Source organism: Eutrema salsugineum, unplaced genomic scaffold (assembly GCF_000478725.1).
Source record: "Eutrema salsugineum unplaced genomic scaffold, Eutsalg1_0 scaffold_6, whole genome shotgun sequence".
NCBI lineage: Eukaryota > Viridiplantae > Streptophyta > Magnoliopsida > Brassicales > Brassicaceae > Eutrema > Eutrema salsugineum.
Window position 1 is genome coordinate 13,130,879 of NW_006256547.1, and position 71,413 is coordinate 13,202,291.

The window sequence follows — 71,413 nt, forward strand, 5'->3', positions numbered from 1 at the left end:
CCAAATGAAGATCTCGTGAAGAACACGTCAAGAACATACATGAACCCTATTCTTTGATCCATCTTCACGTGTGTGTTCTTGAGCCGTCTTGTTCTTGATTCTGGGGTTGTGACAAGGAACCTCGCCATGGAGTGTCGCGGGGCTTGGTAGTCAAGGGGTTTGGGAGAACAGAGTCCGGCATGCACGCCGAGGTCATTACACCGAGGTGCATGTTCAACACTTAGTCATTTATAGCTTCATTTCTTACGTGTGCATGCCTTGATCTCAACGTGCCTAGGCGTCAGGACGGGGTCTAGTCCGAAATTCTCCCAAGGTATGAGCCTTGACTTGAGCAATGTCGAGGTGATGATGTCGAGGCCTGAGAAAATACTTAGCGCGTATCGCGACTCATTTAGGCTCGTGTCGACCATCTCGCCTTCCGGAAGCAGTAACTTTCAGCACACGACTCCAATTGCTTTGAGACCGGTTCCATAGTCGAGATAACTCGATAAGCTCGAACTTTGATGAAGAAACTGTCGGAGCTTGGGAAGTGGAAGGCTTCCTGGATTTCACATCTTTGCACCGCATTGGAATCACCGGAAAATAAGCTTTTAGACCAATGTGAACTCCGGAGACTTTATCTTTCAAACCACTGTTCCGAATAGAGCGATCCCAACTGTTCTGAGAAGGTCTTTCACAGATCTCAAACTTTAATGAAGACTGGGCAGGCTAGTTCGGACCGGAAAGGCTCCATCCTTCATGATCTTTGAAGTCCGCTGTTCGGTTCTCGAGTACGTGCAGCACTGGTGCATCTTCCGGAAGCCGTATCTATCTCCTCACTGGTCCGAATTGGATGATTCCAACTGTTCGGAGATTTTTGCTTGGTCATCTCCCACTTTGATGAAGACCCCGACAACTGATTCGGACTGGAAGGTTCCCCGGATTGTTGATCTTTGAAACGCGCGGGCAAGGACAGGTTTTAGCCGAGAAAAGCTTCCCGCGGTAAGGAAAATGACCGAGGGCTATGTACCGCGGTAAGCTTTTTAGCCGAAAAATTCCTCTCGCCTCGGCTAAAAACTTAACCCGAGGTAATTTGCACCCGATACTCGACCTTGGCCGATTTTGGTCGATCGGTAAGGGTTTTGGCCGATAATGAGCGTTCGGTAAGCTTTTTGACCGCGGTTTCTGTTCAGCCGGTACGAGTTTTGGCCGAGAAATTCCTCTAAGCGGTTTTCACCATTTTTGACCCTTTTCTTCACCGTTTTCTTTTCTGCTCCTCTTCTTAAGCTCCAAATGGCTTCCAAAGCACCTGATAAAGACTTCAAAACATGCAAAACTCTTTAGGACCTAATGCAAGCCCTAAATCCTATATTGATGCCTAAAGACTCAATTTACATGGGAAAACACATGATGAGGACTCTAAAATGCAATCTAAATGATGTAAAATATAGACATATCACTTTTACAGGTGTTTTTACTCCATTTTCAAAGGTTTTCAAAGGATTTCTATGTTTCCGGATTTTAAAAGACTTTTCAGGTAATTTGGGATAAAGAGGCACAAGATGGAACAAAAAGACTCTTTTGGATAAATGCAGACCGTCAGAACTCTCATGGAGAGACGAAGACCTTCTCACCGTTTGATCACCCTCAAAATTGGACAACTTATAGAAGAATCAACCAGCTTTCAAATGCACTTGGTTTGGAGACATTCCAACAGTTGGATCTCAAGATATTCCATTAGCCCCGGAGCCACTCGAAGTCAGTCAGCAACTCACGCGACCGCGGCCAACAAGCTATTTGCCGCGGTCAGAAGCTTCCCGACCACGGCCAACAAGCCAATTGCCGCGGTCACAACACTCCTGACCGCGGCATTCAATCTCCAAGTTAAAGCCCACTTATCTGAAGCCCAAAGTCATTCTTAGCCTCAATTCCGGAACCCTAGAGACCATGGAGTATTGGAGACTATAAATACATGTCATTTAGGTCGTTTTTACACACCACCCTTCATACTTTACAAAAACCCTTTTTCCTTTAGCTGTTTTTATGAGATTTTTGTAGAAGATTGTTCAAGTCCGAGTTCTTCAATAGAGAAGCTTTCTTTATCTCTTTTCTTTACTGTTTTTCATTACTTTTATTAAAACCAATGATGATGTTGAACTCAGCCATGTCTGAGTAGATCCCGAGTTGGGCTTAGGGTTCCCGAAAGGGGCTCTCATAATCGATTAAGACATCTAGGTTTATAGATCTGGGATTTCAACCTGTTCTCTGTTTATTCTTGTTCTTATTGCATGTATGCTTGATTGATCACCTAGTATCTGATCTAGATAGTTAGTGTTGCGAAAGTTTTCATTAAGTATCAGCCCTAGAATGAAGCAGGCGATTTTTCCGTAGGAGTGGAAACCTACCTGCGGCGAGATCGTGAGTATTGACGAGTCTTGTGCAGCTCTTGCGTTCTCTCCCTTCCAGGGCCAGAGTGGAAACCTACTGGTCAGGGTTGCGAGAAACAGTTGGTTATGATCACGACAGTGACGTAGTCATACCGCCGTACTCTAGCTCTAGAACCCATATATCGTTATCTGTCAATCCCAATCTATTTACTTTAGTGTTAAAACTGATTATGATCCCTTAGAGTTCCCAAAAGCTCAGCGTTTTTAGCCATAGTTTACAATTCTATTGACTTTTACTTGTTTTCTTAGACCTGCATTTCAATTTCCTTAGTTCATTATTTACTTGTTTTATTTACCTTTCATGCGATATTTTACTTGCCTTATTTGTCTTTCATTCGATATTTGCTTATTCTAATTGCATTTCATTTGATTTTCTTACCTGCTTTTTAGGATAGATTTATTTGCTTTCTTTTGTTTTAGTTTAATTCGCAAGAAAAACAACCAACCTTTAAAACCAATTTAGTCTAGACATAAAGTTAAAAAACCGTAGAAGAATACTAGGCACACAAATCTCTGTGGATTCGATCCCTAAATACTGCAACTGATCAGCTGTGCACTTGCGGCTTTCGTTTGTTTTGTTAAGGGTAAAACTTGTTCCCTCACGCAGTTGACACGACCATCAAGGACTAGAGCGAAGATTAGTCTAGCTGATAATTCCAATGCAACACCTAAAGGAATAGCCCACAACATTCCTCTGAGAATAGGAGATTGCATTGTGCCTGTCAACTTCTACATTTACAGCGGTCGCGTGAGCCTTGACCGCGGCCAATGGTCGTTCACATGACACCCAACCCTAAACCACCCACTTCACCTCATTCCACCTCACCAAGACCCATTCCACCTCATTCATCACTTCCTACCATCTTCCATCACCACTTATCACCTTTCCAAACCTTTCCGAATGGATCCGGTCCATCTCCATCAGCATCCCAGATCCAGGTAAGTTCTCTTTGGCTTACCAAATTCGGTTATCTATGCATTTTTCTCATCCAGTCTATACTTGTTTCACACTGAGGACAGTGTGATTTAAGTCTGGGGGTGGATTGCATCCCTTTCTAACAACTTTTCTTTCACGAGTCTTGCATTATCTACTATTTTTGCATTTTCCTTAAAGTTTTTAAAAAACGGTTTTCAAAACAAAATACATTTAAAAGGGAATGGTGAACATGAATCAATGATAGTTGACTATGTGCTTTTAGAATGTTCCTAATGACATGCTCATTCATGATTTAGGACTAGACTAGGCGGTAGCTAAGCACATTTGAAACGTAATACCCAGAGGAATTTGAATGATTTTGATTTAGACGAAGGAATACACTAGCTCTGTTTTATTTGGACTTAACATGGACTTAACTCTCTCACTAAAGCATTATACCAGGGAAACAAATCATACATTCATGACTCCTTTACCCTTTTACCACTCTCTGTTGATCCTGAATGACTAGTTCATCTTTAGCTAGTTCCCCACCTTAACCAAACCTCTTTCGAACAACATGCACTCTTGTTTCCTATTGTCTTATATGCAGATATGTGCAAAAACGTCGGAGAGAAAGAGGAACGACGTAGTTTTCAGTCACGAAGACGAAGAACTGTGATTTTGCCGGAAAATTTACTGGAAGGTTTCAACAAAGGAGAAAACTCAGTTTACCTCAGAAAAATCGCCAAACAAAGGAGGAATGAGTATGCAATTTTTCTGATTCCCGGAAAAGATCTAAGTTTGGGAAAATAGATGTTCACAACAAAGGAGAAATGAGTATGCAACAACATTGCACAAGAAGAATTGACTGAAAACTGCGGTCATCAACAGGTCCTTATCTCTCTCGCGGTTTTGCATAATATCTTTCATCCTCCAGATTCATCAGGTAACCCGAAACACTTTAACTCCACCACTTAAACAGCCGTTAAATGCCAAACGGCGCCTACCCTGGACTTAATGAATGTAGAGAGCTACTTGACTGAAATCTCATTACAGGAGCACACACCCGTCTAGGAGTGCTAAGAAATGTATTTATAAGTCCTAAAGTCTTTCAGGTCTCATTTAGGGCTTCTCTGAAGAGGAATGGCGAAGTGGGCTTTGATGTTGGGCCATGTGGCTCGTCATTAGGTCCAACGGGGGTGAATGTCTTTCAGGACATGTAAAATTCCACTTTCCCGCGGGTGAGAGTCGTCTGGGGCCGGTGAATTTGTGAACTTGTTCCCCATGTATCTTTTGATTTTACCGTTGGATCTTCTTGATGTAAAGTTCTATGGAAATATGGTTGTCTCCTCTTGATTGTCTCCAAATTTGAGCTGAACTTCTGACGGTCTGAATCTTAGCTGAAAAAGTGGATTTCTTCCATTTTGCCATCATTTCCCTTAAGTTTTCTAAAAAGAGCCTTAAAACTACAAATACATAGAAATCATAATAAAAGTTCCTAAAACTGATTAAAATCTTTGAAAAAGCATTTGAAATCAATGGTGAAAATGGATACAAATACGGTGTTATCAACTCCCCCAGACTTAGACTTTGTATGTCCTCAAACAAATCAAAATCCAATCTGGAAAAATATCAATCAACAGAAATGAGAGGGAAGTCAAAAATATCAGTAAACATTCTTCTAGACCTTAATTATGGACAATGCAATAATTAGATGAAGTCTAGAAAATTCTCACCAAAATACAAACATAACTAATCCGTAAATCCGTCATGCGAAAATCCACACACTTAGAAATTCCAGTCAACTAGCTCTTAACATTCATTAAAGGTTTCAGTGATTCTCATCAAAAGGATATTAAACAAGGCACTCAAGGTTAGGTATCAAAAAGGCTTTTAGTGGTAAGGCTTGATGTGTTTAGAATTACCTTTTTCTGGAGAGACAGAACATTATGCAAAACAGCAAGAGAGGATGGAACTGTCAATGCCCCCACAGTTTTCTGTCACATTCTCCTTGCTTCAAGATTTCTGATCTCCTTCTTCAGGTTCTCCTTATAACTCCCCCAGACTTGGATTTTTCTCCAGGTAGTGAATCCATAACTCCTTAAGTGAATACCTATTGCCTTGGCTCAAATGATTTCGGTTTCTAAGACTCTTTAAGATCTTAGTTTTCTTTCCTTTCTTTCTTTTTCTCTTTTTTCGTTTTTTAGATGCGTACTAAGACCTTACTATGATAAGAAAAACAAAACCTTAATAGAAAAAGAAAGCTAAACAAAAACAAATAAGTACATAAATGGATTGCCTCCCATCAAGCGCTTTGGTTTATTGTCGTTAGCTAGACTTTGCAAAGAAGAAGAACTAGTTCAAATAAGATCTTGTCCTAAGACAAGTCCTTTTTGAAGTCCTCCTGTTCTGTCTTGCAGGTTCTTCATCACTCCAGAGTTCTTCTGGTTCAAATGCCTGGGCTTTATGATTTCCTCCTCTTCTCTTTAGTGGTGTAGCTTCATAGAAGATGTCGTTGTCAGTATTTGCAATGTCTTGGACCAACTCGCACACCCAAGTCGCACATAAAGCTTGGTATTCTGCAGTTGTGCGACATGGGCTGCTGTCCTTCCTATCTCGCACACCCAAGTCGCACATAAAGCTTCTTAAAAATTCTGGCCTTCTTTGTTGCTGCTAAATGGCCTTAGAAGACACCAACCCGCACACCCATGTAGGTGTGATTTGCGAACAGGTGTGCTACTTGGATAAGGGGAGAACTGACTAGCACACCCATGTAGGTGTGATTTGCGAACATGTGTGCTAGATGGAACCTCACCTTGTCCAACTCGCACACCCAAGTAGCACACCAGGCGGCTCACCAGTTTTCATTCCTTAAGTCCTTCCTCAGCTTATTCTCAGACTCCTTTTCACTTTGTCATTGGACCACAACATCCCTAAGTTACCTTAGACCTGAAAACACTTCACAAAACCCATCAAAATATCCTAAAACATGAAAAAGAAGAGAAAAAAATTAAAAAGAGTTATGTACAAGGATAAGCTTGGGGTGTCTCCCAAGAGCACTTTGTTTTGAGTCACTAAGTTTGACTTTTCATACTCTTTTCTTAGTGAGTGAGAGGAGGAGCTTTGATGCTCCTTGTCTTATCTATGAATTCAAGCATTAGGTCCCTGTTCATCAGCTCTTGAACACCAGATGACCCTTTGTCTATGAGCTCTTGTGTGAGGATTGCCATGACTTTAGCAAATGGTTTTGATCTTCCATTGTTTTTAACTTTGTATTCCACAGCTCCACCATCAAACTTCCATGGAGTGAGAGTTAAGACTTGAGAAGAGGACCCAAGAGTGGATGATTTGGTGCTTGTTGGGTTCTTGTCTTGAGACCCTGAACCATTGCTTTTGTTGCTGCTGACCTCCTTCTCACTTGGTGTAGGAGAAAAAGATTCCAAGCAAGCTTCATCATCACTAAAGAAATCTCCTTCAAACTCAAGATCAGGTCTTACTAAGGATTTTTTCTTCTTCTCAACAGATGCAAGGGGTTGAGCTTCTTCTATAGTTCCAATACTCCCCACATACTTCATCTCATAGTGTTTCAACTCATCAGAATCATCAGATATAACCCCACAAAATCCAGCAAGAAGACGTTTAAGGGGATAAGATACTTCATCATCTACCTTAGCAAGCACCACTCTTTGAGTATCAAAGTCCATCCTTGCTCCTGTGGTGTTCAGAAATTGAGTTCCAAGCAGAAGAGGTAGCTCTTTGGTCTTTTTCATCTTCATGACTACAAAATCAGTTGGAACTGTGCATTCACCAATCTTTAATGGGTAGTCTTCAAGGATTCCATATGGCTTCTTTGAGGATGAATCTCCAAAGGTAATTGACATGGGGTGATACTTAAGACTCTTGATCCCTTGTCTCTCCACCATGTCTAAAGACATTACACTGATGCTTGATCCAGAATCACATAAAGCATTGTCCACTTTCAAACTTCCAAGAGAGCACGAGATGGAGAACTTTCCCGGATTACCTAGCTTGGGAATTGATTTGGGTTTCACCCTTGTTGAACCAGTGCTAGAGACTCCATCAGATGTCCTTCCTTGAACCATTCTCTGATCCTTTCTTTCAGTAATCTCAGAAGCTGCCTCCCCACCTTCTTTCTCAATGTCCTCATTGAGATCACAGAACAGGAAGTCAAACTCCTCTATGATGGTGTCCTCATCATCTTGTGTCAGGCACTTTGCACTTGAGACATTGCCATGGAGAAGATCCTCAATTTCTTGGACAGCAGCATGATTATCAGCATTTGAGAGGATTACATTGCACTATTCTGTTTGATGTGCAACTGATGTCCCTGGTAAAGATCTTTGAGCTTGAGAACTGCAGTGGCCCTTGTTGTTCTCTAGAGTCTTGACTTTGGAAGCCAAGGTTGAAAGTTGAGTTAGAAGATCAGAATAAGTGCAATCCACCTTGTTGTTAATCTCTGCCATTTTCTTGTTGAAGTCCATGGCACCATTTGCTTGACCTTGTGGGATTTGCTGGAGCAGGTTATGTACTTCCTGATCCTTATTCCCTGTGTTCTGTTGGAGGTTTTGCTGTTGGGGAGGGACAAAACCTTGTTGGTTATTGATGTGAGAGTGAAATTTCTGGGTGGGGTTATTCTTGTAGTAGGTACAGCCTTTTTGGTAACCTTGTTGTCCACCTACAAAGTTTACCTCAGCTGTGATGTCTTCCCCTTGAAATGTCTCTTGAAACACATGATTCACATCTTTAACCAAGTTGACTGACTTATGACAAGCTAGGAGAAGTTTATCTAGCTTCTCATTGAGAGACCAGATGTCTTTCCTTGTCCTTTCCACTTCAGCCCTCACAGCACCTCTTGAACTCCTGTCAAAGTCTGATCCATAAAGCTCATCACTCTGAGCTACATTCTCCACAAGGGTCATGGCATCATTGACTTCCTTGGTCATGAAATTACCATTTGAAACTGTGTCCAAGAGGATTCTGACCTTTGGTAAAGCACCTCAGTAGAAGGTACTTAGCAGCTGAGCATCTGAGAATCCATGGTGAGGGCATTGCATGGTATACCCTCTAAATCTTTCCCAAGCCTCACAAAAGGATTCATGGTTCTTCTGAATGAAACTTGAGATTTCATTTCTTAACCTTGCTGTTCTTGATGAAGAGAAGAACTTGGTTAGAAATGCTCTTTTGCATTGCTCCCATGTTGTGACTGATCCTTGAGGTAGAGACTTTTCCCACTGATGAGCTTTGTCTCCTAGAGAAAAAGGGAATAGCCTCAACTTGAAACTGTCCTCACTCACTCCATTCATCTTAGTTAGATCACAGACTCTATCAAAGTTGTCAATGTGGTATAATGGGTCTTCTACTACCCAGCCATGGAACCTGTTTGATTGCACCATGTTGATCAAGCCAGACTTGATCTCAAAATTGTTTTCAGGTGTTGGAGCTTGAATCCCATGTCTTTGACCCTGAGCATTGGCTTCATCAACAGCTCCCACAACTGTTCTTGGACGTGGTGGTGGAGCCTCTTGCTGAGCCTGGTGGTTTCCAATACCACCTTGAGCCTGTTGCTCTTGATCCATACCCAACCTCTCAATGTGCACAGCTCTTTCTCTTTGTCTTCTAGCTTGACTTCTGGTGTTCATACACCTGAAAACAAAGACATCACTTGAAAGGTAATCAGTAAAATAAAAGAAAATGACTTGATCTCAAGAAGATCCAAAGTCCTAATGCTAGAATGAATCTCCAATTGGCAACGGCGCCAAATTGATAGTAAGAATATTTCAATCTTTGATCAATTCCTCAACTACTCATGTCCTTGTAGCACTTGAGGTATCAATCCAAATGGAGAGATTCTAGACACTAGAACTATGAGGAGCTATCTTAATTCAAGTCTAATAAGCAGATGAGTTGGTAACAAGGTGATCTAAAAACATAAAGCAAACAAGAACAAGCAGTAATTAAGAATTAAACAAGCAAGAGAAACTAAACAAACACTCAAATTCAAATAAAGAGAAAGCTAAATCTCTAGATGTGATCATTGATCAGGGTGCTTGAAATGTGAATTCATGATGCTAAGCAAACAATGCAACACTTGCAATTCTTTAGTCTAGACTTCCAAATCAAATTAATTCATTCTCATGACAAAAATCCCTTTGTTAATTACCAATTCAAGACTAATTCCCATTAGATGAATAAACAATCAACAAGCATAAGGTCCAAGTCTAAAATGACCAGACAGCCTCTTTGTGCATCAAAATAAGAGCTAAGAAAGACTGAATCTTATACAGAAAGATAAAGCAAGCATCACATGATCTCAAATTCCAATTAACTTAGAACTCTAATCTAGATTAATCCTCTCATGAAGGCACTAACCTCTACACTAATCCATTTTCAAACCAAATCATCATTTGTGAAATATGAATCAATGAGCATTCAGAAACAGTTCTAATGTGTCATTCATGCATTTAACAATCATTCCCATGATGAAAAAGGCATAAACCCTTAAGTTAGCTCATTCAGGCATTTCATCAAACACCTTGTGGGTGGAGAAATGCCTAAGTTCTAGATCAAGCTTATAATGAGAGATCTAGCATTAGGATCCGCTAACTAAGGAAAGGAGAAGAGAATCTAAGCTTAAACAATCATTAATCTACATCTAAGCACCCTAATCTACACACCTAGAAACTTAAAGAAGACTACTCACTAATCATGATGAACACACCATTTCCTCTGCAAGAGGTGATGTTAATCATGATTAGAAGCAAAGATAAGAAGATGAGATGATAAGAAACAGACTTAGATTGATTAAATCCTTGAAATATCTCTTAACAAACTCGTTTTTTTACAAAAGGGGAAAGAGAAACAAGAGAAAACAAAGCTTAAGTCTTGGAAAAAACCCTAAAAAGCATATATAGTGTCTCTTGTGGACCGGGTCAGCCCAGGACAAACTCAAGTGTGCGACATGGTCAGGTGCTTCCCAAGTCGCAGGCCCAAGTCGCACAGCTATAGAAACAGCCTTGTGCACCTTAAATCCTTCAGCCCCAGCCGCATGCCTATCTAGGTGTAAACTGCGAGTGTTTGTGCTGTTCAGGCTTTCTTCTCTTCAACTCCCACAATCAAGACGCATTCTGGATATAATATGTGTGCGAGTTGGTCCTCCATTAGTCCTAATTCGCAGGCCCAAGTCGGTGTAAATTGCGAACACATGTGCTACATGGTTCCACTTCATGTCCAACTCGCAGGCCTATCTCGCACAGCATTGTGGACTTAGTCTAATTTGATTCTGGAAGTCTCTACCTTGCTCAGAGTCTCCTTACACTCATCTCTAAAGTCGCAACTTGTTTCCAGAGCATGAACATTCATGGGTGCGAGTTAATCAAGTCGCAGTACCGTATCGCACAACCTAAGCCTTCTCGGACCACTTCGCATTCAGGGGAGAATAGCTTCCAGGATATGGATCCAAATGGCATGATTATAACTGCATTGAAAATAGCACTCAAATATCAAGAACTTTGGTGAAGAAACCTTCAGAGCTTGGGAAGCGGAAGGTTCCTTGGGCTGCTCATCTTTGCGGCGCATTGAAACGATCAAAAGAGAGCTCTTGGACCAGTGTTCACTCCGGAGACGTTATCTTTCAGTACATAGCATAAAACTGGATTATCTCAGATGTTATGGAAAGACCAGTCGAAGAAATTGAATCTTGATGAAGACCCCGGCAACTGAATCAGATTGGAAGGGCATCGTCCCACACTATCATTGTGACTCATCGAATCGGTCTTGAAACTGTAGCGAGACAGGTGCGTCTTCCGGTAAGCTTAACTCTCATCTCATGACTCTAAATTCAATGATTCGACCTGTTCTAGGACCGTGACTCAATCATATCCAACTTTGTTAAAGGGGTTTGGGTTCAGCTGACGTCGGCAAGGGATCCGTTCCACCGGTTCTTTGATGCGCGTTGCTTTGGTTCTTTATCTGCTCCGAGACATGTACTGCGTCTTATCGCCATAACATTCAGTTCAAAACTCCAAATACGACGATCTAAAGTGTTCTGGAAACTAGACTCGACGATCTTGATTCCTTATGAAGACTAAGGAGGCTGAATCCTGGTGAAATTCCTCCTTCTCAGGTGATCAAGTTGAGTAATTGTCGGCTCCATAACACTTGTCCGAGTCCGATGCACATAAGGTGATGGTCTCTCCATGGCTTTTGTCCCAATTGCTCCCAATTAGCTCCAAATGACCTGTAAACACTCCAAAAGTGCAAAACTCTCTAGGACCTAATGCAATTCCTAACTAAAGACAAAAGCAAAGACAAATATATGTAAAACTACCTAAATGTATGCATGAGACTCAATATTTGGACAAAAATGCAATCCTAAACATCACAAAATATGAGTATATCAGTTAGGTATTGAGCTTGCATAAGGTACTTATGGATGTCCTCTTTAGATTCCTTACAGTATGATAACACCTGATTTTGACCACTTTTATGGATCACTTTCAGTATCTTATGCAGGTGTTTTTATGGATTGGCCCAACCGGAGAAGAAGACTCGCAAAACACATCTAGATGGGCGTGCGGCTAAGACCAAGAGATTTAAGTCTCACAAGACAGTTTCTTCACCTGTGCGACTTGGGCATGCGACCTGGGAGACCCTTGACCAACTCGCACATTCGTCACTTTATCCACTAAAGCCGGGTCAGGACCCGGTTTGTTCCGGGCTGACCCAGTTCGTTTTTAAAGACTATAGATAGTTTTTAGGGTTATTTTTTCCCAAGACTTAAGCTTTATTCCTTTTGTCTCTTGCCTCTTTTGTGAAAAGACTCCACTTAAGAAGAGAAATATCGATTTTTAAGTGTTTAATTAAGAAAGTTTCAGAGATCTTTGTGTTTAAAGCTGCAAATCCATCATTATCCATCTTCCCCATCTCCATTTCTCATCATTAATCATGCCAATCTTCTCAACTTGCAAAGGTTTAAGAGAGATTAGTATGATTAGTGAGTAGTCACCTTAATGAGGTTCTAGATGTGTAGGTTAGGGTGCTAAAGTGTTAGATTAGGAGTCCTTAGGGCTAGATTCATTGATTCATCTCTCTAAATAGCTGTTCTCTAGGCTAGATCCTTGCGCATCACTTGAGATCTAGATTCTGGGAATTTCATGCACCAAAAGTGTTTGATGAAATTCTTGAAAGAGCTGGTATTAGAGGTTTAAGCATTTGCTGCATGATGATGTATAGTTATTTGCTTGAATGATCTTCTAGAACTGTTTATTTATGCTCACTGATTCATATTTCACAAATGATGATTTGGTTTGAAAATGGATTAGTGTAGGGGTTGATACCTTCATGAGAGGATTAATCTAGATTAGAGTTCTTAATCATTTGAATCATGTCTCATCATTGTTATTAGCATTTCTAGTTTAGCACCAAAGCACCCTAGCCAACTATCATGTCTAGAATCTCATGCCTCCATCATTTCACATTCACATCACTTGTCATTTGCTTATTTCTTGTTTAATCACTTCTTTAGTCATTCATCTTGTTTTAAGTTTCTTAGTTGTAATTAACCAATCAAAACCTCACCTGTTTACTTGAATTGAGAAACTGATCACATAGCTTAGTGTCTATCACCACATTCTTGGATTGACGACATCTTTTGTGCTACTTTGACAAGAGGATTGATAGCCCTGAGACCTAAAAACTCTTGTCTATCAATTTGCGCCGTTGCCAAATTGTGGAGTGTTTAGCATTAAGCTCGGATCTGTTCTTGAGATCAAGTGCTTATTTTTTATTTTTACTGATTATTTTCAAGTTCTGGTTGTGATTTCAGGTGCACAAACACCAGATCCATATCAAGAAGCTGTGGTCCACCTTTCCCCTTAAACGACAACATTAATCTTTTGGTACCAAGGAGGAGAAGGGACAGGCGTGGAAGACAGATTGGTCAGGCTGATATGGAAGATCAAAGAGAGCATGTGGTTGACATAGAACAACCGGTTCAGGAGCATCAGGCTCAGGGTAATAGAGCTGGTAATGGAGCTGGTAATGCAGCTGGTAATGGAGTTGGTCAAGGGTTACATCAGGGTAATGTTCATCAGGAATAGGTGCATCAACAACAAGCTTATGTCCACCAGGGACAAGCTCCAGCTCATCAGCAGAGGCATCAAGCCAATGTACAACAAAGACAACAGGTGCACCACCAACATCAGCCCTTCCAACACCAGCAAAGGAGATATGAGCAGCCACAGGTCTATGTTGGAGAAAATGACAGGGCAAATGCTCATCAGTATGGAGCTGGAATTCAGGCACCACCTGTGCAAAACAACAATTTTGAAGTGAAGGCATCCTTGTTGAATATGGTTCAGAACTCAAAGTTCCATGGATTAGCAATGGAAGATCCCTAGGAACACTTGGATCAATTTGATAAAATGTGTGACCTGACAAAGATAAATGGAGTTTCTGAGGACAGTTTCAAGCTCAGATTATTCCCCTTCAGTCTTGGTGACAAAGCTCACCAATGGGAGAAGAATCTTCCAAGAGGCTCCATTCAAACCTGGGAGCAATGCAAGCAAGCCTTTCAATCTAAGTTCTTCTCCACCTCTAGAACTGCTAAACTGAGAAACCAAATCTCTAGCTTCACTCAGCACAGCAACGAGAGTTTTGGTGAAGCATATGAGAGATTCAAGAGCTACACCAACCAATGCCCACACCATGGGTTTAGTGAGGCTTCTCTTCTCAGCACACTTTATAGAGGAGCTCTTCCCAAGATTAGAAACCAGCTGGATACTGCCTCCAATGGAAACTTTCTGGGAAAGGAGATACATGCTACTTTAGAGCTAGTGGAGAACTTAGCAATGAGCAATGACACTTATGGTGAAGACTATGACAGATCAAGTAGATCTGAAGGTTCAAGCTCAGAACAGAGGCTCACTAGAGAATTTAAGGAGTTGAGAAGTGAATTGGAAAAGTTGAAATTCACCACTCAAAAGCCAATGCACTTTTTAGGAGAGTATGAGGAACCTTCTCAAATCTTTGAGAACATAAGTAAAGAAGGTCTTACCCAAGAGGAGCTTAACTACATTGGGAATCAGAGGTTCCAGAGATATCAGTATGGCAATTCCAATCAGAACCTCTCTTACAGGAATCCCAATGTAGCTAACCTACAAGACCAGGTCTATCCCAATCTCAGGCTCCAAAGAACTTTGTTCCCAAGAACAACTTTCAAGGGTCATTCCAACCCAAGAATCAGTTTGCTCAGAATCAGGGTTTTGGTCAGCAACAGCAACCATTTCAGGGTACTGGTTTCAGTTCACAGCAGCAAAAGGAACCACCAGGGTTTGGTCCACCACAGTTCCAGCAGCAAGCGCCAGTTCAACACCAGTTTCAGCCACCACCGATTCAGCAGCAGCCACATATGGGGTCAGAGATGGTTGGGATTCTACAACAACTGCTTCAGGGTCAACAGATATTTTCAAGCCAGAATGCAGCCATGCAGCAGGAAATCAAGGAATTTAAGCAAAACCAGGCCTCAAGCTCAAGGAACCAAGGCCACCTACCTGGAAAACCTGAACCCAACCCCAAGGAATATGCTAAAGCCATTACACTGAGGAGTGGAAAGGAGTTACCTGGTATTGAGAACAACAATGTGATCATTGAGGACAATGATCAAACTGAGGGGGAGGCAGCCTTAAAAGATGATCAAGTTGCTGGGAAATCAAGGAAAGAAAAGGGTAAAGAGGTAGCAAGGGAACCTGAACCAGAAAAGATATATGTGCCACCACCTCCATACCAACCCAAGCTCCCATTTCCAGGGAGATTTAAAAAGCAACTTGTAGACAAGGCAAGAGCTGTATTTGAGAAGGCACTCAATGAGACACCACTCACAATGCCTCTCATTGATGCATTTCTAATGATGCCAAGGATGTGTAAGTTTTTGAAGGATGCTATTCTGAACAAGACAAAAGAGCTTCAAGGCATGGTGGTACTAAGTCATGAATGCAGTGCCATCATTCAGAAGAAGTCCATTCCAAGAAAGCTGACTGATCTAGGGAGTTTCACACTCCCTTGTGCCATTGGACCTCTACTATTTTCTGGATGTCTTTGTGATCTGGGAGCTTCTGTCAGTTTGATGCCATTCTCCATAGCAAAGAAGCTTGGCTTCAGAGTCTTCAAACCTGCAAGGATCTCTCTTATCCTTGCAGACAGATCAGTTAGATTACCTGTTGGGATGTTGGAAGATCTGTCTGTCAAGATTGGTGGTTTTGAAATTCCAACTGATTTTGTTGTGCTGGAAATGGATGAGGAACCAGTTGATCCTCTTATCTTAGGCAGGCCCATTCCTGGCCACAGCAAGAGCTATTATTGACGTGAGAGGTGGGATAATAGAGCTTCAACTTGGGTCTGAGACGCTCAAGTTTGATGTGAATGAGATGATGAAGAAACCCACCATTGAAGGTCAATGCTTCTATGGACACAATGGATCAGTTGGCTGATGAGTTGCTTGAGGAACTTAATACTGAGGACCCTCTTCAAGCTACTCTAACTCAAGAACAAGGAGACAATGGGCTCTTAGCAGAAGAAAGTGAAGCGTACAAGAAGTATTTGGACAATGCTAGAGAACTTGGTCCTGAGACAAGGTTTTTGGAACTGGAACAAAGTAGCTCTGAGGTCTTGGCTATCAAAGGATCAGACATGAGCCAATGCAGCTTGGGTAAGGATTAGAATGAGGCTGATGCACCTCCTGTTGAGCTCAAGCCTCTACCAACAGGGCTCAGGTATGCCTTCTTGGGCTTAAACTCCACATATCCAGTGATCATCAATGATAGCTTATTAGAGCATGAAGAGAGTGCATTGCTTAGTGAGATAAGAAAGTTCAGGAGAGCCATAGGATACTCTTTGGCTGATATTAGAGGGATCTGTCCTGACATATGCACCCACAGGATACACCTGGAGGACCAATCTATGTCCTCTATTGAGCATCAACGACGTCTTAACCTAAACCTCAAGAAGGTGGTCAAGAAGGAGATACTCAAGCTTCTTGAGGCAGGGATAATTTACCCAATCTCTGACTCAAGATGGGTATCTCCTGTTCACGTTGTGCCCAAGAAAGGTGGGATCACGGTGGTTAAAAACGAGAAGGATGAGCTGATAGCTACTAGGACTATAACAGGACACAGAATGTGTATAGACTATAGAAAGCTCGATGCAGCCTCTAGGAAGGATCATTTTCCTTTGCCTTTCATTGATCAGATGCTAGAGAGGCTTGCAAACCATCCTTTCTTTTGTTTTCTCGATGGGTACTCTAGATTCTTTCAAATCCCCATAGATCCAAGAGACCAAGAGAAAACAACATTTACATGCCCTTATGGCACATTTTCATACAGGCGAATGCCTTTTGGTCTTTGTAACGCTCCTGCCAAATTTTAACGTTGCATGATGCATATATTCTCTGACATCATTGAAGAGAAGGTGGAGGTGTTCATGGATGAGTTTTCTGTCTATGGCTCCTCCTTCTCGGATTGTCTCTCTAATTTGTCACAGGTCTTGGAGAGATGTGAGCAGCATAACTTGGTGTTAAATTGGGAGAAATGCCACTTCATGGTGCAGGAAGGAATTGTACTTGGGCATAAGATATCTGAGAAGGGCATAGAAGTTGACAGAGCAAAGGTGGAAGTGATGGTGAATCTGCAAACTCCCACTTCAGTCAAAGGGATAAGGAGTTTCCTTGGGCATGCAGGGTTTTTACAGAAGATTCATCAAAGATTTCTCAAGAATAGCCATAACTCTCACCAAAACTCTCATTGCTGTGCTGAGTGAAGCTAGAGATTTGGTTCCTCAGTTTTGCAGTTCTTGAAGTGGAGAAGAACTTAGATAGGAAAGCTTGCTTGCATTGCTCCCAGGTTTGAATGGAATCTCTTGGAAGATTCTTTTCCCATTGGTGAGCTTTGTCACCAAGACTGAATGGGAATAATCTCAGCTTGAAACTGTCTTCTGAAACTCCATTAATCTTGGTCAGGTCACACACTTTATCAAATTGATCCAAGTGTTCCAAGGGATCTTCCATTGCTAATCCATGGAACTTTGAGTTCTGGACCATATTCAACAAGGATGCCTTCACTTCAAAGTTGTTGTTTTGCACAGGTGGTGCCTGAATTCCAGCTCCATACTGATGAGCATTTGCCCTGTCATTCTCTCCAACATAGACTTGTGGCTGCTCATATCTCCTTTGCTGGTGTTTGAAGGGCAGATGTTGGTGGTGCACCTGTTGTCTTTTCTGTACATTGGCCTGATGCCTCTGTTGATGAGCTGGAGCTTGTCCCTGGTGGACATAAGCTTGTTGGTGATGCACCTGTTCCTGGTGAACATTACCCTGATTTAACCCTTGACCAATTCCATTACCAGTTCCATTACCCTGAACCTGTTGCTCCTGAACTGGTTGTTCTATGTCCACCACATGCTCTCTTTGGTCTTCCATATCAGCCTGATCAATCTGACTTCCACGTCTGTCCCTTCTCCTCCTTGGTACCAAAAGATTAATGTTTTCGTTGAGAGGAAAAGGTGGACCACAGCTTCTTGATCTAGACGTAGTGTTCATACACCTGAAATCACAAACAGAACTTGAAAGTAATCAGTAAAAACAAGAAAATAAGCACTTGATCTCAAGAACATATCAGAGCTTAATGCTAAACAATCCACAATTTGGCAACAGCGCCAATTGATAACTAAGAGTTTTCAAGGCTCTTTGTAGAGGTTATCAATCCCCTGTCTTGTAGTACAAGGGGTTTATCAATCCATATGTGGTGTTAGACACTAAACTATGTAATCAGATTCTTAATTCAAGCAAACAAGAGTGGTTTTGATTAACTAATGACAACTACAAACTTATAAACGGGATTAAAGACTAAAGAAGAACTAAACAATGACAAGTGATATGATTATGATATGATGGAGGCATGAGATTCTAGACATGATAGTTGGTTAGGGTGCTTTGGTGCTAAACTAGAAATGCTAATGACAATGATGAGACATGATTCAAATGATTAAGAACTTTAATCTATGTTAATCTTCTCATGAAGGTATTAACCCCTATACTAATTCATTTTCAAACCAAATCATCATTTGTGAAATATGAATCAATATGCATTAATAAACAGTTCTAATGATCATTCAAGCAAATAACAATACATCATCATGCAGCAAATGCTTAAACCTCTAATACAGCTCTTTCAGGAATTTCATCAAACATTTTTGGTGCATGAAATTCCTAGAATCTAGATCTCAAGTGATATGCAAGGATCTAGCATAGAGAACAGCTGTTTAGAGAGATGAATTGATAACACCGGATTTTGACAATTTTTATGGATCATTTTAATATCTTTTAAAGTTGTTTTTACTCCATTTTCAAAGGTTTTCAAAGGATTTCTATGTTTCCGGATTTTAAAAGACTTTTCAGGTAATTTGGGATAAAGAGGCACAAAATGGAACAAAAAGACTCTTTTGGATAAATGCAGACCGTCATAATTCTCATGGAGAGACGAAGACCTTCTCACCGTCTGATCACCCTCAAAATTGGACAACTTATATAAGAGTCAACCAGCTTTCAATTGCACTTGGTTTGGAGACATTCCAACGGTTGGATCTCAAGATATTTCATTAGCCCCGGAGCCACTCGAAGTCGTCCACCAGCTCACGCGACCGTGGCCAACAAGCTATTTGCCGCGGTCAGAAGCTTCCCGACCGCGGCCAACAAGCCAATTGCCGCGGTCACAACACTCCTGACCGCGGCATTCAAGCTCCGACTTAAAGCCCACTTATCTGAAGCCCAAAGTCATTCCCAGCCTCAATTCCGGAACCCTAGAGACCATGGAGTATTGGAGACTATAAATACATGTCATTTAGGTCGTTTTTAGGAGAGCTTTTCATACTTTACAGAAACCCTTTTCCTTTAGCCGTTTTTATGAGATTTTTGTAGAAGATTGTTCAAGTCCGAGTTCTTCAATAGAGAAGCTTTCTTTATCTCTTTTCTTTACTATTTTTCATTACTTTTATTAAAACCAATGATGATGTCGAACTCAGCCATGTCTGAGTAGATCCCGAGTTGGGCTTAGGGTTCCCGAAAGGGGCTCTCATAATCGATTAAGACATCTAGGTTTATAGATCTGGGATTTCGACCTGTTCTCTGTTTATTCTTGTTCTTATTGCATGTATGCTTGATTGATCACCTAGTATCTGATCTAGATAGTTACTGTTGCGAAAGTTTTCATTAAGTATCAGCCCTAGAATGAAACAGGCGATTTTTCCGTAGGAGTGGAAACCTACCTGCGGCGAGATCGTGAGTATTGATGAGTCTTGTGCAGCTCTTGCGTTCTCTCCCTTCCAGGGCCAGAGTGGAAACCTACTGGTCAGGGTTGCGAGAAACAGTTGGTTATGATCACGACAGTGACGTAGTCATACCGCCATACTTTAGCTCTAGAACCCATATATTGTTATCCGTCTATCCCAATCTATCTACCTTAGTGTTAAAACCGATTATGATCCCTTAGAGTTCCCAAAAGCTCAGAGTTTTTAGCCATAATTTACAGTTCCATCGATTTTTACTTGTTTTCTTAGACCTGCATTTCATTTTCCTTAGTTCTTTATTTTACTTGCTTTATTTACCTTTCATGCGATATTTTACTTACCTTATTTTCGTTTAGTTCGATATTTTACTTATTCCATTTGCATTTCATTCGATTGTCTTTACTTGCTTTTTAGGATAGATTTATTTGCTTTCTTTTGTTTTAGTTTAATTCGCAAGAAAAACAACCAACCTTTAAAACCAATTTAGTCTAGACATAAAGTTAAAAAACTGTAGAAGAATACCAGGCACACAAAACTCTGTGGATTCGATCCCTAAATACTACAACTGATTAGCTGTGCACTTGCAGCTTTCATTTGTTTTGTTAAGGGTAAAACTTGTTCCCTCACGTAGTTGACACGAGTCACGCATCAAGTTTTTGGCGCCGTTGCCGGGGATTTGTTTCGCTGCCTTTTGCTATTTTTCTTGTTTTAACTTATGTTCTAGACACCTGATCTCTAGTTCTTTCTTAAAGTTTTTCTGAACTATCTTTCCCCTCTTTTGTCTTTCTCTGAATTGCATGAATACCAGGCGTAGACCTGCAGGAGACATTCCAATTCTAGACGAGATAGACAGACACAAAAGATAACTTCGAAGACTTAGACGAACGCAAGGAATGGCCAACGACGACCAGCCTGGAGATCCTATTAATCGAAATTTAAATATTGACCAAGAAGGGTCCGAAGAGAATGGTCACATAGAAGGTGATCATGCTCGACAAGATGGAGAGGAGGATGAGGTTCTTCCAAGAAACCACCAGAACCGAGAGAGAGAAGGACGTGAAGACCTTGATCCACCCATCAATGTAGCCGATGGTGACCACCCAGTAATGCAGCCGAATGGACGCGTTCACCGCCCCATTCCGCCAGCAAATCAACACCGAAGACAAGCCAGGAACCATCGCATAGCTGACTTTGATGCACCTACTTGAAATTTTCAGAATCGATCTGCGATTCAAGTACCATTTCCAAACCGGAATGAGTTTGAAGTCAAGCCTCAAATCATCTCATTGGTGAAGCAAAACCAGTTCCATGGAGTTCCTTCTGAGCACCCAATGGACCATATCGAGCTTTTTGAAGAAATTTGCAGCATGATGAGAGCAAACCAAGTTCCACCTGACTATTTAAAGTGTAAGTTATTCCCTTTTTCATTAGCAGATAAAGCTCACCGTTAATTGAAGTCTTTTCCTGCAGGATCGATTACTAATTGGGAAGAATGTAGAACTGCTTTCCTGAACCACTTCTACACTAAGTCAAGGTCGAACAATTTGAGAACGAAGATCTCAACCTTTCAACAAGGGCCAACTGAATCTTTCTATGAAGCTTGGGAACGTTTTAAGGAGTATGAACGTGATTGCCCTCATCATGGATTTCATAGATCAAGCCTGCTGAGCACATTTTACCGAGGTTTGCAACCAAAATACAAACTTTCACTTGATACAGCTAGCAATGGAGATTTTGGGCAAAAGAGGATAACCCAAGGAAGAGCCCTCATCAAAAATTTGGCTCAAGCCAATAGCAATGACTTTCCTGAATACGATCGATCGATGAAGCAAGCCGGAACAGACAACAAGGAGATAACCGAGTTGAAGAACATGGTGAGCCAGCTTCTGAAGAGCAACAATTGCCCGATCCATGCTTGTGAAACCAACAATGGCGCAGAAGAGGAAGGACCTAGTGATATCGATCACATTAATCAAGCATTTCAAGAAGAAGATGTGAACTACGTAGGAGCACTGGTGCCATACCAAAATCGCTCCAATAACAACTTCAACAACAACTTCCGGAATGCAAATTACAACAATTTCTTTTACCGCAATCCAAATGTGGAGAATCCTCAAGATCAGTACTACCCACCTCAGCAAAAATCCTTCTAAAACAAGTTTCAAGGTGGAAACTTTGGGGGAATAGTACCATATCAACCGCGACAGCCATATAACTACCAAGGTACGGGTTTTAACAATCAATTTGTACAACAGCAGGGAGTCACGACGAACCAGCTAGCTTCACAAATCGGTAGACTGGAACAGTCAATCCAACAGCTCGTTATGACGAACGAAAAAGCATCTAAAGACGTGAACGTGAAAGTGGACTGCATGTACAATGATCTGAATGGTAAGTTTGAATCTTTATCTTCGCACGTGAAAAAGTTAGATGTGCAAGTAACCCAAACAGCCGACTCTATGAAGAGGCAAAGTGGAGTTCTTCCAGGAAGAGTTGAAGATAACCCTAAGAAGTTTTGCAACGCCATAACAACATTGCCCGAAGAAGAGTCCGGAACCGATGTAAAGAAAGAAGAAACCCCAATCTTTGTACCACTGTACAAGGATATCGATCCCAAGCAGCCACCGTTTAAGGTACCTGAACGATCACCGTTTCAAAGGCTTACCAAAGCCGATGATCCATTAGTTTTGTTTTCCAATGTTTCATTTCAGGAATCAAGTTTACAGACTGCTTGTGCGATTCCGGAGCCAATGTCAACATCATGTCTAAGACGTTTGCCAAAAAATTGGGCATTAAAACCTTAAAGACATCGACGGTTAAGGTTATCTTTGGAGATTCATCTCAAAAAGATACTGAAGGGGCGATTCATGATCTACAAGTTCTAGTGGGAGATAAGATTGTTCCAGCAGATTTCCAAGTCTTGGAGATGGATAAAGACAAGGAGAGGCCACTTATTTTCGGGAGACCATTCCTAGCTACAGTAGGAGCAATAATCGATCACGCAAACCGGCATGCTGTTTTCCTCAATGTGGACAGAAAAAGGAACTATCCTACTATCCTAGATGAATTTCCAAGTAAAGGAAACAGGCCAAAAGAGAAAGAAAAGGAGAAGCCAAAACCTTTTGCAAAGATCAAGATCATCATTCCGCCGGATGCAACAGAAACTACTGAGGACCAAATACAGGAGCTGATCGAAAACACAAAAAGGGTTCTGAACAACATTAAAGTCTGAAAGAAGATTAAAGGTAAGAAGACTTCTCTTCAAGGAGAAGAAGTAAAACCTCCACCAACCGGAAGTGATAAAGGCACATCAAGTGGGGTGCCATTCAAATCAGTCTGATTCCTCATGCTTACGTCGAGCTAAACGACTTAAAACAAAAGCGCTTAATGGGAGGCAACCCATTTAGGTACTCTTTCTTTTAATTTTCTTTTCCTTTTTAGAGTTTATGATTTCTTTTTCTTTTTAAGTATTAGGTATTTTATAAAACAAAAACACAAAAAAATCAGAAAATTAGAAAAACCAAGGAGAAAAAGGTAGGTCTTTAGCTGCTCGGCCCTGCAAAGACGAGAAGATTGGACAATAGGCCGCAGGAGGAAGACCCGCGGTCGCAACTGACGGAACCGCGGCCAAAGGTGCATCGACCGCGGCACCGTGAATGTGACCGCGGCCGAGCACTCGACCACCGCGGTCGCACGTCTCCTCACCGTGGCGGTTGGTCGTTGAGAGGATTCCGCGGATTTCTGCCGTTTCCCGGTGTTGCCTGGTGTTTGCCTGGTGATTCCCGATGTTGCCTGGTGATTCCCGATGTTGCCTGGTGATTTCCCGGTGTTGCCTGGTGTTTGCCTGGTGATTCCCGGTTTTGCCTGGTGATTCCCGGTATTTCCTGAAATGTTCCCGGTAAAACCCGAAAAGATCCTCCGTAAGTTTTAAACTTTCCTAATGTGAAAACAAGAAAAGGTAAGTTCCCGTAAACTTAAAAATTTCCAGAAATTTTCCGTTTTTGCTTCAAAAAACGCTTTTTAAAGAAAAGAAACAAACTTTTTGGATCAAAGCTCTTTCTTCTCTTCTCTTCCAAAAAACTTAGAGATTTAGGAGAAAGAACACATTTTTCAATTCTTAAGCTTTTTAAGAGATTTTTGGCTCAAACCTCACTCTTTTTCAAAGCTGATTTCAATTCTGCCATCAATTCTCTCTTTCCAGCAAGGTATGAACCTCAAACTCGCCATTCTTACTCGATTTTGAACTTAGGGTTTTCTTTAAAAACCCAAAATCTTGATCTATTGATGGTGGAAATAGCTTAAGAATGATAGATTATCCATTTAGATTATCTAAAAATCGGTTTTAGCTCCTAGATTAAGAGAAATTGAGATTTTTGAAATTTGGATTCTACATGCTTGATAAAAAAATCGAATTTGGAACAGTAAAATTGATGAATTTGATTTAGTCTTGTGTGATTAGTGATTAGTATTGGGTAATCTTTAGAATTCACATGGAAATTGCTCATAAAAACCGATTTTTAGAAGATTTCTATGTTGAGAACATCAAAAATCCGAATTTAGTCATGAACTATTTGATTTCTCTAATTTAATATCAATTTTGTTTGCAAATAAATTTTAATTAATCTCTTTATACTAGTATTAGTATAACAGATCTTAATGTGTTAAAATTAGCACCCAAATTCACTCTTTTTCCAAGAATCATTTCATTTGGCCGAAAATGGATGAAACCAGATCCCGAAGGAGCCGTCGAACTGGTGGCAGCTCCGATGACATTCCCGACGATGCTACTCTAGGAGAGTACATGCTGAACCAAGCCAGACCGAGATGAAGAAGCTATGTGATGAGATTGCTCCAGCACTCAAGAGAAACACGAGCACCTCCCGAGCCACCACAGATTCGATACATTGGGAGGGAGACAAACCCGAGAGTGGACTATGCAAGGCGTTTCAAGAAGCTGAACATCAAACCCACGCCTTGCATTGATTATCATACACTCGAGATGCTTGGAATCAGAGAGGATGTGATCTGGTACATCGATGCACTTAAGCTGAGACCCTACTTGGAGCTGAACCTTCCGATTTATCCTGAGCTAGTCCGTGAGCTTTTAGCGACCGTTACACTCCACCACACGAAGAGGAGGAACCCCAGAGCATCAGATGGCATCTTGTCATTCTCTATCCGCGGACAGCCTTATTCTCTCACCATTTCCGAGGTTTGTGAAGCTCTTAAGCTTCCATACACTGATGGCATTTACCTTGAAGATGAACCTGATCTTAACCTGTGAAGAGAGATGGGTCATGGAGCCTATGATAGTGGGAGATATAAGTCAGCCCTTCTTAGCCACCCAGCAGTGAGAGTTGTGCACAAACTCTTAGCACACACGATCTTCTCTAGAGCCAACATGGGAGGTGTTTTGAAGACTGAGCTCATTACACTTCAGATCCCATTTATGGACGACCCACAACTTGCCTGCTTTGCCTGGATCATATCGCAGAATATGGTAAAGGTGAAGCATGATTTACATGGTTGCGATGACGCTACTCCAGCTTTCGGGAGTGCTATTACAGCGATACTACAGGCTGTAGGATTCGATTTCTCATCTGATGATCCACTTCCCGATGTCTGGTATGATCTACTTTATCTCTCTCGCGATCACACTATCTCTCGTGCCGCTTTCGATCCAGACAGGTTTGGTTACAAGTATTGCACTGGCACTGAGGAGCACCGAGTCCGCTTACCTTCAGCATCTATCCCGAGATTGAGCAACGGAGGACGCCCTCGATGGACTCCGGAATCCGATGATTTTCTGCCATCCGTACCTCGTCTACCATTCACCATTGGCCAGTACATAGTGGCCAAGGCGAAGCGTGATGCAGCTGCGGCCCGTGCTCATTTTCAGCCATCTATTCCGACCGGCCACACCTCATCATCTACATCATCACACACTCATTCCGATCTGGAGCGCAGAGTTGAGAGACAGGGACGACGCTTTGAGCGCGTTGTCACCTTCTTCCATGAGCAGCACCAGTTCGCAGACGACACTTCGGAGGATGAGTGATTGATCAGCACTTCACTACCATCACGGTTCTATCATCATTTTCTTTTCTTTTATCTTATTTTATTACGCTTTTATTCACCATCTTCTCACCAACTTTTTCACACTAGGGACAGTGTGATTTAAGTCTGGGGGAGGATGTCTATCCGTACTAACTATTTTCCTGCTTTTGCTTTTTAATTTCAAGTACTTTTTATATTTTAATATGTAACCTATTCGACATTAAGTATTTTCAGGAATGTTTGACGCAAAACTATGATGATTTAGACCTGCACGCTTCTACACTATGCATAATAGCTCATTTGTGGTTAGCACTAGACTAGGCGGTAGCTAGAGTACTTGCACTACGAACTCCCACCAGAGGACTTCTATTCATGGAGATTTTTTCTGACAGGATATACTAGCTCATTTTATTTGGACTTAATATTGATATCTAATTTTCTCATCACTGATTTTAGGCAGGCATCGACATACACATCTAGGACGTCTTTTACCATCACTTTTACCACTCTTTGTCGTCCTAGATGACCAATTTATCTTTATCTGGTACCATACCCTAAACCCAAAACCTTTGTTTTCAATCCTCATGCATTCTCTCTTTAGTTTATATCAGCAGATATGTGCAATAACGTCGGAGAGAAGAGGAGCGACTCAGTTTTCAGTCACTCGCAAAAGAGACTGAATGGAATTGGGAAGGAAAAGTATCAGAAACATAATAAAGCTTTACAAGACAGATATTAACTGGTAAATTCGTGCTCTCTAAGACTCTATATCTAAAGGTGTTCCCTATCTTTTACTAAAAAAAAAAAAAAAAAAAGAGAAATAGAAACAAAAAGCCTAATGAGTCTTAGATTGTCGAAATTTGTGGAGCAATGACCAACCACTATTCGTTTGAGGAGCTATTGTTTTGAAAGATTTACAAAAATCTAAGTCTGGGGGAGTTTGGAGAGAACTTGAGGAAGAAGACCATGAATCTATGTCAAGAAAAAAGTGACTGAAAACTGTGGATACCAACAGCTTCACTCTCTCTTGCGGTTTTGCATAATGTCCTGCATCCTCCAGATCTTCAGGTAACCATTAAACACTTTAAGCCATACTCCCAAAATAATCCTTCTTTACACCTAGTCTAGATTGCCTTGCCTAGATTTTCTTTGATGAGAACCACCGAGATTTTTAATGAATGTTAAGAGCTAGTTGACTGGAAGTTAGATCTTAGTGCATAGATTTCTGCATGACGGATTAACGGACTAGTTATGCCTGTATTGCTAGTGAGAATTTTCTAGGCTATTCCCGATTGATGCATACTGATTGATATTGGTCTAGAAGTTTGGTCTCTGAGATTTTGTTTAGTTCCTGCGTTTTCAAACCTCTCGCCGAGATTTAACCTTGTTTTGTTTGAGGACAAACAAAAGACTAAGTCTGGGGGAGTTGATAACACCGGATTTTGACCATTTTTATGGATCATTTTAATATCTTTTACAGGTGTTTTTACTCTATTTTCAAAGGTTTTCAAAGGATTTCTATGTTTCCGGATTTTAAAAGACTTTTCAGGTAATTTGGGATAAAGAGGCACAAAATGGAACAAAAAGACTCTTTTGGATAAATGCAGACCGTCAGAACTCTCATGGAGAGACGAAGACTTTCTCACCGTCTGATCACCCTCAAAATTGGACAACTTATAGAAGAATCAACCAGCTTTCAATTGCACTTGGTTTGGAGACATTCCAACGGTTGGATATCAAGATATTTCATTAGCCCCGGAGCCACTCGAAGTCGGCCAGCAGCTCACGCGACCGCGGCCAACAAGCTATTTGCCGCGGTCAGAAGCTTCCCGACCGCGGCCAACAAGACAATTGCCGCGGTCACAACACTCCCGACCGCGGCATTCAAGCTCCGACTTAAAGCCCACTTATCTAAAGCCCAAAGTCATTCCCAGCCTCAATTCCGGAACCCTCGAGACCTTGGAGTATTGGAGACTATAAATACATGTCATTTAGGTCGTTTTTAGGAGAGCTTTTCATACTTTACAGAAACCCTTTTCCTTTAGCCGTTTTTATGAGATTTTTGAAGAAGATTGTTCAAGTCCGAGTTCTTCAATAGAGAAGCTTTCTTTATCTCTTTTCTTTACTGTTTTTCATTACTTTTATTAAAACCAATGATGATGTCGAACTCAGCCATGTCTGAGTAGATCCCGAGTTGGGCTTAGGGTTCCCGAAAGAGGCTCTCATAATCGATTAAGACATCTAGGTTTATAGATCTGGGATTTCAACCTGTTCTCTGTTTATTCTTGTTCTTATTGCATGTATGCTTGATTGATCACCTAGTATCTGATCTAGATAGTTAGTGTTGCGAAAGTTTTCATTAAGTATCAGTCCTAGAATGAAACAGGCGATTTTTCCGTAGGAGTGGAAACCTACCTGCGGCGAGATCGTGAGTATTGACGAGTCTTGTGCAGCTCTTGCGTTCTCTCCCTTCCAGAGCCAGAGTGGAAACCTACTGGTCAGGGTTGCGAGAAACAGTTGGTTATGATCACGACAGTGACGTAGTCATACCGCCGTACTCTAGCTCTAGAACCCATATATTTTTATCCGTCAATCCCAATCTAGCTACCTTAGTGTTAAAACCGATTATGATCCCTTAGAGTTCCCAAAAGCTCAGCGTTTTTAGCCATAGTTTACAATTCCATCGATTTTTACTTGCTTTCTTAGACCTGCATTTCAATTTCCTTAGTTCGTTATTTTACTTGCTTTATTTACCTTTCATGCGATATTTTACTTACCTTATTTTCGTTTAGTTCGATATTTTACTTATTCCATTTGCATTTCATTCGATTTTCTTTACTTGCTTTTTAGGATAGATTTATTTGCTTTCTTTTGTTTTTGTTTAATTCGCAAGAAAAACAACCAACCTTTAAAACCAATTTAGTCTAGACATAAAGTTAAAAAACCGTAGAAGAATACCAGGCACACAAATCTTTGTGGATTCGATCCCTAAATACTACAACTGATTAGCTGTGCACTTGCAGCTTTCATTTGTTTTGTTAAGGGTAAAACTTGTTCCCTCACGTAGTTGACATGAGTCACGCATCATAAATTAATGAATCTAGCCCTAAGCACTCCTAATCCAACACTTTAGCACCCTAACCTACACATCTAGAACCTCATTAAGGTGATTACTCACTAATCATACTAATCTCTCTTAAACCTTTGCATGTTGAGAAGATTGGCATGATTTATGATGATAAATAGAGATGGAGATGATAGATTAAGGGGAAAAACACTCTTCAAATCGATATTAAACTCAAAAGCAAGGTATAACTAGTGGTTTTTCACCAAAAAGGAAAAGAGACTAAAAATGGGATCAAAGTCTCTCCAAATTAGGTCTAAAAACTATTTATAGAAGCCTTGGACGAACCGGGTCAGCCCGAAACAAACCGGGTACTGACCCGGCCTTGGTGGGTAAAGGATGAGTTTGCCACGGTCTAGTAGGTTCTGGTCAGCCCGTGGCAAGTGACCGTGTCAAGTATTGTATCGCGTGTTCTTGGATGAATCATAGTGTCACGGTCTAGCAAGTCTGAGTCAATACCCGTGGCAAGTGGTCGTATCAAACGCCGAATGTATGTAAAAGGTTGCCACGGTCAGATGTGAAACCGTGATGCACGGCCGTGTCAAACGCCAAGAGTATGCGCAAGGTTGCCACGGCCAATTCCTAGGCCGTGACATTGAGACCGTGTCAAACGCCGAGAAAGTGTACAAAGTTGCCACGGTCAAGTCCTAGACCGTGGCATTGAGGTCGTGCCAATCGCCGAAGATGAGTAAAGTCCTTCCCGGCCAAATGCTACTTTGCCACGGTCAAGTGTAGACCGTGGCATGAAGATCGTGTCAAGTGCCGAAGGACTGCAATTAAGTGCCACGGTCAGGTGTGGACCGTGGTGTTCCATCGTGGCATCTTTCCCTTAGCTCGCATCGTTAAGGGCTGCTTGGACCACTTCGCATTCCGGGAGGCTTAACTTTCAGGATATTGGTCCGAATTGTGTGATTCCGGTTGAAGAGGACAGAAGACTCATATATCTTCAACTTTGGTCAAGGAAGCTTTGGTGCTTGGGAAGTGGAAGGTTTCCTAGAGGGCTCATCTTCGCAGTGCATTTACACGATCAGGGAAAGGCGTCTAGACATGTGTCCATTCCGGAGACCGTATCGTCTTGCGCATAGCTCCGAATTGAATGATCTTGGATGTTCTGGACAGAAGACTCGAATATCTATGATTCTCATGAAGGCCCCGTAAGCTGAATCGGTCTGGAAGTGCACCTCCCTTCGCATTCTTTTGAGCTCATCGGCTTGGTCCAAAACGGCAGCGAGACAGGAGTTTCTTCCGACGATCTTAACTTTCTGCTCACGCGTCCGAATTCCATGATTCCACTTGCTCTGGAACCGTGAGCCAATTTTCTCTAACTTTGATGAAACACTTAACAGCTGAATCGGACCAGAAGGTTCCCCGGACAGGCGATTTTGGAAACGTGTCTGCACCCGGAGATTTTGGCCGAGGAATCATTAGCCGGTACGCATTTTGGCCGATAAAATCCACCCACGGTACGTGAGAATGGCCGAGAAAAACCTTCCTGGTGCGCGAGAATGGCCGAGAACCTCCAAAAACCCATTTTTGCCATTTTTCAAACCTTGATCACCATTTCTCTTCCTGGATCCATCTCCTCAACTCCAAATAGCTCCAAGTGCACCTGATAAACACTCAAAACATGCAAAGACTCATTGGGACCTAATGCAACTTCTAAGTCCTAAAAAAAACCCTAAGGACCTAAAATGCATGAAATAAGACATGATTTGGAATGAAATATGCAACCTAAATGATGCAAATTATGAACATATCACCCTACCTGTATGTCCTCAACAAAGATCAACTGTATAGAAGGTGTCTTGCTGAGGAGGAGATGCAACCTGTGTTGCAAGAATGTCATGGTTCAGCTTTTGGGGGTCACATGGGAGCATGCAAGACTGTGGCCAAGGTTCTTCAGAGTGGGTTTTGGTGGCCCACAATGTTCAAAGATGCTCAGCTAGTTGTTTCATCATGTGATGCCTGTCAGAGGCATGGGAACATTTCAAAGAGGAGTGATATGCCTCAAAACCCAATACTGGAAGTTGAGATCTTTGATTGCTGGGGAGTTGACTTTATGGGGCCTTTCATTTCATCTTATGGGAATCAGTACATACTAGTTGCTGTGGACTATGTGTCCAAGTGGGTTGAGGCCATTGCTTCCCCTACCAATGATTCCAAGGTAGTAGTGAAGTTGTTCAAGAACATTATCTTCCCAAGATTTGGAGTACCCAGGGTTGTTATTTCTGATGGAGGATCTCATTTTGTGAACAAGACTTTGGAAGGATTGCTGAGAAAGCATGGAGTGAAACACAAGGTAGCTACTCCTTATCATCCTCAAACTAGTGGCCAGGTTGAAGTGTCTAATAGACAGATCATGGCCATTCTTGAGAGGACTGTTAGCTCAAGCAGAAAGAATTGGAGCAAAAGGCTGGATGATGCATTGTGGGCTTATAGAACTGCCTTTAAAACTCCAATTGGGACATCACCTTTCCATCTGCTATATGGGAAAAGGTGCCACCTTCCTGTTGAGCTGGAGTACAAGGCTTTGTGGGCTGTGAAGTTGCTGAACTTTGATATCAAGACAGCTCAAGAGATAAGGGTCATTCAACTCCATGAACTTGAAGAGATCAGGCTTGGGGCTTTTGAGAGCTCCAAGATTTATAAAGAAAAGATCAAGGCTCTGCATGACCAAAAGATTCTGAAAAGGGAGTTCAAGGAAGGTGATCTGGTGTTGCTGTTCAACTCTAGGCTTAAGTTGTTTCCTGGAAAACTTAAGTCTAGATGGTCTGGTCCATTTAAAGTTCTTGAGGTTAGGCCATATGGAGCTGCAGTGTTAGAAGGCAAGAATGGTCAAGAGTTTGTGGTAAATGGCCAAAGAATCAAGGACTACCTGGTCTCACAAAGGAAGGAGGAAGCTACATCAGTTCCCCTTCTTGATCCACCACCAGCCTGTTAAACAGGTTTCCAAAGTCAAACTTAGAGACTTTAAACAAAGTGCTCTTGGGAGACACCCCAAGCTTATCCTTGTACATAGTTCTTTTGATTTCTTTTCTTTCTTTTATGTTCTAGAACTTTTTGATGGGTTTTGTGAGTTGGTCCCAGGTTCTAGGTGATTTTTGGAGGCCATGGCTCAGGGACAAATGAAATGGAACATGTGAGAAAGCTGAGGAGAAGGTCTAAGGCTGGGAAACAGGTGAAGGCCGGTGTGCTACATGGTCATGTGGCTCAGAAAAAGAGAGGACCAGGCCGCAGGAAGGTTCGTAAATTACACCTACTTGGTCATGCGGCCTGACTCACGAAGAGACCAAGTCGCACAGGAGGAGAGGAGACCGCGATGCCTAAGGACAGAATCCTGCGACTTGGGTGTGAGGCCTAGATCAAGGAGAGCCCAGGCCGCATGAAGACTCGCAATTCACACCGGCCTGGGCGTGCGAGAAGAACCATGAAGGATCAAGGCGCACACCAGGAGAAGGAACCCGAAGTGCCTAAGTCCCAAGCAAGGTAGTTGTGCGGCCTAGAACAAGAGGAGACCAAGCCGCACTGACACCAGCAATTCACAACGGCTTGGTCGTGCTAGCTAGTGTCCAAGAGCCCAGGCCGCATAAAAAAAAAAAAAGAAGGAACCAGAGGCGTCTAAGTGAAAAATCCTGCGACACGGTCATGCGGTTTGAATCAGGAAAGCCCAGGTCGCAGGAAGGTTCGCAAAATGCACCGACCTGGGCGTGCAAGTGGGTTCAGAAGAGGAGCAGGCCGCACAATGAGAAGAACCATGGATATGTCTAAGTGCCAAATCGTGCGACCTGGTCATGCGACCTGGACACACAAAAGACCAAGTCGCACCAACGATCGCAAATCGCACCTACCTGGTCATGCGAGTCCTCGGGACGTAGCACGAGGTAGCAGCATGGAGAAAGGACTACACTGTGCAGAAGAAGTTTTACTGCAGCTTGGGCATGCCGGACAGAAAGAGGAAAGACCAAGTCGCACAAAAACAATGCATGTTCTACACCGAGATGGTCGTGTGGCTCGGTCACGGCGGTTCCAAGTCGCATAAAGAGAGCAAGGAGGCCGGTCAACGAGAAAAGGAGAGGTTAAAGCCTTGACTGGTCAAAGTAGATCTATTGACCACCAGTCCAAAGGCTTGACCTTGTCCCACACTCTCTCTTCCTCACCAAAACCACGAGTTTGCCCCTTTTCTCTCATTTCTCTCCATTGTTTTCATCATAACTCTCTCATTTCTCCACCAAATTCGTTGATTCAAAGTGCTCTGAGCTCGTTTTTGAGTTGTTAACATCATCTTGATTGCATTTCGAACTCGTTTACATCATAGTCCCAAGGTATTCACTCTGTTAAAAGTCATCTCTTTCCATGTTCTTCAATGGTGATTTTTGAACTTCAAAGTGCGGAATCGATTTTGATAGGTTGTTTTAAACCTTGGGATTATTTTTATAAATGCTAGGGTGCTAGATAGTCATGGAAAACAGAGCACTTTGCTGGTGATTCATTGTTCTTGAGTTTTGAAAATTGTTGCAAGTTAATTCATGAAAAATCGATTTTTTTTTCTTGGAAAAGAAATGAACTTGTTTCTTGCTGAGTCCTTGCTTTGCACTCTTGTTTTTGCATTGCTATGAACTTATTGGATTGATGCTTGCCTTGAGAAACTCGTTCATGTGCTTTTGAAATCGATTCTTGCAACAAATGTTTTCAAAATTTTGGAAAATTTTGTGAAACTTGATCTTGTGCTAATCTTGTTTTTGAGAAATTTCTTGGCAGATGACTGAAAGAACCAACTCTCTAGCCAAGAAGAAGGGCACTGCATCCAAGAACAATGGTTTGGTCTCAGGGTCTTCACAGCCAAGAGAAAAAGGTCAAGGAGCAAAGAAAATCACAAAGCAAGAAAAATGTGATCAAACGCCGAAAAGGACAAGGCATGAAGAGAAAGCTTTGGTGGTTGCTTCTGGTTCCAAGAAGAAAGCTTAATGAGGTTGTAGATGTGTAGGTTAGGGTGCTAAAGTGTCAGATTAGGAGTGCTTAGGGCTAGATTCATTGATTCATTTCTCTAAACAGCTGTTCTCTAGGCTAGATCCTTGCACACCACTTGTGACATAGAATCTGGGAATTTCATGCACCACAAGTGTTTGATGAAATTCTTGAAAGAGATGTATTAGAGGTTTAAGCATTTGCTGCATGATGATGTCTTGTTATTTGCTTGAATGATCTTTTAGAACTGTTTCTTTATGCTCATTGATTCATATTTCACAAATGATGATTTGGTTTGAAAATGGATTAGTGTAGAGGTTAATGCCTTCATGAGAGGATTAATCTAGATTAGAGTCCTAAATCACTTGAATCATGTTTCATCATTGTCATTAGCATTTCTGATTTAGCACCAAAGCACCCTAGCCAACTATCATGTCTAGAATCTCATGCTTCCATCATCTCATATTCACATCACTTGTCATTTGCTTAGTTATTGTTTGATCACTTGTTTAGTCTTTAATCTTGTTTTAAGTTCTTAGTTTTCATTAGTCAATCAAAACCTCATCTGTTTACTTGAATTGAGAAACTGATCACATAGCTTAGTGCCTATCACCACATTCTTGGATTGACAACCTCTTTTGTGCTACTTTGACAAGGGGATTGATAGCCCTAAGACCCAAAAAGTCTTGTCTATCAATTGGCACCGTTGCCGGGGAGTGGTTTGTTTAGCATTAGGCTCTGATCTGTTCTTGAGATCAAGTACTTATTTTTTGTTTTTACTGATTACTTTCAAGTTTTGTTTCTGATTTCAGGTGTATGGACACAAGGTCCAGGTCAAGAAGTTGTGGTCCATCTTTCCCTCTAAACGACAACATCAATCTTTTGGTTCCAAGAAGGAGAAGGGATAGGCGTGGAAGACAGACTGATCAGGCTGATATGGAAGATCAAAGACAGCATGTGGTTGACATTGAGCCGCAGGTTCAAGAGGGGCAACAGGCTCAGGTGCAGCAGGGTAACGCAGCTGGAAATGGAGCTCGTCAAGGGTTCCATCAGGGTAATGCTCAGCAGGAGCAGGTGCATCAACAGCAAGCTTATGTCCACCAAGGACAAGCTCCAGCTCATCAGCAAAGGCACCATGCCAATGTACAGCAGAGACAACAGGCTCACCACCAACAGCCCTTCCAAAACCAACCAAGGAGATATGAGTAGCCACAGGTCTATGTTGGAGAGAATGATAGGGCTAATGCTCATCAGTATGGAGCAGACATTCAAGCACCACCTGTGCAAAACAACAATTTTGAAGTCAAGGCATCTTTGCTGAATATGGTCCAAAACTCCAAGTTCCATGGATTGCCAATGGAAGATCCTTTGGAACACTTGGACCAATTTGATAAAGTTTGTGACTTGACAAAGATAAATGGAGTATCTGAGGACAGCTTCAAGCTCAGATTATTCCCCTTCAGTCTTGGTGACAAAGCACTCAAATGGAAGAAGAATCTTCCAAGAGGCTCCATTCAAACTTGGGAGCAATGCAAGCAGGGATTTCTGTCTAAGTTCTTCTCAACTTCCAGAACAGCAAAGCTAAGAAACCAAATCTCCAGCTTCACTCAACATAGCAATGAGAGTTTTGGTGAAGCATGGGAGAGATTCAGGAGCTACACTAACCAATGCCCACACCATGGGTTTAGTGAGGTTTCTCTTCTCACCACACTTTATAGGGGGGCTCTTCCCAAGATAAAGAATCAACTGGATACTGCATCAAATGGAAACTTTCTGGGGAAGGAGATTCATGCTGCTTTATAGCTTGTTGAGAACATAGCAATGAGCAGTGATACATATGGAGAAGACTTTGATAGATCCAATAGGAGTGAGAGTTCAAGCAGGGATCAAAGGTATGAGAAGGACTTTAAAACACTTGAAAGCAAGCTGGACAAGGTGTTATTGGCCACTCAAAAGCCAATGCACTTTGTAGGAGAGTATAAGGAACCTTCTCAATGCTTTGAGAACATCAGTGAAGAGGGTCTTACTCAGGAAGAGCTAAACTATATTGGGAATCAGAGGTTCCAAAGATATCAGTATGCCAATGCCAATCAGAACCTCTCTTACAGGAATCCCAATATAGCAAACCCACAAGACCAAGTCTATCCTACCTCTCAAGCTCCACAGATTTTATTCACAAGAACAACTTTAAAGGGTCTTTTCAACCAAAGAATCAGTTTGTTCAGAATCAGGGTTACAGTCAGCATCAGCAACCACTTCAGAGTTCTGGTTTCAGTTCACAGCAGCAACCAAAGGCACCACTAGGGTTTGGTCCACCACAGTTCCAGCAGCAGGCGCCGGTTCAGCATCAGTTTCAGTCAGCACCTGTTCACCAGCAGCCACAGATGGGGTCAGATATGGTTGGGATTCTACAACAGCTGCTTCAGGGTCAACAAATGTTTGCGAGTCAGTATGCATCTATGCAGCAGGACATCAAGGAATTGAAGCAAAATCAGGCCTCTAGCTCAAGGAACCAAGGCCAACTACCTGGTAAGCCTGAACCAAACCCAAAGGAGTATGCTAAAGCCATTACACTGAGAAGTGGCAAAGAACTGCCAAGTGTAGAGTACAACAATCTGATCATTGAGGACAATGATCATACTGTGGGGGAGGCCAGGGAGGAAAGAATATCGACCAAAGTATCGACATGCTTCATGGTCGATACTACAACGGCGGCCAGGGAGGAAAAAGGATTTCAAGAGGTGAATGAGGGTGTTTAGAAGCAATGCAACAAGGCTAAAGGTGAAGCACAAGCAGAGAAGCCACAACAAGCCTCACTAGATGCATTTGACAAGGATTTCGATGAATATAAGGCACCTCAACTTGATCTCAAACCCCTTCCCAAGGGGCTCAGGTATGCTTTCTTAGGTCTCAATGAGTCTTATCCTGTCATTATCAATGATATGCTGTTAGAGGACCAATAGCATAAGTTGTTAGAAGAGTTGGGGAAACATAGGAGAGCCATTGGCTACTCTCTGGATGACATAAAGGGTATCTCACCCTCCCTATGCACTCATAGGAATTCACTTAGAAGAAGAGTCTATGTCATCCATAGAGAACCAAAGGCGTCTCAATCCACTACAAGAAAACATCCGCTTTTAGACGGTTATATCCGTCGGTAATTCGTCGGAAAACGCTTTTCCAGACGGAATTCCGACAAAAACAGGTCGTCAGGATCATCTCGTCGGGAAAAAATATCCGTCGGAAATTCATCGGGTATTTCCGACGGAATACCGACGACTTCAATTACTCGACGAATTCTCGAGGACAAAACTTTTCCGACGGATTCCGGACGACGCAATTTTACCGACGGATTCCCGAGGAAGCATTGTTCCGACGGATTCCCGATGGTTTTATAAACCAAGGAGTTTCCGATGGTTTTGATTTTGTCGGAGTTTCATTTCCGACGGAAACCCGACGAACTTGACGATTTTTGTTTCCTGATGGATTTCCGACGGTCTTTTTTTGTTAGTACCGACGATTTTCCGACGGTAAAAGAAAAATTTTTTAAAAAAAAATTTAAAAACATTAATTCAGAGAAATAAAATTGTAAATTAAATATAAATAAAACTGAAATTTATAAATATAATGAAAATATTTTAACAATTTTTAAAATTCAAATATTCAAATAACAAAAAAAAACAATAATCTAGGTTTCTGGATTTTCCGTTCCCGAACTTCCGAATCCCGGGAAGTCAGGAAACCTCGCCTTCATCCAACTTGCCATGGTTGTGACTTCCGATCTGGTTGTAGTAAGCTCCGATTTGGTCGTAGTGAGCTCTTGTTGTGTTGCATCTAACTTGTGCTCCAAATCCGCTGCTTTTGCCTTGAGCTCTTCGTTTTGCTCGACGATATCTTCGGGATAAGAAGAAGAACCGAAAGATTCTTGACTTGAGACAACATTACCCAAACCACGTCGACGTCCTTTCTTCAACGGAAGCTCCTGCACAATTAAAACAATAAGTTGTTAATACCAACAGCAAATGTAGACAAAAAAAAAATTAAAGGTACACAAACCAAGAAAACTTACTTCGCGAACCAAACGGTTGATTTCCTCGCGCGACAAAATGACGGGAGATGAGGAGTCACCTTGTGACTGTTGACTACTCTCGATGGTCTGCGTCACCTTCTCATAAATTTCATTCATTAGAGGATCTTGAATCACATTGCTCCCCTTCTTTGTGTGCACCTTCTTCATCAACTGAAGATGATCTGGATGCACTCCTCCAGCCTCTCTAGTCTATTTAAAAAAAAAAAAAACACTTAAATGTTATAATGAAAAGTGAACACGTATTGTAAAATCCCAAAAAAATAAGAAAATTTTACCATTTGGTCTTCTTGACTCAAAAAGCTCGTCGATCCGGAGTTGTGAACATATTGCCCTTTGCCTTTTCGGTCACTCCTTTTGTTTGTGGAATTAGTCTTCGATTTCTTCTCCGTCTCGGGGTTTTCCCAATATGGGATATAGAGTTTCCAGACAGTGGCATTCAACCCTTTCGGTTTGCCTTTCCCCTTCCTCCAATTCTGCTTCCACTTGTACATGTTTCTTGAGAATTGCGTAGCACACTCAGCAAGAAACAAGCCCTCCACAGTCTTTGTGCGGTTTGGATGCCATGTAAACTCTTGCTGAAAAAAAATAAATTTCTGAAATAATACTAATTTAAGAAAAAATTTGAGTATTGAATAAATTGTTTGAAACTTACCGCAAACTGTTTGAACCATATGTTTTTCTCTTCGATAGGGATGACAGAAAATGTCTTGTACGGTTTCTTAAGGAGTGAATGCAACATTCTCAAAATGCACTTGCTAATCCCGTTGTTCGAATATCCAAACCTTTAAGAAAAAAATCTTGTTATTTTTATAAACATATTATCAAAAGAATAAAAAGATGAAAAAATAATTTATTACCAAGTCGCATTTCCTCGCCGAAGTGGATCAAGCGGTGTGCATAACTCTCGTCCGGGCTCACCGAGTAAATTGTTAATACTCGTGTAGAATGCATCAGACGACGGAGGAGTATGAGAACAACTCTCCGGAACCGCGGAAATCTCTGGGATATCATCCAACTCCGGAAACTCCGGATAATCATTAGACTCCGGGATCTCCGTATCCGTATGAGTCCTCGACGAAAAGCTTTCATTGGTACGTCGTCGCCGGGATTGAGACGACGTACCAGATATATGACCTTGGTATTCTCCGTAATCCCTTTAAAAAAATTTATCTAAAGTAAAAACTTATAAATTGTAAAAAAAAAAGATATTAAAAACAATTTTTTTTAAGAAAACTTTAACGTTTTAACAAACATTTTTGAAAATTATACAAAATAACAAATCTATTTTTTTTGCCAAAACTAATAATTTTAGAAATCAAATAATTTTACATATCTAACAAATCTAATAATTTTTCCAAACTAAAATTTTTTTTATTGATAATTTTATTAAAAAAATCTATTCTAAATTATAAATAATTTCTTGTGAATATATTTGTTAGAATTAGTTGCTTATATATATAGGAAATTTCTAAAATTAACAAATCTATTTTTTTGCCAAAACTAATAATTTTAGAAATCAAATAATTTTACATATCTAACAAATCTAATAATTTTTCCAAACTAAAAATTTTACAAACAAATAAACCAAAATTATAATCTAACAATTCTAATTTTTTCTACAAATCTACACCTATCAAATCTAACAACTCCTAACAAATCTCCTTAAATCTAACAAATTTTCTAAATCTAAGAATTTCCCTAAATCTAACAAAGAACTCATAATTCTTAGATTTTCTAAATCTAAGAATTTCCCTAAATCTAACAAATTTACTGGTTCCTGACGGTTTCCCGACCGAATTTATATCTACCTGTCGGAAATCCGTCGGAACTACCGACGGTTTTTAGAGAACTTTTACAAATTGAGATGGTTTTTATTTTGATAAAATATTTAAAAAAATACATTTAAGCAAAGAAAAAATTACTTTTTTGAATAATATAAATACAAATTTATTCTGAATTGGAAAAATATTCAAAACCGAGCATTTAAATCGGACAGGACTTCTAAAAATTGAGCAAAGAAGAAATACTTAATCCATAAGTGTTCATAAACCCTAAATAAAAACATAAGAAAATTACATTTTCGCGAATAATAATATAAATACAAATTTAATCTGAATCGGAAGAATATTCAGAAGTACCAGATTCGTAATGCTCGTCAAACTCGCCAATTTCTGGTTCTGAATCAGCATAAACAACATAGTCATCTTCCATATCAGTAAAGTCAACAACAAGGTCAACTTCTTCAAGTGACGGTTTGATTTCACCTAAATTGCCGGTGACATTTTCTTGTAATGGCTCGTGTTCAGAAACTCCATATACCCTTCCTCGTGGGTGTATCGTCGTAACTGTCATCCACGGATCTTGTCTGCTCGTAACACGGGGGTATTTTATATAGCAAACCTGATCCGCTTGTGAACCAAGGATGAATGGATCATATTTTCGAAGTCGTTTTCGGGAGTTAATAGAAGTGACACCAAATTGATCGGTGCGTAGACCTTCTACAGGATCATACCAATCGCAATAAAACACAATGCACTTTAACCCAACCATTTCAGGGTATTGGACTTCAAGTATTTCACGAAGTATACCATAGTAGACAAAATCTCCGGTTGTCGACGATATACCGTAACTGGAAGTTATCCTTGAGTTCCCTTCTTTATGTGCCTTGAAAGCATAACAACGAGTGCAATACATTGGATACAATGTTGTAATAAACATTGGGCCACAAACCATCTCAACTAACCAATTAGGGACCGATACTCCTCTACTAATTATCGAAGTAACCTGTACAAAATTATGAATAGCGTAAGTACTATATATATATATGTATGGTATGAAACAAATAAAAGTTAATTACTCTTTTCTGTCATACTTACATGCCATTGCAACCATCCTGCAAAGTCTTTCTGCTTATGGCTCATAAGCTCGTCCTCTGTATAACTTGGAAACCATTCGCGTATTTGCAACATGTATACCCTCTCATATTCTAAAATTTCATCGCAATTGGATAAAATATACATATGCAGGTGTTCTTGTTCCTCTTCGGTTAGTCGTCGAGGCCTACCTTTTCCACTAACCCTTCCAATTTGTGTAAATATGTTTGGGACTTCCACAGGATAAGTTTGTGGCACACCTCCATCATCATGTCGTGCAGGCCGTCTGCTTTTCGTTTTTACAGAAGATGAAAAGTAGTTGCCGGCAAAAGTTGACCTCTCTTCATTAATGCATTGTGCAACAATAGAACCTTCAACTCTTGCAAGATTTTTCACTTTCTTCTTTAGATGGAACATATACCGTTCAAAAGGATACATCCATCTATACTGAACGGGTCCTCCAAGTGCAGCTTCCCTTGGGAGATGAATCGGAAGATGTTCCATAACATCAAAAAAGGCCGGTGGAAATATTTTCTCAAGATTGCATAGGATAACTGGTATCTTTTCCTCTAAATTATGGATACCATCGACTGTAAGTGATCTAGTGCACAGATCTCGGAAGAATGCACTAATACCTGCATAATGAACAGAATATTACTTATATTAATTATTATATATGTACATATATAATCAATTAGTTATAAATGATAAATTACTAGCTAGTTATTAAATTTACCTGCGATAGCTTCATGAATGTTTTTAGGTAGAAGACCAGAAAAGGCAAATGGAAGGAGGCGTTGCATAAAAACATGACAATCATGACTTTTCATCCCACACAACTTACCTTCTCCACTATCAACGCAATTACGCAGGTTAGATGCATATCCATCAAGGAATTTAACACTTTCCTTAATCCAGTCGAAGAATTCTTCTTTTGAAAGCACATTTAATCGAAAAGCTGGGGGCAATGATTTCCCATTTTCCATAACATGCAGTTCTTTACGTGAACAAATATCAGGTAAGTCTAATCTTGCCTTCAGATTATCTTTAGTCTTCCCTTGCACATTAAGTACAGTATTCATGATGTTGTCGAAAAAGTTTTTCTCAATGTGCATCACATCTAAATTATGCCGAAGTAGATGGTCTTTCCAATATGGCAAATCAAAGAAAATACTCTTCTTGTTCCAATTGTGGTACTCTCCACATCCTTGAATAGGAACATGACCATTCCCACCACATGAAACCGTCTTCTCAGCATCAAAATCTCTTAATTGTCGGATTATATCTAAACCTGTAGGCTCTGGAGGTGGAGCATCATAAATTTTTTTATTCTTCCTAAACAGTGTCGTGCTCCTTCGATATGGATGATCAGGGGGTAGAAACCGTCGATGGCAATCAAACCAAGAAGTTTTTCGACCGTGTCGTAATTGGAATGCATCAGTGTTATCTTGACAGTACGGACATGCTAATCTTCCGTGAGTAGACCAACCAGAAAGCATACCATATGCTGGAAAATCACTTATCGTCCACATAAAAACCGCTCGCATTACAAAATTTTGTTTTAGAGAAACATCATATGCTTCAATGCCATATTTCCATAACAGCTTCAACTCATAAATTAATGGCTGTAAGAAAATATCAAGAGATCTCTTGGGGTGCTCTGGTTCAGGAACGAGTATTGTAAGGAACAAAAACTCTCGTTTCATGCACAAACTTGGTGGCAAATTATAAGGTGTGACAATTACTGGCCATAAAGAATATTGCCGCCCATGCTTGCCAAAAGGGTTGAATCCATCCGTAGATAACCCAAGGTAGACATTCCTTGGCTCAGACGCAAAACTAGGATAGAGCTCTTGAAAATGTTTCCACGCTTCTGCATCTGAAGGATGTGCAATCTCTCCATCTGAGTTGTGTTGTGCATGCCATCTCATTGGAGCTGCTGTTCGCTCTGATTGATATAACCTTTTCAGCCTCTCTTTTATTGGCAAATACCACATCCTTTTATGTGGAACAGGTACTCTGCTACTTGTTTCCTGATATCGCGGTTTATGACAAAATTTGCACTTTAAGCGATGCTCGTTATTCCTCCAGAATATCATACAATTGTCGATGCAGACATCTATCATTTCATACGGTAATCCAAGACCACTTACAAGTTTCTGAATCTCTTAATATGAAGCCGGTGAGATATTATCTTCAGGTAAAATATCTTTAACAAAATCAGCTATTGCATCCACACAATCTTCTGCCAGATTAAAATCCGTCTTGATAGTCATCAACCTGCTTGCAGAATATAAAGGCGATATGCCCTCTCTACATCCTCCATATAAAGGTTGTTTAGCTGCATCTAGCATATCAAAAAACCTTCGGGCTTCTAAATTAGGTTCTTCTGTTCTATTACCATCCTGAATATACGATGCTACGTTTTCTTGAAATGCGTCATTCACCATCTGAACAATACTACCTACGTTTTCATCATTCACCATCTCAACATCTGGAGTTGGTTCTTCTATCACACCAGAAGCACTGCTATAATAATTTACCATTGATTCAGTTTCTCCGTGCATATACCAAATCTTGTATCCTGGCATAAATCCATTCCTATACAAGTGATTCCATAGTCCTCTAACAGAGTGTACTCTGTTATTGCGACATGTAAGACAAGGACAATAGAATTTACTATTTCCAGAGCTCTCACTATTCTTTGTCGCAAGGGTTATAAATTCTTCAATACCGCTCGCATACTCATCGGTTAGTTTTCCCGATGTTGGATCAAGACGGGGTTTATCCATCCATGATCGAAAATAATTATATGGGTTTGGGTTTGAAGAAGACATGTTCTTTCACCCTTGATTTGTATGTTGGGAATGAGAAAGAAGAGGTATTTATAGCAAAACCTGATTTCATTTCCGAGCGTATTCCGACCGATTTCTGACGAAACTTTAAAACGGCTAGAAACGGCTAGTTCAACGGATACAACAACGGCTAGATCTAATAATTCCGTCGGAAATCTGTCGAGAAAGTTGAAAATTTAAAAAGAATCGAATTCCGTCGGATATCCGTCGGAAATTGCCGACGGATTACCCACGGAATTGTATTTTTTTTTTTGAATTTTCAACTTTTTAGAAATCCGTGGAAAATCCATCGGGAATTTACCGACGGATTTCCGACAAAACCTTAAAAAACGACCATTTCAATAATCCGTCGGAAATCAGTCGGGAATTACGACCGATTTCCGTTTAACTTCTTTTCGTCGTATTTTTTAGTTTTTCGTCGGGATCCCGTCGGTAGTTTCCGACGAAATATATTCCGTCGGAAATTTCGTCAGGAATCGTAGTGTTTTCTTGTAGTGATTCCAACTTAAAACAGGTAGTGAAGAAAGAGATTCTCATTCAAAGGGATAAGAAGCTTCTTTGAGCATGCAGGGTTTTATAGGAGATTCATCAAAGACTTTTCAAGAATAGCTAGGCCTCTAACTAGGCTGTTGTGCAAAGAGGTTGAATTTGTCTTTGATGGTGAGTGTGAGGAAGCTTTCAAGAAGATCAAAGAGGCAATGATCAGTGCACCAATTGTCCAGGCCCCTGATTGGTCATTGCCCTTTGAAGTGATGACAGATGCTTCAGACTATGCAGTTGGAGCTGTGCTTGGCCAAAGGAAAGACAGAAAACTTCATGTGATCTACTATGCCTGTACGACCCTTGATTCTGCTCAAGAAAAATTTGCAACCACAGAAAAAGAAATGCTGGCAATAATTTTTGCATTTGATAAATTCAGAAGCTACCAGGTGGGATCAAAAGTCATTGTGTACACTCATCATGCAGCCCTCAGATATCTAATGAACAAGAAGGATGCCAAGCCTAGACTCTTGAGATGGGTACTCTTACTTCAAGAATTCGATATGGAGGTACAAGAAAAGAAGGACATAGAGAATGGAGCTGCAGACCATCTCTCTAGGTTAAGAGTGGACTCTGAAGTCCCTCTTAATGACTCTCTCCCTGAGGAATCATTGATGGTGCTCAACTCTTACTTGAAGTTTGAGGAAGTGGATAGCATCCAAGAGAGGAGAATGCCTTGGTCTGCTGACATTGTGAACTTTCTTGCTTGTGGAGTGGAACCACCAGAACTTGATGCTTACCACAGAAAGAAGTTCTTCAAAGATGTCTAAAGATACCATTGGGATAAACCTTACCTGTATGTCCTGAACAAAGATCAGCTGTATAGAAGGTGTATTGCTGAAGAGGAGATGCAACCTATGTTGCAAGAGTGCCATGGATCAGCTTTTGGGGGTCACATGGGAGCATTCAAGACGGTGGCCAAGGTTCTTCAGAGTGGGTTTTGGTGGCCTACTATGTTCAAGAACGCTCAAAGGGTTGTTTCAGCATGTGATGCCTGTCAGAGGCATGGGAATATTTCAAAGAGGAGTGAAATGCCTCAAAATCCAATATTTGTGGTTGAAGTTTTTGATTGTTGGGGAGTGGACTTTATGGGGCCATTCATCTTATCTTATGGGAATCAGAACATATTAGTGGTTGTGGACTATGTGTCCAAATGGGTTAAGGCTATTGCTTCCCCTACCAATGATTCCAAGGTGTTGGTCAGGTTGTTCGAGAACATAATCTTCCCAAGATTTGGAGTACCAAGGGTTGTTATTTCTGATGGAGGTTCTCATTTTGTGAACAGAACCTTGGAGGGATTGCTGAGGAAGCATGGAGTGAAACATAAGGTAGCTAGTCCTTATCACCCTCAAACTAGTTGCCAGGTTGAAGTGTCTAATAGACAAATTAAGGCTATCCATGAGAGGACTGTTAGCTCAAGCAGAAAATATTGGAGCAAAAGGCTGGGTGATGCATTGTGGGCTTATAGAACAACCTTTAAGACTCCAATTGGGACATCTCTTTTCAATCTACTATATGGGAATAGCTGCCACCTTCCTGTTTAGCTGGAGTACAAGGCATTATGGAATTGTGAAGTTGCTGAACTTTGATATCAAAACAGCTCAAGAGAAAAGGATTCAACTCCATGAAATTGAAGAGATCAGGTTGAAGGCTTTTGAGAGCTCCAAGATATACAAAGAAAATACCAAAGCTCTACATGATCAAAGGATTTTGAAATTCAAGGAAGGTGATTTGGTGTTGTTGTTCAACTATAGGCTTAAGTTATTTCCTGGAAAACTTAAGTCTAGATGGTCTGGTCCCTTTAAGATTCTTGAAGTTAGGCCATATGGAGCTGTTGTGTTAGAAGGTAAAGATGGTCAAGAGTTTGTGGTCAATGGCCAAAAGATCAAGCACTACCTAGTCTCACAAAAGGAGGAAGCTACATCAATTCCCCTTCTTGATCCACCATCAGCATAAACTTGGTATCAAAGTCAAACTTAGAGACTTTAAAAAAAGTGCTCTTGGGAGACACCCCAAGCTTATCACTTGTACATACTTTCTTTCATGCTTTCATTTGAACTTTTAGGACTTTTTGATGTGTTTTCTTAAGTGTGAGCAGGTTTAACACGTTTTGGGAGCTGTTTAAAGGAGATTGGGATGCAAGAGAGGTCAAGAATCAACAAGAGCCTGAGATCCTATCGACCACACTAAGTCTCGATAGTTTGGTCGATAATTTTAACCTATTGTGCCGAAATAATATCGACCAAACTATCCTGATGACACACCTCAATATTTATCAAGTGCATGAACATGTTGGCAGGGTATCGAAGTGTGTTTGGTCGATATTCTGGTCGGTAAAACACGAAGAATCACCGAGAAAATATCGACCAGAATATCAACATAAACCATGTCGATAGGATCTCTGAGAAGTCTTGTGACCAGCAGTCCAAAGGGTGCCACAATCAAAGTCAAAGGTCCAGCCACATCCAGCTGTCTCCCATAAGCCAAAAACAAAGGCTAGACCACAGAAAAAATCGGTTTCCTTTCTCCTTTCTATCTCCTTTCACAAGAAAACTGGTTTGCTGTTTCTTTTTCTCCATTGTTTCTCTCTTGAACTCACATCTTTCTCACTTAAAATCGCCTGTTCTTGCTGGATTTTTAAGTTTGGAGTTCATATCTTGCATCATTTCAACTTATTCCAAGGTATTTTGAATGAAAAATTCTTGTTTGGTTTTATTTGAGTATATCGCCATTTCTCTGAAATTTGTTTGAGAATGGAGCTTTGTATAACCTGATTAGAAGCTTGAAATTGAGTTAGAACCTTGTAATATAGGTTGTGGATAGCTAGGAAGGAACCCATTTGAGCTGATTTGTTGCTTGAACATTGATTCTGTCTGACATGAGAAAGCTGTGTTCTTGAGCTATTGTTGGGATTTTAGAAAATTTTGTGGAGCTGGGATTTTGATGTTTGGACTTGGAATGGATTGATATGATGCTGCTTGAATTTATCCTGATGATTTGCTTTCAAGCAAAAATCATTTTCAAATTTTTTGAGATTAAAACCTTGTCATTGGCGCTAGTGGCTCTTTTTGAGATTCTTTGATGAATCAGGTACCATGGGAAGAACAAGGGAAGCAGGCTCAAGTGTTGCTGAACCAAGGATGCCACAGACGACAAATGGGAAAGCTTGTGCTTCAGAACCTAAAGGAAAATCAGCTGCAGCCGGTGCCAAAGCAAAAGGCAAAGCCATAGCCACAACATCAAGGGCTCAAGGGAAGCAGAAGAGAGCTGAGAGAAGCTCTAGTGAGGAGCTGAGTGAGGAAGAGGACAATGTGGCTTCACCAGCACCTGTACCTCAAAAGAAGACAAAGGTGGTCAAGAAAACCGAGCCAAAGTCGGTCACTTACAATGACTACCTCAAGAAACTTCAAGCTCTGTCTCATGAGCTGAATCTTAGAACTTTTTCTTCTGAATTCGTTTTTACTGCATGAGGGTAGCGTCATGAACTACAATCTGATCCAGAAGCTTGGTGACGCGAAAGTGTTCATCCGGTGTCAGATCTAGTTTAGGAGAGCAAAACAAACATAGTAGTGGAAACCTACCTATGGGCGATTTGTGAATTAGGACGAGTCTTAAACATAATGCATCTCTTCTCTTCCAGGGCCAGAGTGGAAACCTACTGGTCAGGGTTGAGAGAGATAGTTGTCTATGATCACGACAGTGGCGTATTCATACGTCCGTGACTCCAGTTCAAAAAGTTTAAGCTAAGATCTTACAAAATTTACTCTGTAGCAATGTTTTGAATCGTTCGTACCCCTGAGAAAACTTCCCTGAACCCCAACGCTTTCTTCTCCATTGTTTTACACCGATTTTAAGCTTTAATTCAATATTGTCTTTCCTTTTTAGTTCATTTATCATTTTTAGTCATTTTCGTTAAGTTTAGTTATTACGCCATTTAATTTCCGTATTCTCTTTTAATATTTCGTTTTTAGATTTTAAACACACTACCAAACCCCCATTAAACCGGTTTAGTTCTAGACTTCCTTACTTAACTTATTTTCAAAGGCTTTTTTGCAGCAAAAGATCCTCTTTCCCTGTGGATTCTATCCCTAAGTACTACAATTGATCAGCTGTGCACTTGCGGCTATCGATTTCAATTAGGGTAAAACTTGACACCCACACTCAACATCACATCAAGTTTTTGGCGCTGCTGCCGGGGAAGGCACGCGTTTTCTTTTCTGCAAAACCCCGAGAAAGGTTAGTAAATCGACTCTAGAACCCCCTTTTTCTGCAACTTTCCATTTTTCGGTTATTTTGTTTCCATTTCAGAAGATATGGATCCTATAAATCGAAATAAACAAAATGAGGAAGGTTTCTATAACACTCCTCAAGCCACCAGACGCAGAGAGAAGCATCTACGCGATCTCTACGAAAAAACTCAACCCGAAGACAACAGAACGTCCCAGAAGGAACCCTGCGCACCTCAAATGGCCAACCCTGAACAACCTGCTCGTCGGCTGCCTCACAAGAATGAAAACGTCAAACCTATTCACCGATTGGAGCTACTAGAATTGGTGGTCTCGCACTTACTCGACGTTCAAGCAAGATCCAAATTTGACGAGAGAATTGATGACTTGTCAATACTCTTTAAGAGAAAGCCTGAAGATCTTTCAGATCAAGTCAAGACCGTCGAAAGCCAGCTAAACGAAGGTGCCGAAACCGTCCAGGAGAGGATGAAAGCAATCGAAGAACGAGTTGGAGCACACGAAATTCGCATTCGCAAAGCCGGTTGGAGCATCCGCACCTTAGAGATCAAACTTGGTGAAGCAGAAGAGACTATTAACTACCACAACAACCAAACCTATTCCTATGTGGAAGAGATTTGGGATGGAGTACACAAGGTTCAAGATAAAGCAGAGACGATAGGCTTTGTGCTTTATCTCTCTTTAACACTTGTGTGAGATTCCTTGTGTTCTTGAGTGTTTGTTCATTCTTGTGTGTGAGACTCACATAAGTTTGAGCATTGTACTGTATCAGAGACTCACCATCCCTCTGTGTCGTGTACATTCGTTCCGCCAACACTCCACCAAATCGATCCCACACGAGAGGGCGATCGCCTGCGTGTCAGATCACTCCATCATCGACCATCATCTGACCAAAGGAGAGGACGACCGCCTGTCTTTGGTTCCATATATATCAGCATCATAAGAGTCACCACCGATTCTTATATCATTTTGGTATCAGAGCTAAAAGCTCCTACCCTGTATAGTTTTTTTCATTTTTTTTTATGTTTTGTTTTTATTCCATTCATAAAAAAAAAAGTTTTTGCAAATTTCCTTTTGTCTGATTTTTTTTTCTGATATAAAAAAAAACTCACAAGAATTGTTTTATTTTTCTCTTAATATTATTACTATAATTTTTTAAAAAGAAAATTAAAAAAAAAAACGTTTGTCTTTATTTTTTTCTATAAAACAGATATTAAAAAAATATATATTATTATTATATTTTTTTCCTTATTCTAATCATTGTGTATTCTTTCTCGTGGTGTCCTTTACCATTGAGTGATGAATATCAATAAAGGAGACATGGCAACAGTGTGGAAAATGATCTCAAGCATCCAAGAAGAAATGAGAAAGTTGGATAAAAGCCTTACACGCCTTAAAGAAAAGAGGGGAATAAAGGTCAAAAGAGTTGTTGAACCTCCACCAAAACCATTGGCTCCCAACATATATATCACAAAGAAGGATGATCAAGATTTGAGGACAAATATTTTTGAAGAAGGAGAGTATGATGTGGTCATCAGACAAGAGGCTGAACCAGAGTTCCATCAAACATCACACTTATGGTCCGACCAGGACACATGTGCCTTTCAAGGAGCATACAACAAAGGAGTTATTCAACTTACAAATCGGGTGATCTCCAACTTACCCGATTTTGACATGCGTGTTTTAATTAGAGGTTTCCGACCCAACCAGGAGGAATTAAGCTTTAAACCGACTTGTTCTAGAATCTTGGTTCATCATATAATCCAGGAGAGTTGGAATCATACCGATATCAGTTTTGGTTGGAATGTTATTCAATTTCTAAACCAAACCATTCCCGACTTGCCTTATTTGGAACCTTCCGAGTTTGGGACACTTCAAACGTATCTCTGGCATCCAGGAGTGTTTAAAATACATCTAGAGGCTCCTAATGATCTTATCACGTGCACCAGCAAGCATTGGATCAGGCGGATTCAAACTCTCTCACCCATACACGAAGACCTTCCATATTTGGCACCAAAAGCATTAAACAACATTGATCAACGACTATCTGCTGATTTGGTGCAAAGCAGGAGAGTTATTAGAAGACTAACAAGCCATGGAATTATCCAGAAACTGTCCAAATACAAGGAACCTCACGTTTTCCTTGTTTGGCCAAAAATCAAGCTTTAATGGCCATATCAATCAAACCTTTGATTGATTTCTAATTTATGTAAATTATTTGAATTTTTCTTTTTTGTAAAAACGTGTGAGACTTCTTTATAAACTCACTCTTTTCATTTGTAATGGACAGAATTGAAAATAAATTGAAATGAAACTTGTGTTTCCCCTCTAAGCTTTGTGCTTTATCTCTCTTTAACACTTGTGTGAGATTCTTTGTGTTCTTGAGTGTTTGTTCATTCTTGTGTGTGAGACTCACATAAGTTTGAGCATTGTACTGTATCAGAGACTCACCATCCCTCTGTGTCGTGTACATTCGTTCCGCCAGCACTCCACCAAATCGATCCCACACGAGAGGGCGATCGCCTGCGTGTCAGATCACTCCATCATCGACCATAATCTGACCAAAGGAGAGGACGACCGCCTGTCTTTGGTTCCATATCTAGCATCATAAGAGTCACCACCGATTCTTATATCGTTTTGGTATCAGAGCTAAAAGCTCCTATCCTGTATAGTTTTTTTCATTTTTTTTTGTTTTGTTTTTATTCCATTCATAAAAAAAAAAGTTTTTGCAAATTTCTTTTTGTCTAATTTTTTTTTCTGATATAAAAAAAAACTCACAAGAATTGTTTTATTTTTCTCTTAATATTATTACTATAATTTTTTAAAAAGAAAATAAAAAAAAACGTTTGTCTTTATTTTTTTCTATAAAACAGATATTAAAAAAAATTATATTATTATTACATTTTTTTCCTTATTCTAATCATTGTGTATTCTTTCTCGTGGTATCCTTTACCATTGAATGATGAATATCAATAAAGGAGACATGGCAACGGTGTGGAAAATGATCTCAAGCATCCAAGAAGAAATGAGAAAGTTGGATAAAAGCCTCACACGCCTTAAAGAAAAGAGGGGAATAAAGGTCAAAAGAGTTGTTGAACCTCCACCAAAACAATTGGCTCCCAACATATATATCACAAAGAAGGATGATCAAGATTTGAGGACAAATATTTTTGAAGAAGGAGAGTATGATGTGGTCATCAGACAAGAGGCTGAACCAGAGTTCCATCAAACATTACACTTATGGTCCGACCAGGACACATGTGCCTTTCAAGGAGCATACAACAAAGGAGTTATTCAACATACAAATCGGGTGATCTCCAACTTACCCGATTTGGACATGCATGTCTTAATTAGAGGTTTCCGACCAGACCAGGAGGAATTAAGCTTCGAACCGACTTGTTCTAGAATCTTGGTTCATTATATAATCCAGGAGAGTTGGAATCATACCAAGATCGGTTTTGGTTGGAAAGTTATTCAATTTCTAAACCAAACCATTCCCGACTTGCCTTATTTGGAACCTTCCGAGTATGGGAGACTTCAAACGTATCTCTGGCGTCCAGGACTGTTTAAAATACATCTAGAGGCTCCTAATGATCTTATCACGTGCACCAGCAAGCATTGGATCAGGCGGAATCAATCTCTCTCACCCATACACGAAAACCTTCCATATTTGGCACCAAAAGCATTAAACAACATTGACCAACGACTATCTGCTGATTTGGTGCAAAGCAGGAGAGTTATTAGAAGACTAACAAGCCATGGAATAATCCAGAAACTGTCCAGATACAAGGAACCTCACGTTTTCCTTGTTTGGCCAAAAATCAAGCTTTAATGGCCATATCAATCAAACCTTTGATTGATTTCTAATTTATGTAAATTATTTGAATTTTTCTTTTTTGTAAAAACGTGTGAGACTTCTTTATAAACTCTCTCTTTTCATTTGTAATGGACAGAATTGAAAATAAATTGAAATGAAACTTGTGTTTCCCCTCTAAGCTTTGTGCTTTATCTCTCTTTAACACTTGTGTGAGATTCTTTGTGTTCTTGAGTGTTTGTTCATTCTTGTGTGTGAGACTCACATAAGTTTGAGCATTGTACTGTATCAGAGACTCACCATCCCTCTGTGTCGTACATTCGTTCCGCCAGCACTCCACCAAATCGATCCCACACGAGAGGGCGATCGCCTGCGTGTCAAATCACTCCATCATCGGCCATCATCTGACCAAAGGAGAGGACGACTGCCTGTCTTTGGTACCATATCTATCAGCATAATAAGAGTCACCACCGATTCTTATATCATTTTGGTATCCGAGCTAAAAGCTCCTACCCTGTATAGTTTTTTTTCATTTTTGTTTTGTTTTGTTTTGATTCCATTCATAAAAAAAAAGTTTTTGCAAATTTCTTTTTGTCTGATTTTTTTTTCTGATATAAAAAAAACTCACAAGAATTGTTTTATTTTTCTCTTAATATTATTACTATAATTTTTTAAAAAGAAATTAAAAAAACGTTTGTGTTTATTTTTTTCTATAAAACAGATATTAAAAAAATATATATTATTATTATATTTTTTTCCTTATTTTAATCCTTGTGTATTCCTTCTCGTGGTGTCCTTTACCATTGAGTGATGAATATCAATAAAGCAGACATGGCAACGGTGTGGAAAATGATCTCAAGCATCCAAGAAGAAATGAGAAAGTTGGAAAAAAGCCTCACACGCCTTAAAGAAAAGAGGGGAATAAAGTTCAAAAGACTTGTTGAACCTCCACCAAAACCATTGCTCCCAACATATATATCACAAAGAATATTGTTCATGCTGGTCGTGGTGCATCCTTAGTGATAGTATTTCTTCAGATCCGGAGTTAAAATCGAGCTCCGGATTGCTGCTTTCGTCGCTTCTTACTGCTCATCTAAATTCTTCATTTCTTCCTCATTCACGATAAAGTCTGATGATCGATGCAGAGCGTCCTGAATTGTTTGCGGCGTGTTCAGCGCCATCTCCCTTTGGAACTCTGATTTGTACCATATGGATCGTTTTAGGGCTTCAAGGGCGGCCTTGTCACTTATTCCTTCTACTTTGGACACAACAGCTTTGAACCTTGCCATGTAATCCCGAAGCGGTTCGTTAGGTCCTTGAGATAACGTCCATAGATCGGCGTCGGAGGTGCCTCGGTCCATGAACATCGAGTACTGCTTCAAGAACAAGGCGGAGAGCTGCTGGAAGCTGTTGATCGAATTACGTTCTTGCCTTGAGAACCATTCTAGTGCGGCCCCTTTGAGGCGCTCTACAAACAACAGACAATAACCAGCGTCTTTTTCTTGCTTGGTCAGGTTGGCAGAGTTCCTCGTGAAGGCTCATCCCATTGCTATGCGGAACGCCGTGATATGAGCTTTCGGGTCGGTGGTTCGTTCATTGAAAGGGATCCTGACTTTTCCGGGCTCGGGGATCATAGCCTCTGTGATCCTCTTCGTGAACGGGGTTCTTTTGGTTTCCTCGAACATTCGATCAATCTCCGGCGCGACACTTGTCGCATAATGCACTTGAGATTTCATGGCGCGTATCTCTGCCACTGTCCGAGCCATTGAGACTCGCAACTCTTCGATCTCCAAGGTCTGCGCGTGGGTCATTCTCCTAGGTGGGCGAGGTCGCTCCTGGTCTTCTCTCCTCGGCTCGTCTTTGAACTCTGCCTGCTCGACCCATTGAAGATTTTCCTCTTCCTCGGTTGGCTCGTTATCGCGAATCGGATCGGCGACTTCGTCAACTTGAATGCCATTTAGTGCCGAGGTGAGCTCTTGTTGACTTATCCGCCGAGCTGAGCTGTTTTGTTGCGAGTTCCAGGTTCTGTCGCTCTGATGGGCATCCACATCGATCACGTCGTTCTCCTCCTCATCGCCTCGTCGCCTTGAATTCTGACGAAGCGGGGGCGGCTCGGTCATGTTAACTCGGGTAGCTGCGGGAGTTTGTTCGCCGAGGGGACGAAACATTAGCGGAGCCATGGGATTTCTTATGCCGCTACCGGATGCTCCTGCAGGTGTCGAGAAATCGAAACGTCTCCTGACTCTATCTGTCGGATCGGAGATCCTGGCTCTCCAAGTTGGGTGCCGTCTTTCGGCCGTCATTGCGTCAAGTCTCTCCGTAATCGCCTTGTTCCTCTTGTCCTGATCGTCGATTTTCTTCATCAACGTGGCCATCATGTTTCGCATCTCCTCCTGGGCTTCGGTGGTTGTCATTGTCGTGCTTGCTGGTGGAGCGTCTTTCTCTGCGCCATTGTTGTTGTCATCGTCTCCGGGTGCGTCGGTTGCCATGTTCTTCGGATCTTTAGCTCTTGACGATATTGAGTAAGAAAATTTCGAGTCCCCACAGACGGCGCCAAATTGTGTGAGCCAAAACTCGCACAACCAAAAATTTGTAAGGAAAACTTAAGGGATCCAAAATTTCTAGGGTGATCGCAAGAACAGTAAGATCAAAAGAAGGTTTTTGCTGAAAAGTTTACATCATGAATTGTTTACAGCGACTATTTATATAGAGTCTATGAACCGCATAGCCGAGAATCTCGGGAAAGATTTTCGCAATATTTCCTTATCGCTTCGTGCGGCCGCCGCCATTGCCCTTTGCCTAGGGTTTTTATGGGCGTAGGTCCTTTATGATATTGGCTCATCTCATTAAAGAAGGACTGGCTCGGCCCAACACGAAGAAAAGCGGCTCGGCCCATTCTTACTCTTGCTCAGCTAGGCTCACTCTTTGTTCTTCTCACGGCTTGGCCCATTTATCTTCTTCCACGGCTCGGCCCACTCATCTTGGTGAGCACAGCTCGGCCCACTTGTTTTGTTGGACGGCTCGGCCCATATTCAGCGGGCAGCTGTTCCTTCTTGCCAAATCGGTTTTCTCCAGTACTTAGTCATTTTTGAGATGGTTTTATCCGCTTGGGGTGAAACCGACCCCAACATAATCCTTGTGTATTCTTTCTCGTGGTGTCCTTTACCATTGAGTGATGAATATCAATAAAGGAGACATGGCAACGGTGTGGAAAATGATCTCAAGCATCCAAGAAGAAATGAGAAAGTTGGATAAAAGCCTCACACGCCTTAAAGAAAAGAGGGGAATAAAGGTGAAAAGATTTGTTGAACCTCCACCAAAACCATTGGCTCCCAACATCTATATCACAAAGAAGGATGATCAAGATTTGAAGAAAAATATTTTTGAAGAAGGAGAGTATGATGTGGTCATCAGACAAGAGGATGAACCAGAGTTCCATCAAACATCACACTTATGGTCCGACCAGGACACATGTGCCTTTCAAGGAGCATACCGAATCAACCACGAAGATTCAGAGCATGAGATCACATGGAAATCATTCTCAGCTCACCTAGAAGACGACACGAAGTTGAATCAGCCGAATCAGAGTTCAAACAAAGGAGTTATTCAACTTACAAATCGGGTGATCTCCAACTTACTCGATTTGGACATGCGTGTCTTAATTAGAGGTTTCCGACCAGACCAGGGGGAATTAAGCTTTAAATCGACTTGTTCTAGAATTTCGGTTCCTCATATAGTCCAGGAGAGTTGGAATCATACCGAGACCGGTTTTGGTTGGAAAGTTATTCAATTTCTAAACCAAACCATTCCCGACTTGCCTTATTTGGAACCTTCCGAGTTTGGGAGACTTCAAACGTATCTCTGGCGTCCAGGAGTGTTTAAAATACATCTAGAGGCTCCTAATGATCTTATCTGCTGATTTGGTGCAAAACAAGAGAGTTATTAGAAGACTAACAAGCCATGGAATCATCCAGAAACTGTCCAGATACAAGGAACCTCACGTTTTCCTTGTTTGGCCAAAAATCAAGCTTTAATGGCCATATCAATCAAACCTTTGATTGATTTCTAATTTATGTAAATTATTTGAATTTTTCTTTTTTGTAAAAACGTGTGAGACTTCTTTATAAGCTCACTCATTTCATTTGTAATGGACAGACTTGAAAACGAATTGAAATGAAACTTGTGTGTTCCCCTCTAAGATTTGTGCTTTATCTCTCTTTAACACTTTTGTGTGAGATTCCTTGTGTTCTTGAGTGTTTGTTCATTCTTGTGTGTGAGACTCACATAAGTTTGAGCATTGTACTGTATCAGAGACTCACCATCCCTCTGTGTCGTGTACATTCGTTCCGCCAGCACTCCACCAAATCGATCCCACACGAGAGGGCGATCGCCTGCGTGTCAGATCACTCCATCATCGACCATCATCTGACCAAAGGAGAGGACGACCGCCTGTCTTTGGTTCCATATCTATCGGCATCATAAGAGTCAACACCGATTCGTATATCATTTTGGTATCAGAACTAAAAGCTCCTACCCTGTATAGTTTTTTTCATTTTTTTTTTGTTTTGTTTTGATTCCATTCATAAAAAAAGGTTTTTGCAAATTTCTTTTTGTCTGATTTTTTTTTTCTGATATAAAAAAAACTCACAAGAATTGTTTTATTTTTCTCTTAATATTATTACTATAATTTTTTAAAAAGAAAATTAAAAAAACGTTTGTCTTAGTTTTTTCTATAAAACAGATATTAAAAAAAATTATATTATTATTATATTTTTTTCCTTATTTTAATCCTTGTGTATTCTTTCTCGTGGTGTCCTTTACCATTGAGTGATGAATATCAATAAAGGAGACATGGCAACGGTGTGGAAATTGATCTCAAGTATCCAAGAAGAAATGAGAAAGTTGGATAAAAGCCTCACACTCCTTAAAGAAAAGAGGGGAATAAAGGTCAAAAGAGTTGTTGAACCTCCACCAAAACCATTGGCTCCCAACATATATATCATAAAGAAGGATGTTCAAGATTTGAGGACAAATATTTTTGAAGAAGGAGAGTATGATGTGGTCATCAGACAAGAGGCTGAACCAGAGTTCCATCAAACATCACACTTATGGTCCGACCAGGGCACATGGGCCTTTCAAGCAGCATACCGAATCAACCACGAAGATTCAGAGCATGAGATTGGAAATCATTCTCAGCTCACCTAGAAGACGCCACGAAGTTGAATCAGCCGAATCAGAGTTCAAACAAAGGAGTTATTCAACTTACAAATCGGGTGATCTCCAACTTACCCGATTTGGACATGCGTGTTTTAATTAGAGGTTTCCGACCAGACCAGGAGGAATTAAGCTTCAAACCGACTTGTTCTAGAATCTTGGTTCATCAGATAATCCAGGAGAGTTGGAATCATACCGAGATCAGTTTTGGTTGGAAAGTTATTCAATTTCTAAACCAAGCCATTCCCGACTTGCCTTATTTGGAACCTTCCGAGTTTGGGAGACTTCCAACGTATCTCTGGCGTCCAGGAGTGTTTAAAATACATCTAGAGGCTCCTAATGATCTTATCACGTGCACCAACAAGCATTGGATCAGGCGGATTCAATCTCTCTCACCCATACACGAAGACCTTCCATATTTGGCACCAAAAGCATTAAACAACATTGACCAACGACTATCTGCTGATTTGGTGCAAAGCAAGAGAGTTATTAGAAGACTAAAAAGCCATGGAATCATCCAGAAACTGTCCATATACAAGGAACCTCACGTTTTCCTTGTTTGGCCAAAAATCAAGCTTTAATGGTCATATCAATCAAACCTTTGATTGATTTCTAATTTATGTAAATTATTTGAATTTTTCTTTTTTTTTGTAAAATCGTGTGAGACTTCTTTATAAGCTCAGTCATTTCATTTGTAATGGACAGACTTGAAAATGAATTGAAATGAAACTTGTGTTTCCCCTCTAAGATTTGTGCTTTATCTCTCTTTAACACTTGTGTGAGATTCCTTGTGTTCTTGAGTGTTTGTTCATTCTTGTGTGTGAGACTCACATAAGTTTGAGCATTGTACTGTATCAGAGACTCACCATCCCTCTATGCCGTACATTCGTTCCGCCAGCACTCCACCAAACCGATCCCACACGAGAGGGCGACCGCTTGCGTGTCAGATCACTCCACCATCAACCATCATCTGACCAAAGGAGAGGGCAACCGCCTTTCTATTAGCATCATAAGAGTCACCACCGATTCTTATATCAGAAGACTATTTATATCTCGAGTCTCTGCTAATATACCATAGGAAGTAAACCAAACTCATAAACACCCTAACTTTTTTTTTCTGCTTATTCTTTCTTCTGTTTGCCCTAGATTCAGAATCCTTGAAGCATGGATCCAAGAAGAAACCCTAATCACGAACGAAGGTTTCACAACCTGTGTGAAGCTCCCTGCGCATGTGAATCAGCATTCAGGCGTGATTCCAACCACCTGGATCGGAACCCTGATGTGTTATGAGGTAAGGGAACAAGTTTTATCCTTAATAAAAATAAATGAAAGCCGCAAGTGCACAGCTCATCAGTTATAGTACTTAGGGATCAAATCCACAGGGATTTGTGTGCCTAGTATTTTTCCACGGTTTCTAAGTTTATGTCTAGACTAAATCGGTTTTAAAGGGGTTTTTGTTTGTCACGGATTAAACTAGAGCTAAAGAAAGCAAATGAATCTATCCTAGATAGCAAGTAGAAGATCGAATGGAAGCAAATAAAACAAGTAAAAAGTTGAACTAAAGCAAATAAAAAGGCAGATCGAAGAAACCAAGTAAATATCGATTGGTTTGTAAACAGTGATTAAAAACGCAGGACTTTCGGGAACTCTACAGGGATCATAATCGGTTTCAATACTAGGGATTTTAGATTGGGATTGACGGATATCAAAATATTTGGGTTCTAGAGCTAGATTTCGACGGTATGACTACGTCACCGTCGTGATCATAATCAACTGTTTCTCGCAACCCTGACCAGTAGGTTTCCACTCCGGCCCTGGAAGGGAGAAAACGCAAGAGCTGCACAGGACTCGTCAGTACTCACGATTTCGCCGCAGGTAGGTTTTCACTCCTACGGAAAAATCGCCTGTTTCATTATAGGTCGAATACTTAATGAAAACTTTCGCAACACTAACTAGCTAGATCAGATACGAGGTGATAAATCAAGCATACATGCATTAACGATGAGAATAAACAGAGAACATAGTTAAAATCCCATATCTAAAAACCTAGACGTCTTAATCCTACATCTAACCCTATACCCAACTCGGGATCTACTCAGCCATGGCTGAGGTTGACATCATCATTGGTTTTAATGAAAGTAATCAAAAACAGTAAAGAAAAGAGATGAAAGAAAGCTTCTCTATTGACGAACTCAGAAGTGAAGAATCCTGTCTAAAAATCGCATAAAACGGCTAAATGACTAATATGTCCATAATTTACATCATTTAGGCCGCATTTTAGAGTCCAAATCATGTGTTAGCTCGTGTATTTTAGGTCCTTAGGCATTGATTTAGACCATAGGGTGTACATTAGGTCTCAATGTGTCTTTTCATGGTTTGGAGTCTTTATCAGGTGTTTTGGAGGTTGTTTGGAGTTCAAGAGGTGTGATCAGGAGTTGAAACGGTGAAGAAATGGGTTTAAAATGGTGAAAACGGCATAAAGGAATTTCTCAGCAAAAGCATGTACTGGCTGGATAAGTTTATCGGCTAAAAATGCTATCAGGTGATTTCTGTCGCCCAAAAGTCATTACCGTGTAAAAACGCTATCGGGTGAAGTTTTATGCCGAGACAGGAGATTTTTATCGGCTAAAAAGCTTACCGCGGTATATGTTTCTCGGATATTTTCCTTACCGCGGGAAGCATTTCTCGGCTAAAACCTATTCGCACCTGCATGCATCAAAGATTGCAAATCCGGGGAAGCTTCTGGTCCGAATCAGTTAATGGGGTCTTCATCAAAGTTAGAGATAATCGATTCAAGATTCCATAACAGTTGGAGTTGCTAAATTCGGAGAAGTGAACAGAGAGATATTGCCACCGGGAGACACACTGCAAATAAAGCTGATCCTATGAGCTTCAAAGATTACGTGGGACGATGCCTTTCCAGTTCGATTCAGTTGTCGGGGCCTTCATGAATATTCAAGTTCCTTGGGTTTTATCCCCAAAACACTTGAGATCACCCGATTTGGAGCTGTGGTCTGAAAGATATCGTCTCCGTAGTGAATACGGATCCAGGAGTTGTTTTCTTACCGTTTCGATGTGATGCAAAGATGAGCAATCCGGGGAGCATTCCACTTCCCAAGCGCCGATGATTTCTTCACCAAAGTTTGAGCTGAATGAGTGACCTTTCTCATGAAACTGGTTTCAAGTCATTTGGAGTCATGTGCTAAAAGTTGGTTTTATCGGGAGACAAGCGGGTTGGTACAAGCTTCAAGAGCTGCGATACGTGCTAAGTGTTTATACAAGCCTCGGTGTCGCTCCCTCGACATTGCCTAAGCCAAGGACTATTTCCTGAAGATTTTTGGTCCAGACCTCGTGCTAACCCCTCAGTGTATCAAGACCGAGGCACACATGCTGAGAAGACAAGCTGAAAATGACTGAGTGTTGGAACTAGACCTCGGCCTCAAGACCTCGTCATTGCATGTCGGACCTCATCTCCCTTGATGACTCAACTACCAAGCTCCTCAGCATGGCTATGCCGAGGTCCCTTGTCATGAGCCCAGATTCAAGAACAAAGCTGATCTAACGAGTGCACGTGAGAATGAATCAAAGACAAGGGTTCATGCATGTTCTTGGTGAGTTCTTCATGAGATCTTCATTTCAATCTTTGCTCACGTGCACCCCTCAATGTCTACACCTCAGCTTCACTCTCTCACACACCGGGGTGCTCACCCAACGACCCAAAAAGACCGGTTCAGTATCCGGTTTGTTCCGGGCTGACCGGCATCACTTAGTTTAACTATATATAGGTTTTAGGACTAAAACCCTACTTATTTTAGAGAACTTGCCTATTTTATGAAAACTTGCTTCTTTAATCAGATATCTCGTTTTTACGTAAAGATCTTGTCCTCATTCATTTCTTTTCATCATCATCAAAGCTTCTAATCATGTTTAGCATCACTTCTTGCAAAAGATTAAGTGTGCTCTTCATGATTAGTGAGTAGTCTCATTATGAGGTTTTAGATAGGTAGATTAGGGTGCTGAAATGCAAGATTAGCGAGTTTATGTTATAGATCTGCATTATTCATTCTCTACTAAACCGATCTCTATGCTGGATCCATGAACATCACATGTGGTCTAGATCTGAGGTATTGCACGCCTGAGAAGTGTTCGCTGAAATACCTGAACCAGGTTTAATTAGAGGTTTAAGAGTCTTTCATCATGATAATGATAGTTTGCTTCTCTTAAATGACTTATTGAACTGATTTTCAATGCTTGTTGATTCATGCTTCTCAAAAGGGATTTTGGTATGAAAGAGGATTAGCATAGAGGTTTAATACCTTCATGAGAAGATTATCATCTTGTCTTTGAGTTCATGTTAAATGAAGTTGCTTGATCATTTTGGTTCATCAACTAACTAGTTTAGTATAGAAGCACCGAGTCCTTTATCCTGTCTAAAACCTCTACTTCATCATTCATACATCAACCGCTTATTTGTCTTGCGTATCAGTTTCTTTATTTGCATATTTGCTTAGTTCTAATCTCTTGTTTTTTTTTGTTCCTTTCTATTCTTGCTTGCACTTTAAGTAGTCTATCTAACAAAACCCATTTCTTGATTTCGCTTGACTTAAGATATAAGCATCATAAACTAGTGTCTACCACAAGCATGGATTGATACCTCTTAATTACTACAATGAAAGGGGATTGATAACCCTTGCACAAGACCTAAAAAGTCTTAGTTATTAATTGGCGCCGTTGCCAATTTGTGGATAGCATTAGTTTTTGCTTGTTCTTGAGATCAAGCCTTTATTTTCTTGTTATTACTGATCGTTTCCACGTTCTGTGTTTGAGTGATCAGGTACATGCGAACTCGCTATAGAAGCACATAGCCGCGTCAGCCTTACAACAACAACATTAACTTGCTTGAGAGAAGAGCTAGAGAGAGTGCTGTGAATCAAGATCGGTTGTGTATGGCTGATCAGGAGAGGATAGAGCAACAGGCTCAAGAAGCCGAGCACCAGGCTCATCCAAATCAAGCGCAGGCCGAGAGGAATGAACAACAGGCCTATGTCGACCAAAACATGGCTCAGCGTAATGAAAGACAGGCTCAGCTAAACCAGTACCAAGCCAATCGCAATGAGCAACAGGCTAAAAACATTCCTCAGCCGCAGCCGCAACCTCAAAGGCAACCTCCACTAGTCTTTGTTGGTGAGAACGACCGAGCTAATGCACATCAGTATAAAGCACGGATCCAAGCACCACCGGTACAAAACAACAACTTTGAAGTTAAAGCCTCCTTGCTCGATATGGTGCAAAACTCCAAGTTTCACGGCCTACCAATGGAGGATCCTTTGGAGCACTTGGATCAATTTGATCGCGTTTATGACCTCACCAAGATAAACGGGGTATCAGAAGACAGCTTTAAACTACGGTTGTTTCCCTTCAGCTTAGGTGATAAAGCACATCAATGGGAGATGAATCTTCCTAGGGGAACAATAGAGACCTGGGAGAAGTGCAAGCTTGCATTTCTCTCCAAGTTATTCTCTACTTCCAGGGCGGCCAAGCTCAGAAACCAAATCTCAAGCTTCACACAACACACAAATGAAAGTTTTGGAGAGGCTTGGGAACGGTTTAAAAGCCACACTAATTAGTGTCCTCACCACGGTTTCTCAGAGGCATCTCTTCTTAGTACTCTATACCGAAGTACTCTCCCAAAGATAAGGAACCAACTTGATACAACATCTAATGGGAACTTTCTTGGGAAGGAGATCAATGCCGCAACGGAGCTAGTGGAGAATCTTGCAATGTCCAATGATACATATGGTGAAGATTTCGACCGAGCTAACCGAAAAGAGGGATCTACTAAAGAACTGCGTATCGAAAAAGATATCAGGGAGCTTCAAAACAAACTAGACAAAGTACTTGTGGCTACACAAAAGCCAATACACTTTGTAGGCGAGTTTTGACTATGTGAATGAGGATGGTCTCACACAAAAAGAGATCAACTATATTGGGAATCAAAAAAGATATCAGAGGTTTAACAACTATCGAACAAACCCAAATCTCTAATACCACAACCCCAATGTAGCCAATCCCCAAGATCAGGTGTACCCTTCTCAGCAAAACCAACAAAGCTATGCTCCTAAGCCTCAGTTTCAAAGTTCTTTTCAGCATAAGCAGCAGTTTAGTGGGCAACAACAGATCTATGGACAACAGCAGCAATCGGCTCAGGGCAGTAACTACAACAGCCAACCACAGCAACATAAGTTTCCACCAGGGTTCAGTCCACAGCTGATGGGTCATCAGCAGCAGCAGCAGGCGCCGGTTCAGAATCAGATGGGGCCAGATATGTGTGGGCTTCTACAGCAGTTTCTACAGGGTCAACAAAGGGTCGAGAGTCAGTATGCGTCCATGAAACAAGATATCAGCGAGCTTATGCAGAATCAAGCTTCCACATCATCAAGAGGACAAGCTTTACCTGGAAAGCCGGAACCAAATCCCAAAGAACATGTTAATGCAATCACTTTGAGAAGTGGCAAAGAACTACAAGGGCCTGATCCTAAGCAAAAGCTCATCGAGGACAATGAGCAGATCGGTGGGGAGGCAGCCTCAAGAGATGAGCAAGAGGATGTCGTTTCAAAGGAAGAACCGGTTAAAGACAAGGCTAAAGAGGTGGAGAAGGCACCTGAGCTTGAAAAGCCTTATGTTCCACCACCTCCTTATCAGCCTAAGATTCCTTTTCCAGGGCGATTCAAGAAACAAATCTTAGATAGGGCAAAAGCAGTATTTGAGAAGCACTTAGAGAATACTCAGATGACATTGCCGATCCTAGATGCTTTTCTAGCTATACCTCAGCTTGGAAAGTTTCTAAAAGACGCAATACTTAACAAGACTAAGGAGCTTTAAGGGATGGTCATCTTGAGTCATGAGAGCAGCGCCATTATTCAGAGGAGATCAGACCTGGTAGCTTCACCTTACCATGTGCGATCGGTCCTTTGAAGTTTTCAAGTTATTTGTGTGACTTGGGAGCTGCTGTGAGCTTTATGCCTTATTCAGTTGCTAAAAGGCTGGGGTTTAAGGGCTACAAACCAGCAAGAATATCTCTTTTTCTTGCAGATCGATCAGTGAGGTTACCAATCGGTTTACTTGAGGACTTGCCCTTGAGAATTGGTGAGATTGAGATCCTCGTAGAGTTTATAGTCTTAGAGATTGGAGCGATCATAGACGTAAGAGGAGGCATGATCGAGCTGCACATTAGGTTTGAAACCATGAAGTTCGATGTGAAAGAAATGATGAAGGAACCGACTATAGGAGGTCAGGTCTTTTACATCAAAACCATGGAGGAGCTAGCTGATGAGCTCCTTGAGGAATTAAATGCAGAGGACCCTCTCCAAGTGGTTTTAACAAAAGAAAAGGGAAAGCATGGGTACTTGAATGAAGAGAGCGAGGTTTACAAGCGTTTCTTGGATCAACTGAGGGAACTTGAAGCTGAGACGAGATTTTTGGAGCTCAGGCAGAGTGGTATCGAGGTTTTGGACATCAGAGGGTCCAATACAAGAGGGGAGACACCTTGGGGTTGCATGGACGCGGCATCACAAGCCAAGAGCGAACCAATGCCGAGGGAGCTGTCAAAGAGCAATACAGCTTTGATGCTGATTGGGACGAGACAAAAGCACCCCATGTGTAGCTCAAACCTCCACCAACATGGCTGTTATATGCTTTTCTTGGCTCAAACTCTTCATATCTAGTAATCATAAACGATAACCTGCTAGCTCATGAAGAACGTGCATTGCTTAGTGAGCTTACAAAGTTCAGGAGAGCTATAGGTTATTCTTTAGCCGATATTAGGGGCATCTCTCCTGACATTTGCACCCACAGGATCCACCTAGAAGACGAATCTATGTCTTCTATTGAGCATCAAAGACGTCTTAACCCGAACCTTAAGGAGGTGGTTAAGAAGGAGATACTCAAGCTTCTTGAGGCAGGGATTATATACCCAATCTCTGACTCAAGATGGGTATCTCCTGTCCATGTGGTGCCCATGAAAGGTGGTGTCACAGTGGTAAAGAATGAGAAGGATGAGTTAACCTTTCAAAGGTGCATGATGCACATATTTCTGACCTTATTGAAGAGAAGGTGGAGGTCTTTATGGATGATTTTTCTGTCTATGGTTCCTCCTTCTCGGATTGTCTTGCTAATTTGTCACAGGTCTTGAAAAGGTGTGAGAAGTGGGAAAATAGGCTGGTTTTTTGAACTGGGAGAAGTGCTTGGTCATAAGGTCTCGGTTAAAGGGATAAGGAGCTTTTTGGGGCATGTCGGCTTCTATAGAAGGTTTATCAAAGACTTTTCTAAGATAGCTCGACCACTAACAACGCTGCTTTGCAAGGAGGTTGAGTTATTGTTCGATGAGGAGTGCATGGAGGCATTTCTAAAGATCAAAGAGGCCCTTGTTAGTGCACCAATAGTTCAGGCACCCAATTGGACCCTTCCCTTTGAGGTGATGACAGATGCATCTGATTATGCCGTGGGAGCAGTTTTAGGCCAAAAGAAAGACAAGAAGCTGTACATGATCTATTACACAAGCCGCACCTTAGAATCGGCTCAAGAGAAATATTCAACAACCGAGAAGGAGATACTGGCCATTGTGTTTGCATTTGATAAGTTCAGGAGTTATCTTGTGAATTTAAAGGTTGTTGTGTACACATATCATGCGGCTTTGAGGTATCTAATAACTAAGAAGGATGCTAAGCCGAGACTCTTGAGATGGGTTCTACTCTTACAAGAATTTGACCTGGAGGTGCAAGACAAGAAGGGCATTGAGAATGGAGCTGTGGACCATCTCTCACGGATAAAGGTGGACTTAAAAGTCCCTCTAGACGATTCTTTACCTGAGGAGCATCTAATGGTGATCAGGTCTTACTTGGAGGTTGAAGAGGCCAATACAATCAAAGAGAGGAGTCTCCCATGGTTTGCTGATCTTGCTAACTACCTCTCATGCCGGTTAGAGCCACCTGAATTGGATTCATATCAGAGGAAAAAGTACTTTAAAGATGTGAGGAGATATCACTGGGATGAGCCATATTTATATGTGCTCAACAAAGACCATCTTTATAGAAGGTGCTTAGCTGAAGAAGAACTACAGCCTGTGTTACAAGAGTGCCACTGTAACAACCCGGTCATTGAGTAAGCACGGACAAGCGACCGTGGTTAAGTGCTGAGTCGGGGATGGACCAGGAAAATTTCAGTAAAGGCCGAGAGAGTTAATTCTGCCGAGAGAAGCAACTTTGGTCGAGCAAGAAAGGATTTAGTCGAGGGAAATAAAAATTCTGCCGAGAGAATTAGATTTCCGCCGAGAAATCAGGTACTGGCCGAGGAAGCATGAGCGAGTCAGATCATTTTAAAAATGCGGAAATCTGATGGGGGTTATGTGCGGATAAGAACAGATGTGGCTGGTTCTGGTCCACACATTTGGCGCAGAATTAAGGGTGATTAGTGTTAGGTCTGATGACTAAGGTTTAAGAGTTCTTGACAAGTGTTTAGCATGTGACAAACATGCAGAACCTCCCTGAAACCTATAAATACCCCTCCCATAAGCTCAGGAAAATTAGTCTCAAAATCTGGGAATTTTTGAGAGAGAAAATAGTGAGAGAAAGGAGTGAGTTTGGGTATTTGGCGATAGGATTCTACTTACGGGAAGTGGACGCGCGGTGCTAGCTTAGCGAACGGTCGGTAAGCCGTAGAGTAAACCATTTCTGTTTTAATCATGTCCTAGGCTAGTTATTCATTAGATCTATATGGTTTTAGATCTAGAGGAATACCGGAGTTAGGAACAAGAGGGGTTAAGATCGGTGCTGGACCTGCGTTAAGGGTGAGTTCCGGTTTTGTGTATGTTAATAGGCTAACATGAAGATCTGGTCGGAAGAATAACCAGGACGGTGTTATTCTGGTCTGAAGATGTGCTCGGTGAAAGGTTTGACGTATTATTTTCTATGGTTTTAAGGAAAACCGGCTAGAAATGATACTTGGTAAATTAAATGATGAATGCAAGTAAAGGGACCTCTTGCATGTCATATTTAATTGTTTGTGTGTTATTTGGTGATGCATCTAGGAAGTATAAATCAAGGTAGGATTTATACGTTCTTAGAGTAGATGCAGTCGGCACGTCCACATACCTTATCTTCGTGGAGAAGGCCACGGAGGTAGGAAGACTTAGAGGGTCGAAGGGTAGCTCCCTTGGCCGAGTGCTGCCAGTACGGCGGTCCGATGCTATGTGACGGTATGTCAATAGATCGGTGCGAGGTTGCCAAGATGATCCTACGTGGTGATTTGCTGGATCGCTGCAATTAGGAGAGTGGTCGATGCATTTAGAGGCCTCGCACTAGAAAATGAGATTGTTTGACATATAAGGACTTATGTCTTAGATTGCTTCTGCTTGTGCATACGATGATGCATTATGATGATTGATTGTGTGGGGAATGAGAACTAATGTGTGTTTAGTACCCCCGGAGCTCACTGAGTATTGCTAGAATACTCATGACTCATTTGTTTTGCAGGTGACCAGTAGTTGGGAACAGCTCGGGAAAGACGGAACGGTAGGAGGCCGGAGTAGTTTTGGCTTGGCTTTTGCAAAATAAGGTTTCAAGTATGTACATAGTATCTTTTGGGCACTAGGCCATGGCCGTCTCGTTATAATCGTTTTGTAAGACAATATTTTCAAGTTTAATAATATAAAGTATGTTTTAAAAATAAAACTCGGCTTGTGTTAGTGATATAAGCTAGTCCTAGCTGAAACAACTCAAGACTAAGATACGGGTTGAAAAGCCTTAGGTCTTGGTCGAGAGGCGTGATTTTAGAAACGGTTTAACCTAAGTAGTATGGGCTGCTTTGGTCGAACTGTCTCTATTATGATCTTGTGACACTCTGGGTTCGTCCTAGTCGTAGTACGAATCGGGGGTGTTACAGCCACGGTTCTGCTTATGGTGGGCACTTGGGAGCTTTCAAGACGGTTGCTAACGTGTTACAATGCGGTTTTTGGTGGCCAACGATGTTCAAAGATGCCCTAGTTGTTGTCTCAAGCTGTGAATCATGTCAAAAGCATGGTAATATCTCCAAGAGAAGTGAGATGCCTCAGAATCCGATCTTTGAAGTGGAGGTCTTTGATTGTTGGGGAATAGACTTTATGGGGCCGTTTGTCTCTTCACATGGTAACCAATACATTTTGGTGGCCGTAGACTATGTCTCTAAATGGGTTGAAGCAATTGCAAGCCCCACAAACGATTCAAAGGTGGTTTGTAAGCTTTTCAAAAGCGTCATTTTCCCATGGTTTGGTGTGCCTAGAGTTGTAATAAGCGATGGGGGCAGCCACTTTATTAACAAGACTCTGGAAGGCTTTTTAAGAATCACGGTGTCAAGCACAAGGTGGCGAGTCCTTACCACCCTCAGACAAGCGGTCAAGTGGAGGTCTCAAATAGGCAAATCAAGGTGATCCTAGAGAGGACTGTGAACAACTCAAGAAAAGACTGGAGCAAGAAACTCGATGATGCTCTTTGGGCTTACAGAACTGCTTACAAAACTCCCATAGGTACCTCACCGTTTAACTTTTTGTATGGAAAGAGCTGTCACCTACCAGTTGAGTTGGAATACAAAGCCTTGAAGGCAGTGAAGTTATTGAACTTTGATATCAAGACTGCTCAAGAGAAAAGGGTTCTACAGCTTCATGAACTTGAGGAGATTCGGTTAGACGCTTTTGAGAGCTCTAAGATATACAAAGAGAAGACCAAGGCACTTCATGACAAGAAGATACACAAGAGAGAGTTCAAAGAAAGGGACCAAGTGCTGTTATTCAATTATAGACTCAAATTGTTCCCTCGGAAACTCAAGTCTAAGTGGTCCGAACCGTTTAAAGTTGTTGAAGTGAGGCCATATAGAGCCGTTGTCTTAGAGGGAAAAGATGGACGTAGCTTTGTTGTGAACGGTCAAAGGGTGAAACACTACCTGGTATCAGAGATAAAAGAGGGAGCTACCTCAGTTCCTCTTCTGGAACCTAAACAGCCTGAAAAAGTATGAGAAGTCAAACTTAGTGACGTTAAACAAAGTGCTCTTGGGAGACACCCCGAGCTTATCCTTGTATATATTTCTTTTTGATCTTTCTTTTTATATTTATATGGAGCTTTTTGAAGGTATTGTTTAGTGATTTCAGGTCTAAGCAATGTTCTAGGTGTGTATCTTGAAAGAACAGGTTCAAGAAGAGCTTTCAAAGCCACGACCTTGTGTTTTTAAGAAAGGAGATCTTTAGGCCTCGGTATTGACCCTCGGTATAATCATGCCGTGGTCACCTTTTCCCGTGTAAAATACTCAAACCCTCGGAAAAACTCCTCGTCTTAATAACATCGGGACCGTGTGAGAAGAAGAAGCAATGAGCAAAATAACTAAGTGTGGGGGAAGGCCCCTGGTGTAGACACCTTGGTATAGATATACCGAGGCTCAAAGTCCGAAAGAACATGTCAAGACCTCGTCTTGAGGCCGCGACTTGTTTACACCGAGGCCGAGATGCTTAAACCCCCATGCACCAAGTGTTCTACCCAGAAACAGATCCCTTCGGTGTGATGCCTTCGTGGTCGAGCATTCCGAGGTGCCTGCTAACGAGTATAAGCAAAAATAGAACACTTGGGACACATAAGTCAAGATAGAAGGTTTAACGATCAATGGAAAAGGCTTGAGGGTCACGTTAAATTTCTGTGTTAGTATGAGCTCTAAGCCCTCGGTCTAGTGCCCTGGGGGCGGAACACACCGAGGCCGCATTTGTCTAACCCAGAAAAATGAGAAAAGCATGTACAGCCCTCGCCTTATCCAAACCGCGGTAGAATGGGTTTAAACGCTCGGTCAAAGCATTTTTAAGTGCGGTCAACGGCTGGAGTCTGAGAGGAAGGGGGGACCAGTCCCACAACAGTCCAAACGCCAGCTGGAAAAGAGACTCCAGCCCATGCCTGCCTCCATACCGAGCCAAAAGCAGAGTTTGCCTTCTTCAGCCTTTTCTCTGCATTTCACGAGCAAATATCTCCCATTTCTCATTCATTCACGCGATTTCAAGTGATCTGAACTCATTAAAGTGTTGTATATCCGGTATACACATCTCACTGAGCTTGAATCCTGTGTTCCCAAAGGTATTTGCATTTTAAAGAACTCATCTTTTTCCATTATCGTTTGCGAGCTATCTTGTTTGTAAAAATGTGGAATCAATTCTTTTAGGTTGCTAAATACTTTTGGAACAATTTTAGAAATTCCATCAGGATAGACAACAAATGAAAAACCGGTTCTGGCATTGAAATTCCGCTGTTCTTGAGTTTTTAAAATTCTTGAGAAATTGTGCTTTAAATCGGCTTTAATGGTGAAATGGTTTCTCGGCTGAGTTGCTTGCTTTTCTCTGTGTTTAGCAACTGTTATGACTAGTTCTTGATCATTCTGAGCCTGAGAATCCATTGGGCTATTAGTTTTTGGAGAAGGCTCTGTTCTGACTTATTCTCTGGAACTTGTGTTGGTGATATCTACTTGGTGCTTATTCTCTTTTTGAGGATTTTTTTGCAGATGACTGAGAGAACAGCAACCCCAGCTCAGAAGAAATAAGTCCAGAAGAAGGTCAACAAAGACAAGGCTGTGGCCTCAGCAAAACTTGCAGAAACAAGCAAGAAATCAACTAAAAGCACCAAAAGAGCAAAAGGTGAGCCGGATGCAAAGCGAGCAAGAAACAGTGAGCTTGCGCTTGTAATGGTTCCTGAGCTAAAGAAGAAGGGAAAGCAAATAGCATTGGCACCAGATGAGGAGAGGGCTGAGGTCACGGTTGAAAGAGAAGCCGCACCTGAACCTGTTCTCGAGTGTGCTTAAGAGGCAAAGAAGGAGCCAATAGCCGAGTTTGAAGAAGATCAATTGCCCACTACTGGAGAGTACTTGACCAGTTTAACAAGGCACA

At 41.2% G+C, this 71,413-nt stretch overlaps 3 protein-coding genes and 5 non-coding genes across 8 annotated transcripts; 2 read left to right on the top strand and 6 right to left on the bottom strand.

Annotated features, from left to right (window-relative positions):
• The first annotated feature begins 8,394 nt into the window (after positions 1-8,394).
• LOC112083796 lies at positions 8,395-8,501 on the top strand. Its single transcript, XR_002897924.1, has one exon. It is a non-coding gene; the product is annotated as a small nucleolar RNA R71 (small nucleolar RNA).
• A 5,466-nt stretch (positions 8,502-13,967) lies between these two features.
• LOC112083803 lies at positions 13,968-14,074 on the bottom strand. The gene has a single exon (XR_002897931.1). It is a non-coding gene; the product is annotated as a small nucleolar RNA R71 (small nucleolar RNA).
• Positions 14,075-21,236: 7,162 nt separating this feature from the next.
• Positions 21,237-21,343, bottom strand: LOC112083653. The gene has a single exon (XR_002897789.1). It is a non-coding gene; the product is annotated as a small nucleolar RNA R71 (small nucleolar RNA).
• A 14,076-nt stretch (positions 21,344-35,419) lies between these two features.
• Positions 35,420-35,526, bottom strand: LOC112083804. Its single transcript, XR_002897932.1, has one exon. It is a non-coding gene; the product is annotated as a small nucleolar RNA R71 (small nucleolar RNA).
• A 2,003-nt stretch (positions 35,527-37,529) lies between these two features.
• On the bottom strand, positions 37,530-39,185 carry LOC112083504. Its single transcript, XM_024151533.1, has 6 exons — positions 39,172-39,185; positions 38,789-39,085; positions 38,584-38,713; positions 38,207-38,506; positions 37,911-38,120; positions 37,530-37,823 (listed from the first exon to the last, which is right to left on the bottom strand). Exons 1-6 carry the CDS (start codon positions 39,183-39,185, stop codon positions 37,530-37,532), a joined length of 1,245 nt encoding a protein of 414 aa, XP_024007301.1.
• An 852-nt stretch (positions 39,186-40,037) lies between these two features.
• LOC112083505 lies at positions 40,038-42,801 on the bottom strand. Its single transcript, XM_024151534.1, has 4 exons — positions 41,541-42,801; positions 40,996-41,439; positions 40,808-40,917; positions 40,038-40,595 (listed from the first exon to the last, which is right to left on the bottom strand). The coding sequence occupies exons 1-4, from the start codon at positions 42,799-42,801 to the stop codon at positions 40,038-40,040; spliced, it is 2,373 nt and encodes a 790-aa protein (XP_024007302.1).
• Positions 42,802-62,417: 19,616 nt separating this feature from the next.
• On the top strand, positions 62,418-64,353 carry LOC112083506 (chromatin modification-related protein eaf-1-like). Its single transcript, XM_024151535.1, has 3 exons — positions 62,418-63,076; positions 63,170-63,365; positions 63,619-64,353. The coding sequence occupies exons 1-3, from the start codon at positions 62,418-62,420 to the stop codon at positions 64,351-64,353; spliced, it is 1,590 nt and encodes a 529-aa protein (XP_024007303.1).
• LOC112083608 lies at positions 63,009-63,115 on the bottom strand. Its single transcript, XR_002897744.1, has one exon. It is a non-coding gene; the product is annotated as a small nucleolar RNA R71 (small nucleolar RNA).
• Positions 64,354-71,413: the final 7,060 nt, after the last annotated feature.

Coding starts and splice junctions, on each gene's coding strand:
- LOC112083504 (XM_024151533.1), bottom strand. Junction 38,121..38,206: donor TGAGTCAAGAAGACCAAATG/GTAAAATTTTCT, acceptor TTTTTTAAATAG/ACTAGAGAGGCTGGAGGAGT. Junction 37,824..37,910: donor TCAACCGTTTGGTTCGCGAA/GTAAGTTTTCTT, acceptor TTAATTGTGCAG/GAGCTTCCGTTGAAGAAAGG.
- LOC112083505 (XM_024151534.1), bottom strand. CDS start 42,801: ATGTGGTATTTGCCAATAAAAGAGAGGCTGAAAAGGTTATATCAATCA. Junction 41,440..41,540: donor CATTCATGAAGCTATCGCAG/GTAAATTTAATA, acceptor TTCATTATGCAG/GTATTAGTGCATTCTTCCGA. Junction 40,918..40,995: donor TGGAAGGGTTAGTGGAAAAG/GTAGGCCTCGAC, acceptor ATGAAATTTTAG/AATATGAGAGGGTATACATG.
- LOC112083506 (XM_024151535.1), top strand. CDS start 62,418: ATGGCTGATCAGGAGAGGATAGAGCAACAGGCTCAAGAAGCCGAGCAC. Junction 63,077..63,169: donor TTTGGAGAGGCTTGGGAACG/GTTTAAAAGCCA, acceptor CCCAAAGATAAG/GAACCAACTTGATACAACAT. Junction 63,366..63,618: donor TTCAAAACAAACTAGACAAA/GTACTTGTGGCT, acceptor AGTTCTTTTCAG/CATAAGCAGCAGTTTAGTGG.